General features: G+C 44.7%; 2 protein-coding genes across 2 annotated transcripts; one reads left to right on the top strand and one right to left on the bottom strand.

The window, feature by feature from the left end:
- Positions 1-10,171: 10,171 nt before the first annotated feature.
- On the bottom strand, positions 10,172-11,640 carry LOC110258281 (claudin-34-like; the record flags this gene model as incomplete). The annotated part of the gene is made up of 2 exons (XM_021081454.1): positions 11,606-11,640; positions 10,172-10,716 (listed from the first exon to the last, which is right to left on the bottom strand). Coding segments are annotated over exons 1-2 (580 nt in total), but the record flags the coding sequence as incomplete, so codon positions are not given.
- An 8,102-nt stretch (positions 11,641-19,742) lies between these two features.
- Positions 19,743-46,198, top strand: LOC110258280. The gene is made up of 5 exons (XM_021081453.1): positions 19,743-19,776; positions 20,378-20,583; positions 21,897-22,183; positions 44,815-44,915; positions 45,798-46,198. The coding sequence occupies exons 1-5, from the start codon at positions 19,743-19,745 to the stop codon at positions 45,881-45,883; spliced, it is 714 nt and encodes a 237-aa protein (XP_020937112.1). The 3' UTR covers positions 45,884-46,198.
- The last annotated feature ends 25,410 nt before the right edge of the window (positions 46,199-71,608 follow it).

Below are 71,608 nucleotides of genomic sequence, written 5' to 3' on the forward strand. Positions count from 1 at the left end.
TCAGGTTTGGTGGGCGGTGTGTCTTGAAAAGTTGTCCTTTCTTCTAGTTTGTAATTTGCTGATGAATTGTTTTGCAGTATTTCTTTAAGTTTTTTTGTATTTCTGCAGTATCCTTGATGTTTTCTCCTTTTTCATGTTTATTTATTGGTTTTTCTCTCTCTTTTCTGGTGAGTCCGCTAGAGGTTGTCATTTTTTTTCAAGAAACAGCTCTTGATTTTATTGATTTTTTCTCTTGTTTTTTCGAATCTCTGTTTATTGATTTCCTTCTGATCTTTTATGATTTTCTTCTTCTGCTGATTTAGGTGTTTTTTTCTTCTTTTCTATTCTTTTAGGTGGTCGATTACGTTTTTGATTTGAGATTTTTTGTGAACTTCCCTCTAGAAATGCCTTTTGCCTGTGACCCAAGGTTTTCAATGGCTGTGTTTTCATTGTCATTTGTTTGAGGGATTTTTTTTTCCATTTTGATTTCCTCATTCACCCCTTGGTTTCTTATTTATTTTATTTTATCATTCTTATTTTGTATTTTTAGGGGCGTACGTATTACAAATGGAAGTTCCATGGCTAGGGGGTCTAATCGGAGCTGTGGTTGCTGACCTACGCCCAGCCACACTACTCAGTCCAGCCAGTCGCAATGTGCACAGCTCACGCCATGCAGATCCTCACCCACTGAGTGAGGCCAGGGATCAAACCCGCATCCTCATGGATACTAGTCGGATTTGTTCTCACTGAACCATGAAGGAACTCCCCACTGGTTTTCTGGTAGCATGTGAAGTAGTCTCTATGTAGTCAGTTTTTTCTCATTTTTTTCTTTTTTTTTTTTTGTGATGGATTCTAGTGTATGCCATTGTGGTCAGGGAAGATGCTTGAAATAATTCTATACTCTTCAGTTTGTCGAGGTTCGTTTTGTGCCCCAGTATATGGTAAGTTTGAGAATGTACCACATGCACTTGAGAAGAGTACAGTCTGGTTTTTTGGATGTAATGCTGAATATATCAGTTAAGTAACTGTTCTATTGTGTCATTAAGATTTTGTTGCCTGCTGATTTCTTCTATAGATCATCCATTGATGTGAGTGGGTGTACAAATCTCCTACTATTATTGTATCCCCATCAATTTCTCTTTTATGTCTGTTAGTATTTGTCGTATGTATTTAGATGCTCTATTTAGGGCATATATATTGACGAGTATAATAACCTCTTCTTGAATGGATCCTTTCATCATTAAATAGTGTCCTTTTTGTCTTTCTTTATGGCCTTTGTTTTAAAGTCTGCTTTGTCTGATATGAGTATTGCAACTCTTGCTTTCCTGTCTTTTTCCTTTCACATGAATAGCTTTTTTCATCACCTCCCTTTCATTTATATGTGTCCCTTTCCTAAGGTGGGCCTCCTGTAGGCAGCACATTGTGGTCTGTTTTTTTTTTATCCAGTCTGTGACTCTGTGTCTTTTGATGGAAACATGGAGTCCATTGACATTTAAGGTAATTATTGATAAATATGTGTTTATTGCCATTTTAGTCCTTGTTTTCCGTTGATTCCATGTTTCTCCTTTGTTCTTTCTTCATTTGGTTTAATGATTTGCTTTTATTTTGTGCTTGTGTCCTCTTCTTTTCTTTTTAATTTCTTTTCTATGCATTTTTAAATTTTTTAATGATTTTCCCCATTATAGCTGGTTTTCAGTGTTCTGCCAGCTTTCTACTCTACAGCAAGGTGATCCAGTCACACATACATATATACGTTCTTTTCTCTCACATTATCGTGCTTCATCATGAATGACTAGATAATAGTTCCCAGTGCTCTACAGCAGGTCTCATTGCTTACCCATTCCAAAGGCAGTAGTTTGCATCTATTAAACCCAGATTCCCACTCCCTTCCCCTTCCCCTCAGCAACCACAAGCCTGTTCTCCAGGCCCATGAGTTACTTTTCAGTGGAAAGGTTCATTGTTCTGTATATTAGATTGCAGATATAAGTGATATCATGTGGTATTTCTCTATCTCCTTCTGACTTACTTCCCTTAGTATCACAGTCTCTAGTTCCATCCTAGTTGCTGCAGATAGCATTATTTGTTCTGTTTTGTGGCTGAGTAGTATTCCAGTGTATATATACCACATCTTCCTAATCCATTCATCTGTCGATGGACATTTATGTTGTTTCCATGTCTTGGCTATTGTGAATAGTGCTGCAGTGAACATACGGGTGTTTGTCTTTTCAAGGAAAGATTTGTCTGTATATATGCCCAAGAGTGTGATTGATGGGTCATATGATAGTTCTATATTTAGTTTCCTAAGGTACCTCCATACTGTTTCCATAATGGAATGTACCAATTTTCATTGCCACCAACAGTGCAGGAGGGTTCCCTTTTCTCCATACCCTCTACAGTGTTTGTTATCTGTGGACTTCTTAATGATGGCCATTCCGATGGGTGTGAGGTGGTACCTCCTCGTAGTTTTGATTTGCATTTCTCTAACCATCAGTGATGTTGAGCATTTTTTCATGTGCTTGTTGGCCATCTGTCTATCTTCTTTGGAGAAATGTCTGTTCAGGCATTTTGCCCATTTTTCCTTTGGGTTGTTGGCTTTTTTGCTGTTGAGTTGTATAAGTTGTTTGTATATTTTGGAGATTAAGCCCTTGTCCGTTACATCGTTTGAAACTATTTTCTCCCATTCTGTAAGTTGTCTTTTTTTTTTCTTTTTTTTTTTTTTTTTTTTTTTTTTTTTTTTTTACGGTTTCCGTTGGTGTGGAAAAGCTTGTCAGTTTGACTAGGTGCCATTGGTTTACTGTTGCTTCTATTTCTGTTGCCTTGGGAGACTGACCTGAGAAAACATTTGTAAGGTTGATGTCAGAGAATGTTTTGCTTATGTTCTCTTCTAGGAGTTTGGTGGTGTCTTGTCTTACCTTTAAGTCGTTAAGCCATTTTGAGATTATTTTTGTGTGTGGTGTGAGGGTGTGTTCCAGTTTCATTGATTTACACGCGGCTCTCCAGGTTTCCCAGCACCACTTGCTGTAAAGACTCTCTTTTCCCATTTTATATTCTTGCCCCTTTGTCCAAGATTGACTGTAGGTGTCTGAGTTTATTTCTGGGTTGTCTATTCTGTTCTATTGGTCTGTCTGTCTGTCTGTTTTGATACCAGTACCACATTGTGTTGATTACTGCGGCTTTTTCATAGTGCCTGAAGTCTGGGAGAGTCATGCCTCCTGCTTGGTTTTTCTTCCTCAGGATTGCTTTGGCAATTCTGGGTCTTCTGTGGTTCCCTATAAATTTTTGGTTTGTTCTAGTTCTGTGAAAAATGTCATGGGTAATTTGATTGGGATTGCATTCAATCTGTAGATTGCTTTGGGTAGTATGGCCATTTTTACAATAGTAATTTTTCCAGCCCAGGAGCATGGACTATCTTTCCATTCTTTACATCTTCTTTAATTTCCTTGATTAACGTATTATAGTTCTCAGCGTATAAGTCTTTCACTCCTTGGTCAGGTGTATTCCCAGGTATTTGATTTTGGGGGTGCAGTATGAAAAGGTATCGTACTTTTCTATTCCTTTTCTGATATTTCATTGTGAGCATACAGAAATGTGGCTGATTTCTGAATGTTAATCTTATATCCGGCTACTTGCTGAATTTGTTGATCAGTTTGAGGAGTTTTGGGGTTGAGTCCTTAGGGTTTTCTCTATATAGTATCATGCCATCTGCCTACAGTGACAGTTTTACCTCTTCACTTCCAATTTGGATACCTTTCATTTCTTTCCTTCGTCTGATTGCTGTGAGGAGGACATCCAGTGCTATGTTGAATAAAGTGGTGGAGTGGGCATTCTTGTCTTGTTCCAGATTTTAGCGGTTAGGCTTTCAGCTTTTCTCCATTGATGATTATATTTGCTGTGGGTTTGTCGTAAATGGCTTTTATTATATTACGGTATGTTCCCTCTACACCCACTTTGGTAAGAGTTTTTTTTTTTTATCATGAATGGATGTTGGACTTTATCAAATGCTTTTTCGCTGTTGAGGTGATCATGTGGTTTTTGACTTTTCTTTGCTAATGTGGTGTATGACATTGATTCATTTGTCCATGTTGAACCACCCTTGTGCACGTGGGATAAATCCCACTTGGTCATGGTGTATGATCTTTTTTATATGTTGTTGGATTCAGTTGGCTACAATTTTGTGAGGAATTTCTGTGTCGATATGCATCAAAGATACTGGCCTATAGTTTTCTTTTTTGGTAGTGTCTTTGTCTGCTTTTGGTATGAGGGTGATGATGACATCCTAGAATATCTTTGGGAGTGTTCCTCATTCTTCCATTCTCCTTAAACGTTTCCAAAAGTTCCTCTTTGTATGTTTGGTAGAATTCACCTGTGAAGCCGTCTGGTCCTGGACTTTTATTTGTAGGGAGTGTTTTTATGACATACTCAATTTCATTTCTAGTGATGGGTCTGTTCAGTTGATCTTTTTCTTCTTGATTCAGTTTTGGCAGGCTGTATGTCTCTACAAAGTTGTCCATTTCTTCTAGGTTGTCAAATTTGTTGGCATATAAACGTTCATGGTATTCTCTTACGGATTTCTGCATTTCTGCCGTGTCCGTGGTGATTTCTCCTTTTTCATTTCTTATTTTGTTTATTTGGGTTTTTTTCTCTCCCTTCTTGGTAGTTGTGGCCTTTTCTTTTCAGCCTAGATAAGCTCCTTTACCCTTTGTTGGAAAGCTGGTTTGGTGGTGCTGAATTCTTTTAGCTTTAGCTTCTCTGTAAAGCTTTTGATTTCTCCATCATATCTGAATAAGAGCCTTGATTAGTAGAGTATTGTTGGTTCTACGTTTTTCCCCTTCATCCCTTTAAATATATCTTGTTCCTCCCTTTTAGCTTGGAGAGTTTCTGCTGACACATCAGCTGTTATCCTTATGGGGATTCCATTGTATATTTTTTGTTGCTTTTCATATTTTTTCTTTGTATTGAATTTTTGTCCATTTGATTGTATGTGTTTCACTGTGTTTCTCCTTGGGTTTTCCCTGTATGGGATTCTCTGTGCTTCCTCAGTTTGAGTGAGTGATTCCTTTCCCATATTAGGGATGTTTTTGACTATAATCTCTTCAAATACTTTCTCTGGCCTTTCGTTCTCTCTTGTCCTTCTGGGTCTCCTGTGATGCAGATGTTGGTACACTGAATGTTGTCCCAGAGATCTCTTATATGCAACTCGGGGTTTTTCATTCTCTTGTCTTTATTCTTTTCTGTGGCAGTGATTTTCACCACTCTGTCTTCCACCTCACTTATTCATTCTTCTACCTCTGTTACCCTGTTATTGATGCCTACTAGTGTATTTTTCATTTTAGGTATCCGGCTCTTCATCCTAATTTGCTTGTTCCTTAAATCTTCTAGCTCTTTGTTACACACTTCTTTTCCTCTTCTCCCCCCCCCTTTTTTTTTGGCTCTTTAGGATGTCACCCACAGCATATGGAGGATCCTAGGCTGGGGGTCAAATCGGAATTACAGCTGCTAGTGTATACCACAGCCACAGCAACATGGGATCTGAGCAGCATCTGTGACCTACACCACAGCTAACAGTAACGCCAGATCCCCAACCCACTGAGTGAGGCCAGTGATCGAACCCGCATCTTCATGGATTCTAGTCACATTCATTCCTGCCCTGCCACCAAAGAAACTCCCAGTTACATATTCTTTGTATCGTCTTTAGATACACCACTATTCTTTTTCTGATATCTTAGGTCATCTTTACGATCATCATTCTGATTTCTTTTTCAGGTAAATTAACTATTTTCTTTTCTTTTTTTCTTTTTCTTTGTGCTGTTTTACTTGTTCCTTTACCTGAAACGTATTCCTTTGTTGTTTCATATTGTCTAACGTTCTCTGTTTGTGTTCCCCTTGATAGCGGGTGAGTAGATACAGCAGTTAGTGCCCAGTGCTGGAGTTCTTGGAGGTGGTGGCAGCTCCCATGTACCTAGAGTTTGTGATGGGAACGGCAGTATCCTGCTACCTCTCCTGCAACTGGGTGGCAGCTAAATATGGGATCCATGAGGGAGTTGGCAGTGAGTCACGGTTCATAGGACTGCTCTTGGAGCAGGGGGGGATGGCTGCGGGTCCAACATGCCCTCCTGTTACTAGGAAGCTCTCAGGACTGTGCCTTGCAGCTGACAATGATAGCAGCTACTGCTCTGGTCCGTCTCTTTGCCATGTGGCTCATGGGATTGCTCCCTGTAGCTGTAGGGGTGGGCACCATGCCCTGGGTCCCTCCCTTTGCTGGGCATATCACAGGAGCAGTCTCTGTAGCCCCAAGGGAGGAGGCCCTCCCATGGTGGATCGCTCTCTGCAGCTGTGATGGGGTGCTGGCTGCTCCTCTTGTTGCTAGGCAGTAGCTGCTCACACTATGGCTCCCTGAGCTGGAGCAGGCAGTGTCCTCCTGCCTGAGGGCATGTGCAGGGAACAAGGCTGTAGTGGTGGATCCCACCCCTTCCCTCCCAAATCCCTAAAGAATAAGCCCCAGCCTCCAGCCCCATCCAGGTTTCCTCACCTTTCATCCTCAAATGTGATCACCCTAAACTCTAGCCCCACAGGCTGTTTCCATGGGGCCAACCTTAGTTTTTCCCCCCACAGCCGGCCCCAGCTCTTTCTCTGAATCTGATCTCCAAAACCTGCATTTAGATCCCCAACCCTTGCCCACACCAGCAGACACTTGGGAAGTGCAGGGAGGAAGCACGGACCATTTGTCCAGGACTGTTTCCATTTTAATTGCTTCAAACCGATTAGTGTGTTCTCCTCTGACACGCAAATGTTCCTCCTCTGTGCTGGCTGATCTCCCTGCTGGTGGGAGGACTCCCCAGGGTGCAGGAGCTTTTCTTCTTTCCTAGCGCCCTCCTTAGGGTACAGGTCCTATCCCACGTCCTTTCTCATTTTCTCACTTTTTTCCTTTTTTCTTCTTTCTTTTGTCCTACTCTGTTGCATGAAATTTTTCTTGCTCTATCAGAAACATTCAGCAAATTTTCTGTGCAAGCCATTCCACATTGTTGAAGGATTTTCAGTGTAATTGCGGGAGTAGGTGAGCTTCACAGTCTACTACTCCACCTTCTCTCTGTATCTGTCTGGTTTTGTGCCAGTACCGTAGTGTTTGATGGCTGTGGTCCTATAGTAAAATCTGAAGTAAGGGAGTGGGGTACCTCCAGCTCTGTTCTGGCTCAAAATTATTTTGGCTATTTGGAGTCTTTTGTGTTTCCATGCAAATTTTAAGTGTACTCTAGTTCTTTGAAAAATGCTCTTGTTTTTTTTGGTGTAGATTACATAGATTCTCTAGATGAACAATATTAATTCTTCCAATCCATGAATGCAGTATATCTTTCCATCTCTGTGTGTCATCTTCAATTTCTTTCATCAGTGTCTTACAGTTTTCTGAGTATAGGTCTGTCACCTCATTGGTTAGATTTATTCCTAGCTATTTGTTATTTTTTATTTTTTTTTCAGTATACATGGCATGTAAAATTTCCCTGGGCCGGGGGATCAAACCTGTGCCACAAAACATGCAAACAAACAAAAAGGAGTTCCTGTTGTGGCTCAGCAGGTTACGAACCTGACATGGACAGTGTTGGTGAGGATGTGGGTCTGATCCCTGACCTCACTCAGTGGGTTAAGGATCCGGCATTGCTGCAAGTTGCCATGGCAGCTCAGAGCTGGTGTAGCTGTGGCAGTGCTATAGGCTGGCAGCTGCAGCTAGGATTCAACCCCTAGCCCAGGAATTTCCATATGCCACAGGTGTGGCCATAAAAACAGACAAATCTGCACCACGGCAATGATTTGAGCTGCTGCCGTGTCAACGCCAGTCTTAAGCCACTGAGCCACAAGGGAACTCCTATTTATACTGTTTAGTGTAATAAGTGGGACCATGATAAATGGGACTGTTTTTTTCTTTCCGATATTTCATTAGTAATATGTAGAAATGCAACTGAATTCTGTATATTAATTTTTGTATTTTACAACTTGAGTGAATTCATTGATGAGCTCTAGTAGTTTTATCGTTGCATCTTTAGGATTATCTATGAATAGTATCACGTCATCTACAAACAGTGGCAGTTTAACTTTCTTTCTAAATTGGAATCCTCTTATTTCTTTTTCTTGTCTGATTGCTGTGGCTAGGGCTTCCGATACCACTTCCGGCACCACAGCCCACAGCAACGCCAGATCCTCAGCCAACTGAGTGAGGCCAGGGCTAGAACCTGAGTCCTCATGTTTACCCGTTGGGTACGTTTCCGCTGAGCCAGGAAGGGAACTCCAAAATTCCACCTTTAGATGTTGGCTTCTTTGGGATGCAGCTTCAGAATATCCTGATGTATTTTGTGGAAACCAAACATAGACAGTGAAGCAAAATCTAGATTGTGGATCAACTTATTTGGATCTCTTTTTCAGTTTGAATCCGTGGGAAAAGAGGCAGGGATAATCAAAAGGTGACTAGGGCGTCTCCCTCTGCTGAGTAGCACAAGGGGATGAGGCACTGGGAAGCAGAGCATGCCTGTACCCGAGAGAAGGTACAAGGCAAGTGACTCCCATCTTCCACATGAGGGGTCAACCCTGGAGATCAATAGATGAAACGAGCTGGAGGTGTGCTGAAATGTAGGAAAGGGACCCAGCTATTCTCTCGTGCTCCATTCATCCATCTTAGCATCACGAAAAAGGACTCTTCATGTGTGCTGCCTGGTGGCATGCACTCAGGATGAAGTACAGGGCGCCACCTCTGACATACTCTCAAAGAGCTGACCTAGACTGTAAAGTACTCCCCTTGCTGCCCACTCTCGGCCCTTAAAGAAAGTGAAGCCTCGAGAAGGAACACATTTAAAGCAAGAACAGTTGAGCCACTTTTGAGTCAGAGTCCACTTCTTAAAGGGCAGAGAGGGTGTAGTAGGCAGAATGCTTTACATGAAGTCCTCAGAGGCAGGATGTCACGTTGTGGTGCAGCAGAAATGAATTTGACCAGGAACCATGAGGTTACGGTTTGATCCCTGGACTCGCTCAGTGGGTTAAAGATCCAGCATTGCTGTGGCTGTGCCATAGGCCGGCAGCTGTACCTCTGATTAGACCCCTAGCCTGGGAACTCCCATATGCCACAAGTGTGGCCCTAAAAGCCAAAGCAGAAGAGCTGAGAGGCAGACTGAGTGCCTTGTGTGGAAAAAAACAGATGCAGAGCTATTTCTGAGGCATTAAAAAATTCTAAGTATTTGATCACAAGGAATGATTTTTAATGTTTTTAAGGTAGAATATGGTTCTGTGAGGAAATGCCCATTTGTTAGTAATATTGAATCACTGTTGGGGGATATCAGGGGGCCTGATGCCTGGGGTTTGCTTTAAAATCCCATGGAAAAAGAAAAAGAGGTTCAAAGAGGGGAAGGAGTTCCCAGTGTGGCTCACCAGGTAAAGAATCTGTAATAGTGTCCATGATGATGTGGGTTCGACCCCTGCCCTTGCTCAATGGGTTAAGGATCCAGTGTTGCTGCAAGCTCTGGTGTAGACCTGCAGCTACAGCTCTGGTTTGACCCCTAGCCATATGCTGTAGGTGTGGCCCTAAAAAAAAAAAAAAAAAACAATGAAACAGGGGAAGTGAGAGATAAAGGTAGTGTTGGAGAATCTTGATACCTTTTGAGTCTGGTAGTAAATTGGGGGAGTGGTTCCATGTACCTGTGCACATCTTGGACAGTCTTACATGATACAGGTGATTACCAGGCTGTAGGAAAGAAGATTGGGTGTTTTTAGCAGAAGTTTAAGAGGGAAACGTGAGACTCTCCGAAACTTATATCCACACCAGTTTGCAAATATGGAAGATTTGACAGTCATTAAAATGCAGATCCAATAAGACCAACTGGCAAGTAGGTAAGATTTTTTAATGACATTTTCTTTGTTCAACTAGGCAACGAGGGAACCGAATGCAGCCACAAAGGGTAACAGCCATTATCTGCCCCAAACTACATTTGTGATGGTCTAGAGTCTTTACAACTAAGGGACACAGCATCCTGATGTAACACTTCAAATGAACTCTGGTAATTTGGGGTTTAGAAAGCCTAATGCAATGAGGAATTTTATGTATCTGAAGTTGTAGGATGCACTCGGCTGTCTAGTGGGTATTTGTAAGAGAAGTAAGCCAACCCCCCGAAAAAGAGCCCGCAGGAACCAAGAAAGGCCATGAGAGCAGCCCCACCGACTTCCTGGGAGTCCGGCTTGAAGGGTAGATTGAAAGATGGTGGGAAGGCAATTCCCTCTTCGGTCTGGATGGACAGTTGGTTCCAGACCACAGCAGCTAGGATACAGAAACTAGCAGCTATGCTCAGCATTCCTGCAACAGCAGATGCATCACAGGTCTTCTGCACTTTGCTCAGGTACATGTTCTTAAGCGCAAAGATGATGGCAGCTTTGCTGAAAAGCCCTAGAATGGTGGCGAGCGGCAGGAGTATTTGAGCAACACGGATATCCATTGGGATGTAAGGATCGAAGTAGCTGTAACCCTGACATCCGATGGCACGGTCGAGGCCATTGCCTTGATGGAAGATGCAGGCTCTCCACACTCCCACGCAGGCTAGGTGGGAGGATAAGAGCGAGGTGCTGTTGACGTACCACACTCGCCACTCAGCCAGAGCCATGGATGTGGTTCCGAGGACCCATCCCACAGTGGCCACCACGAATCCCATCAGCTGAAGTTTCAGGCGTCCATTAAATAAGGGCGAAGTGGATGCAGTCCAAGGGGAACTGAAAAGGAACACAGGACATCAGGAGAGGGGAACCTGGTACTTGGAACAAGTCCCCAGTGTGAGCAGCGCTCTCCTGTGGGGTAAGTGCTCTGCTGAGAGGGAGGTGCTTTGCTCAGAGGGAGGTGCGTTTCTCAGAGGCAGGTGCTTTGCTGGAGAAAAGGCCTGTTACCTGGGGAAAGAGACCTCTGTGGGGGCATGAGGGGATGTGGAGGGAGGGGAGCAGGCCACGCAAAGATGTGAGGGGCCAGCTGGCATTATGGACTGAAGCCTTAACGTGCAAAGACCTTCAAACAGGCAGTTCCAATTTGGGGCATTTGTGCAAACATCTCATCGAGACTGGCCATAAACATTTAGTCGCAGAGAGGGTCAGCACTATTGAGACTATGGAAAAATGGGGAATCACCTGCCAGTCCCCCCAGAGGGCTTGGTGACCATCATTTATGCTCATTCCACACAAGGGAGCTCTGTGCCAACATTCACAATGTAATGGCAGCGTCCACAGTGTGGTGTGTTGTGTCTGGCTCTTCTCAAGGTCCATCCGTTTTGGAGCATGTGAGTGCTTTGTTGCTGTGTCTGCAGAGGAGCATTCAGTTGTATGGCTGGACCACCGTTTGGTGATTCATTCCTCAGTGTTTGGACATTTGGATTGGTTCCAAGTTTTGGCTGTTGTGAACAATGCTGCTATAAACAGACTTTAATAAAACGTTGGCTGGGACCATGTTCTCATGTCTCGCATGTGGACACCCAAGGCAGGGATGAGTGGATCATATGGCAAGTGGAAGTTTAACTTTTGAGAAAGTTCTAAACTGTTTCCCTGCGTGGCTGTACCATTTTACATTCCCACCAGCAATGGGTGACCCTCCCAGGTTCTCCATATCTTCTCCAACGTTTGGATGTTTTTAGTCTTTTTGATGATGGCCATCCTAGTTGGTGATGAAATGCAAAATGTGACCGGAAGAAAGACGGTCACCATACATCAAGTACAAACAGCCCATTGCAAGAAACTTGTCTGTATAACATAATCAGGGACGTGAAATGAACTGGGGGTGGGGGTCTATATGCTGAGAGGGGTTGTGGGTTTGGAAAGCTATTTGTATCATGAAGAACCACATATTGATAGAAAACAGCCCCTAATCTAAGTAGAGAGCTCAGTGAGTCACCCCGGGGCCAATACCCACACAGCCAGTGCTCGGCTGAGGAGACACAGTATCACCTCTTCCTTATTTGTCCGGAGACTTTTCCAGCTCACAATATAGCCCAAACAGTTCACCTCTGTCTGCTTTCAAGAAAGGGATTGGGCAGTAGGTGTCTGAGTGTGACTGGCTTCTTTTGCTCAACACTGTGTTCACAACCTCGGATTGTTTCTTTTATGGATATTTGGCCTTTCAGTAGATATTGGTTGGGGATGATTTTTTGAGAGAAGAAGAAAGACTTCATTCAAGTGAAGCAATGGAGGGCGGATTCTGGTGTGTAAATACACTTGTGTATTGTGGGCATAAAAGTAATTCATTCACCAAGACCCTTAGCAGATGTGAGAGGAGCCCAGGCCTGGCCCAGGGAAGTAGCTCAATAGCCATAGAAGGAAAAGGCAAATGTGAGGAAAACAAAGGACTGTGTTTTACAGGTTGAGTTCTAGTTACATGAACGGTTGCATTGGTCTCTTTATCTTCGGTATCTGTGTCAGAGTCTTCTGTTATCTTTTCACTCGACCTGGTGAAAAAGATCTTAGACCCAACAAAATACAACCTAAACTCAAGAGGTTGGCTAATGTAAGACAAAAGAAATCAAAGCAGGAGATAGCAAGTGTTGGCCAATGGATGTGGAGCACTGGGACTCTTGAGCTTTGCTGGTGGGACTAGAAACTGGTACAGCCACCGTGAAGAACGATCATTCTTCAAAAAACCTAGACTTACCGAATGATCCAGCAATTTCTCTTCTGGCTATTTCTACACAACAGGAAAGGCAGGGACTTGAACAGCTTCTTGTGCACCCATGCTCATATCAGCCTGATTCCTGAGAGGGAGACATGGAAGCACCCAAATCTCCATCCATGGATGAAGGGATAGACAAAGTGTGGTCTCTCGGTTCAGTGGAGTACTTTTCAGTCTTAGAATGGAAGGAGATTCTGTCCCAGGCTGCAGTAGGGATGAGCCTTAAAGACTAGTTCTGCTGAGGGAAATAAGCCCATAGCATATGCTCCCACTTATATTCAGAACCTCGAGGGGTCAGATTCATAGCCCAGGGAGGGAGGAATGGACATTTAGCCCAAGGCCTAGAGGAGGGTGGCATGGGTAGTTAGTGTTCATCTGAGACAAAGGTTTCCCTTTAGGGAGATGGATGGTGTTGCTGGCTGGGCGACATCGTGAATGTCCCTAATGCCACTGAGCAGTGTGTTTAAAATAGGAAAATAATTAACGTTCTCTATGTAACCACCTCAAAAAAAAAACACATAGAGATCAAAGAAGGCAGAGCCTCTACTAACCCATCTGCAGAGGAAGGAGCGTCTGGGCGAGGGAAGGCCCGCTTGGCAAGGAACACTTGCCATGGATCTCAGGTCCCCCGTCTGACATCTTCTCCTCTCAGCGCTTGGCTCCTCAGTGTGGACAGAGCTGAGTTCTCAGCCACACTGTGAACCTGGCCTTTGAGTCCCAGGTCCTGTCCTCAGCCTTCCACTGATTCCACATTCTCCTGCCCATTGTCCGCATCTCCAGTGTTCCGAGTTGCTAGGTCACTAATGCCATGGCAGCGGCCCTTTTCCTCTTGATCAGGGCACGGCCTGGTGCTTCCGTTCTTCCTCTGGGCTCCTCTTTGTCGCTCAGCTTTATTTATTCTGAAATAAAAAGACATGGAGCCTGAGTCCACTTTTCAGATCTTTGTGAGTGTTTCAGACATGCTCCCTAATCCCTTTCTCTTGTCACCCAGAAATGGTTCCTAACCCATCTCACCTGTAGTTAATGCCATTTCTGAAGCAGTGGCAACGTGCACATGCAGGTGTTCGCAGAAGGGGCACCCACGTGGGGGGGATTTATTTGTGAAAGACCACGGACGAGGAACACATTAGCAGAGACACCCTCATTCACGGGGAATGACCTCCTTCCACTTGAGTCTTGGGTACACACGGTACCATGAGTCAGGTAGGATGGACCGGGTAAGATCACTCCTCATTTGTCAGAAACTGGCCTGCTCAGATGGGGCCAGCTTCCCATGGGGCTTCTGTCTGTCACCTAGCCATCCCAGAGGACTCGATTTTACATACAAGGAGAAACTCCAGGGATATCCTTTGCTCACTGTCTTTCAAGGAAGGGAGCAGTGGGATGTGCAGAGACGTCAGTGAAACACATGCCCACTGAACTTATCACTGGGTTACAAGTGGGAAAATCGTGGTGGGAGGGGGGACCCGCTTAGAGAATATGTACAGTTACCCACTTTATATCCTTCTAATGGGACATCACACAGCAATTCCAATTATCTTCATGAACAACTAAGGAAGTTCCCATTGTGGCTCAATGGATAAAGACCCCGACACTGCATCGCTGAGGAAACGGGTTGAATCTCTGTGCTTGCTCAATGGGTTTAGGATCTGGTGTTGCCATAAGCTGGGGTGTAGTCGGCAGATGTGGATCGGATTCTGCGTAGCTGAGGCTGGGATATAGGCTGGCAGGCAGCTCCAGCTCCGATTCGACCCCTAGCCTTGGAACTTACATATGCCAAGGGTGCAGCTCTACAAAGACAAAAATAAATAAATGATACATGCTGGATTTCCCATTGTGGCTCAGTGGTGAACAAGCCAGAGTAATATGCATGAGGACAGAGGTTCAATCCCTGGCCCCGCTCAGTGGGGTGAGGATCCGGCATTGCCTTGAGCTGTGATGTAGTTTTAAGAAGCGGCTGGGATGTGGAGCTGGTGTGGCTGTGGTGGAGGCCTGCATGTGTAGCTCTGATTTGACCCACTATACTGGAAATTTCCACATGTGCTGAGTGGGGCCCTGAAAAGGCAATGAAATGAACAAAAAGCACCCTCTCAGAGAAATGAAGGAAACAGGAAATGCTCAAGAGACATTGGATGTGAAAGATCAATTAAGACACAGTTGTCTGAGGGGCACACACATTGCTTAAAACCATGTAGCTTCCTCTTTTCAGCCCATGTGTAAATAGGAAGATAAATGCTGGATTGTCCCTGATTATATGAGACTTGTCTTTTCTCCTCTAGAGCAGTTTTTACAATGAATGCATATTCATTGATACGGCAAAGAAAGAAACTAATGGGTAATTTCTGCGAGCAGCATGTCCAAATCAACCTCTGAACAGCAGCCTTGGATTTCAGACCCAGGACCTTGCCATTGTTCCCAGTATTGACTGTGCCTCTGCTGCCCTCGTGTGGAGAAGTAGAAGAATGCGTCTGCATGGAGAGGAATTTATAGAATCCAGGCGGTTCTTTCCATGTTGATAGTACATAACTGTATTAAAAATTAACCCATGCTCATGATAGAAAACTGAAAGGACCCCGAAAAATACACAGAAAGAAGAAAGTTAGCCATCATCTCCCTGTGCCAGTGGCTCAGGAGCCTGTGTTCCTGGGCAGGGGAGATCAAGGATCAGGGTGCAGGCATTCTTTCAGTAGTAAGTCAAGATTTCTGCTCTTTGAGTGCGAACCTAGACGGTGGTTGTGCTGCTTGATTGCTGCTTTGTTGATCTCTCTTTGAGCCTCTTTATTTCTACAGGTACCTAGTAGTTGGATCCCTGTTGAGAGACTTTGCTTGCTCCAAGTTCTTCTCTTCTGTTTTAGTTTTGTTTGCTGTGCTAAAAAATGTACATATATATATTGCAATGAACATCGTAGACATCATCTTGGTGAAATTACATAAAGATTTCTACAGTGTGACTTCCAAACAGAATCTTGCTCGAGGACTCCATGCATTTATACATATACTAGATCTTGTGCAGTTGTACCTAGAAAAGTGGTGGATTTGTGTGTAGTTCGTATCCAGCTGCGTAATTGAAATTTCTGCTGGGCTGGACGTGGGCTTTTTTTAGGTGTAGAAGCTGTTTAGCAATTTAGCAACTGCATATCCCCTTTTAATTAGAGCCCACATAAAGGCAAAATTTTTGTCTTTGATTCGCTTAGTGTGATCTTCTATAGCTTCATCTATATTACTGCAAATGTCATTTTTTCGTTCATTTTACAACTGAGTAATATTCCCTTGTATATATGTACTTCTGGAACACTCTTATGTAACAGTGGTAATGATGAGTTTTTGAGTCTGGTTCCTTCTTTTCAGGGAATTCCTCTAATGCAGTGATTGACAAGTGGGGATGCCAAGGTCAGTGACGGGGTGCTTTGCTGGGGCTGATGGGGGAGCTCTTGTCATTTGTGAAAGCCCCACAGGCAATGTGGAAATGACCCCGACCACACTAAGGCCAGGACCAAGTCCATTAGTGTTTAGCCTTTATTGTTTTGTTTTCTTGGAGCCACAGCCGTGGCCTGTGAAATACAGGACCAAAGCTGCATCTGGGACCTACAACGGGGCTCACGGCAACCCTGGATCCTTATCCCACTGAGGGAGGCCAGGGATCGAACCCATATCCTCACAGATACTAGCTTGGTTTGTTACCACTGGGTCACAAATGGCAACTCCAGAAGGTACATGTTGTTAAACAAATTGTGTGCCTCTCATACCATTGTGTCTTAATCTAAGTTTCACATCAAATTCTCTTGAGCATTTCCCTGTGTCCCTAAGTTCTCTGACATGGCGGATTTAAAAGGCAGCTTGCTCATGTCCCAGCCTGTGAACTCACTGTACAGTGCTGACCCGCTTTAAATCGCTCAATTCAGTGGTTCAGTGGCCTTGAAAGTAGAAGAGCTTTCCCATGCATAGGATATACATGAAAAGGTACATCACACCACCCTGTGCATCACTACTTTGAGTAGCGATGAACCGCAGTATCATCTCTCCATTTGACAGCCTCCCTGGGGTCGGAGGTGTGTCTTAAAAGCCACGTTATTCAATAACATCTATCTTCAAGGAACACTGAACTCCTGAAGCGTAACCTCTAATGGTCTGCTTCCTGGCCTTCGTGTGGTGGGGCCATTTCCGAATCGCCTGTGGGCCTTTCACAGATGACTGGTGCTCCCCCCTCGGCCCCAGGAACCCACTGCCTCCCCAGACCTTGGCGTCCCCTCTAGGTGATCATGGCATTGAAGGCACTCTCTGAAAGAAAGGACCACACTCTAAAACTCTTCTGTGCCACTGGTAACATAAGATTGTTCCTGAAGTCCCTTAGACAATGAAATATTCTTCACCAGAAGAGAGAACCAGCTAAGCCCATGTGCAGCCACATGGATGAACCTGGAGATGATCATACTCAGTGAAGTAACTCAGAGAAAGACCAAAACCAGATGATATCACTTGCATGTGGAATCTGATGAAAGTGATACAAGTGGATCATCACACTATGGGAAGTACATCTAAGATAAAGAACCACGTGACATCACCAGTCATGGGGACTGTCATGAAAAATGATACAGAAGGTCTTCTTCCCAAGACAGAAACAGACTCGATGCTCTTGAAACCAAACTAGGGTCACTAAAGGGGAAACACTCAGGGGAGGGATACATTGGGAGGTTGGGATTGGCACATATGCACTTGAATATACACACAACCGATTGAGTCACAAAGACCCAGTGTACAGCCAATACAGGGGGATGGCCTATATGGGAAAAGCATCTGAAAACAAATGTGCACATGCCTATGGATATCTGACTCCCTTTGTGGCACACCTGAAACTCATACAACATTGCAATAAGTCCACTGGACTCCAAAAACATTGGTTTTTAGAAACTGATACAAAAGGACTTATTGACAAAACAGAAGATGACTCACTGGTCTCCAAATCAAGCTAATGGCTTCCAATGGGGAAACGCGTCAGGAGGGAGAAATGAGGGGTTTGGGATGAAAATGTATATACACACTACTATAATTCACCTCGACAGCTATGGTGGGGGGATACCCTGGGGCGCCTTGGAAACGTTCTCTCTAGCATCCATGAGGATGCAGGTTTGATGCCTGTCCTCGCTCAGTGTGTCAGGGATCCAGGATTGCGATGAGCTGTGGTGAACTTCACAGATGTGGCTTGGATCTGGTGTGGCTGGAGCTGTGGCTTAAGCTGGCAGCTGTGGCTCCTCTTCAGCCCTTAGCCTAGGAACTTCCATATAACACAGGTGCAGTCCTAACAAGGAAACACAAACACATACACACACACCTAGCAAGGACCTGCTGTGGAGCACGAGAGCCCCACTCAATGTTGTATAAAAAACTATATGGGAAAATAATGTAAAAAGAATTGGTAGAGATGTGTGTGTAAACAGATCCCTGTGCTTAAGCCTGAAATTAAGACAACATTGTTATAAATCAACTCTCTTCCAATACCTTTCAGCTGATACAAATGAAAAATAAATTTTAAAAAGATTGTTCTGGAAGTTGTAGACAGGGTGATGCTAGTCAGGAGTCAGAGCAACGAGGTCTACCTGTCCTAGAGAGGCCTGGACATCAGGGTTCATCTCATGTGTTTCTACAGCTAAGAAAGGCCCCCTCCAGCCCTTTATGCGGCTGGATACAAACTACACAAATATCCACCAAATGTGTGGGCAAAATGTGACACCCTCTGGTAAATTCATAAAGGCGTAGAGTCCTTGAGCAAGACTCTGTTTGGAGCTGACATTGTAGAAGTTTTTTGTAATTTCTCCAAGATGATCTATGATGTTCATGGCCACATTTATTTTCATCATAGCAAACAAGACACAAAAGAACAGAAAACAAGCAAAGTATCCGAAGAGGAGTCAAATTACGAGGTCCTTGGAAACATGAAGGTGCTTGAAAAGAGAGACAAAGCAGGAATGAAAAGGCAAAAGCAAGGTCTGTCTAGGTGAGCCCTCCCACAGCAGAAAAGCTGACTGGATGCTGAAGGAATGCCTGCACCTGGATCTTTTCTCTCCCCTGCCCAGGAACTCAGGCTCCTGAGCCAATGGGAAAGGGAGCTGCTGGGTAACTTTTCTCTTTCTCTGTAGTTTCCGGGGTCCTTTCAGCTTTCCATCGTGAGCAAGGATTAATGTTTAATGCTGTTGGAAAGAATACCTAAAGAACATGCAAAAAACATGCTGCCTTTTGTCAATTACTCTTCAATGGAAGCATTCTTCTATGTGTCCACAGGAGGGCAGCATAAGCCCAGGGAAGACCAAGAACAGCTTCCAGTCTTGGGTCCGCAATGGTAGCATTCTCCTATTTGTCCACAGGAGGGCAGCATAAGCCCAGGGAAGAGCCAGAACAGCTTCCAGCATTGGGTCTGACCTGGAAGGCTGCTGCTGTTGAGAGGCTGATGTTGTCTTGCCTCTTGTGCACATTATTCTTGAGCGTGTTTCTATTTCGGATAAATGCCTCTACATACATTGTAAAAACCGATACAGAGGAGAAAACCGAAGTCAGCTGTCACCAGGGACAATCTGGCATGGATCTTCCTATTTACACAGGGGCTGAAAAGAAGAAGCTACATGGCTTTCACCAAAGTCTGTGCCCCCAGTGCAAGTATAACCTCATCTACCTTTCATGTCAAATGTCCCTTGAGTGTGGCCCGTTTGCCCTACATTTTCTGACAGGGTGGTGTTTATTTGTTATTGTCTTTTTAGGGCCGCCCCTGTGACTCATGGGTGTTCCCAGGGAAGGGGTCAAATCAGAGTGCAGCTGCAGGCCTATACTGCAGCCCCAGCCACAGGGGATCCCAACTGTGTCTGTTACCTACCCTTCAGCTCAAGGCAATCCCAGATCATGAACCCACCAAGTGGGGCCAGGGACCAAACACACCTCCTCATGCCTGCTAGTCAGGTTCGTGACCGCTGACCCAGAAAAGAACTCGAAGCGTGTATTCCTTTGGAATGAGGTTGTGTAGGACCACCAAGTAAAGAACACGCCTGGATTCTCCACATTCCTCTCCAGGCAGAAGCATTCTTCTGTATGTCCACAGGAGGGCAGCATGAGCACCGTCAATAACAGGAACAATTTTCAAGGTACCAGGTCTGAAATTAAGGCTGCTGTTGAGTGGTCGATTTTGACAGACTCCTTGCACAAAGTATTGATGAGATGGTTTCTTTTTTTCAGGTAAATTACTATATATATTTCTAAAACCTTATATTGAGGAGAAAAGTCTCCTTTACTGAAGAATGACTTGACATTTACCTTCACATTTATCCATATGATGAGAAGTGGTAGCTGCATGTTTTTAAACAAAGTGTGTGCCCCTCACACAATTGCGTCCTAATTTGGTGTCTGCCTTTCAATCAAATGTCTCTTGAGCATTTCCCTGTCTCCCTAAGTTCTCTGACAGGGTGGTTTTCAATGGCAGCCACGTGTCCCAGCCTGTGAACTCAGTTTACCGTGCTGACCTAATCAAAAGAGGGATGAGGGCTTGGGAAAGGGAAGGAGGATTTCCTACCTTGAGTGTGAATTGTAACGGTCCTTTTGGCTCTGTTTCTTTAGAGGTTTAAACACTCCTCAAATTATCTTGGACGCGGGTCCTTCATCCCTGCTGGGGTCTGTTTTTACTGTTTCTTTGGTGTCTGGAGTCTGGGTGGAATCTTGATGGGATGGTTGTTGGTTTTCTCCCTCCAGTTTCTAGATACCGCCTCACACTCAGGAGGGAGGAGGGCGGACCCCAGCAGCCTGATGACAGCCACCTCCTAACTCAGGGCTCCTCTGCTCTGCTGTGTCCCCCACACGTGCAGGTTGACAGCACCCTGGTCACCTGGCCCTGCGGGAACCAGGCAGCTGCTGTCAAGTCCAGACACTTCCCTGGCTGCTGCTTTGGCTGGAATGTGGTCTGTGTCTCTGACAGACTCACAGACAGAAAAAAAAACCTATGGTCACCAAAGGGCAAGAAAAGAGAGGGGAATTAATATTATGGGATGAACAGACACTACGCCTTATCCAATAAACAACAAGGATGTGATGCCTGGCACAGAGAGCACTAGTCCATATCTTCCAATAATCTAGAATGGAAAAGAATTATAAAAGATTATAGATATATAAATATGGGTGTGTAACTGAATACATTGCTGTACACCTGAAACTTACAGAGTACTGTAAATCAGCTACACTTCAGGAAAAAAAAGATACATGTGCTAAACCTGATTGTGGGAGCTCCCGCTGTGGCACATTGGGATTCGGGGCATCTTGTGAGCTCCAGAACTTGGGTTCAGTCCTGGCCAGGCACAGTGGGTTAAGGACCTGGCATTTCCGTGAGCTGTGGTGAAGTCTTCAGATGCGGCTCTGATCTGGAGTGGCTGTGCCTGTGGTGCAGGCCGGCAGCTATAGCTACAATTCGAGCTCCGGCCTAGAACTTCCATATGCAGCGGGTGTGGCCCTAAAAAGACCCACACAAACACACACAAAAATGTAGCTACCCCTTTTCATCATATATATACAGGAGAAGATAAATGCCAGATTGTCCCTGATTGTAGGTGACCTGTCCATTCTCCTCTCTATCAGTTTTTACAATGAATAGATGGTCATTTATCTGAAAAATAAACAATCTCATGAGTAATTTGTGCAGGAAGTATGTCAGAATCATCCACTGAACAGCAGCATTCAGGTTCCGACCTGATGGCTGAACCTTGAAATTGCTTTTGCTCTTGATGGTGCTCATGCTGCCCTCCTGTGGACAAACCGAAGAATGCTTCTTCCTGGAGAGGAATGTCGAGAATCCAGGCGTGTTCATTTTTGCTGTTGCTGTTTTCACTGCTAAGTCACAGTCCATGGTATCAATGTAGTAGAGTTTAACTCTGCATAGGTCAGAGAATAGTTTGGGTGTATTCAGTTTTTAGTGGACGTAAGTTTTCCTTTCTCTGGGATCAATGTCCAGGAACCTGTGGGTAACTCTGCCTTAACTCCCCTTCCCCTGTAACCTGCCTTCAGCGATCCAGGTCGTTTTAATTGTGGCTCAGACAGCCTTGCATGTTCTCCAGGCAGCAGAGAGCCTAGACAATGAGAGTTTTGCCTGAGTCGTTGGCCAGGACTCGGAGTCAGCTGTGTCTAGCTAGAGCTGAGCTGCTTAAAAATTCAGGGGGGAGAGGGTCCTGGCCCCTGCAACTGGGCATGCGCGAGGGCCCTTTGGCCCTTGCAGGGCCTGTAGCTTAATTACGCCTGCGCAAGACGAGGGGTCCCACACCTTTTCCCAGCATCGCTCTGGTCTGCGCGATCCAACCAACGGTTCAGAACGCGCTGCTGCTTGATCCGTTACCCCCGTGCCTCTGGGGAGGTGGGTCTGACGCCGGTTTTCCTGTCTCCTGGCTTGGCTGCTTTGGGAGGGACTCCTGTGTTGGCTGCGAACCTCGGCGTCTCAGCCTTTTGCTTTCCTGCGCGTCGTCGGGCAAACCAGCCTGATTCAGGACCCCCCAGGCTGGGGCTGCTGGGCACACGGTGAGTGTATGGTCAGGTTTTTAAGACCCCGCCAGAGCATCTTCTGCAGGGGCTGTGCCCTTCGCGTTTCCTCCTCCTCATGGTTGGAAGGTCGGGTTTCTCCGCATCCTGCTGAGCACTTGGCGCTGTCAGGGTTTTGTTTTTCATCTCGGCCTTTGTAGCAGGTGTGTGTTGGCATGTCCTTGTGGTTTTCCTTTGTGTTTCACACATGGCCAGTGACGTTGCCGGTCATTCCAAGTGTTTGTCATCGGTCTGTCCTCTTGAGTGAAATGTCTCTTGGTGTCGCCTGCCTGCTTCCCGGTTGGACAGTGCGGTTTCCCCTGTTGAGTTGTGAGCGTTTGCTTTCGCTTGGTGTCCCCTGTAGTGAAGGCTTGGGCTTGCCTCCCCAGCCTCCCTCAGCCTCCTTGGTACCCGAGGGAACCCAGATGTCGGTCAGGTCCCCAGCCCTGCAGGGCTGGGCGTGTTTCGGGAAGGGAAAGCCAGCTCCTTCTCTTGCTCTGGGAAGCAACTCCCCATGACGGAAGGTCTGAGCTTCTGCCTGGTTAGGAATGTTCAAAGCAAGTCTGAACACACAGCAAGACCTCACTATCACACAGACTGAGCTTATGGAGGGAGAGACAAGGCTCGTGGTGAGAGAAGAACTGAACAGAGCACAAACCATGCACTGTGCCTGATGCCCTTCCTGGGCCTTGTCCGGTCCCACCATCCCCCATTCCCTCGGGACCAGGATGGCCAAGGTGGGCCCTCCCGACCCCCTGGTTCCAGGCAGGCCTCCCAGGGGAGAGTTGAAGGCAGGGGGTTTGCTGAGGGCCTGGCTCCCGCCTGCACCAGAGCTTAGCTCCTGGGAGGACAGCTGGCTTGAGCTGGGCTCTGCTCACTCCTGTCCTGTCCCAAACTGCGAAGGCTCAGTGTGTGCCTCCTCCTGCAGGCTAAGGGGTCCGCCTGCCCGGGTATGGTGGGCACGTCCAGTCTAAGGCCCCCGAGCCCTGGAGTCAGGTAAGCCCAGTACAGACTGCATTCCATCCGAAGAAGCAGCCAGGGCAAAGTCTGTACTTGAGAGCAGCTGCCTAGGTCCCCCAGGGCCATGTGACCAGGGCACTGTCCACCTGCATGTGTGGGGCACTCAGCAGAGCAGAGAAGCCCTGAATTAGGAGGCAGCTGTCATGAAGCTGCTGGGGGCTGCCCTCCTCCCTCCTGAGATGCAGTAAAACTCACTGGGCCCAGGGGAAGGTTCCCCGGGTCTGTCACCCTGCAAGGGGAGCACAGGGCACACAAGGTGGAGGGGCCTGGAGGGCTCTGGGAGCACGCCATTCTCTGTTATATATGTCTCCTCCCTCCAGCTCCCCGGGATGCCTGCTGGCCCGCCATCCAGGCAGATAGGCCCATGAACCCAGGGAGAATGGTCCCCCTCCCTGGCCTTGCTGCCTGAGGGCCGAGGTGCTGAACACTGCCCTCTGCTGCCCGGCTTGGGCGCCCCACCCACCCGCCCAGCTTGCCCCCAACCTCTCCTTCCTTGGTAACCAGTGCCCCCAGGAAGTTCCCCTTAATTGCAGGGTTCGGGCTCACCACGTGCTTCCTCTAGAGGCCCCTCATGAATCAGACCTGGAATAAAATATCTTCAGATCAGTAAGAAACAGATAAAGAACCCAAGCTGATAATAAGCAATGGCTTCCCATAGGAAATTCACAAAAGACAAACTGTGTTGCCACTGAGCTTGAAAAGATGCTTAACCTGGGAGATGCTGAGAGGCAAGCCTCCTACCACATGGAGGACATGAGGGAATGGACTCCTTCCCAACAAGCTGACTTCTAAATGCGTAATTTAGGAGTGTGAGTCAGCAGTAGCTTAAGGGGATCCGCCTTTCCAGTCGGCTGCTCCTTTCCTGGAATAAATGTGTTAATACATGGCACCTATTCAGTTGATAGCTGAAACTCCAAATCATCAGCACTCGAAGTAGTGATGAATAGGGTGAGACGATATAGTTTTCCATGTGTATTTTATACATGAGAAATCTTTGCTACTTTAAAGACAGCTAAACCACGGAAATGACCAATTTAAGTCAGGTAAGCCCAGTACAGTGAGTTCACAGGCTGGGACACGAGACTGCCTTTAAAATCCACCCTGTCAGAGAACTTAAGGAAACAGGGAAAGGCTCAAGAGACGTTTGATGTGAAAGGGAGATTAGGAAACAATGCATTGGGGGCGCACCCTTTGTTTAAAACCAGGTCGCTTCCTCTCTTTCACCCCATGTATAAATATGAGCATAAATGGCAGATTGCCCTGGTCATAGGTGACTTGTCTTTTCTCCTATATATCAGTTTTTGCAATGACTATATAGTCATTTTTCTGGGAAAGAAGCAATCTAATGAATGATTTGGGCCCGCAGCATGTCAGTATCAACCACGGAAGAGCAGCCTTCAATTTCAGACCCAACACCTTGAAAAGCTTGGTCCTGCTAATTGACTGTGCGAATGCTGCCCTCGTGTGGAGAAATAGAAGAATGCTCCTGCATGTAGACTAATTTGTAAAATCCAGGCGTGTTCTTTACATGTGGATGCTACACAACTTCATTTAAGAGAATACATGCTCATTATAGAAAACTAAAAGGATCCCAAAAATATAAAGAGAGAACAGAGTCACCCATAGTCTCACTTAACAATTGGCTCAGGAGCCTGAGTTTCTGGGCAGGGGAGATTCGTGATCAGGGTGCAGTAGTTCTTTCAGCAGTAAGTCAGCTTTTCTGCTCTTTGAGTGCTAACCTAGAACTTGGTTGTGCTACTTGTTTCCTGCTTTGTTTAATCTCTCTTCAAGCCTCTTCATTTTTACAAGTGCCTCGAAAGTGGATCGCTGTTCAGAGACGGAGCTTGCTTCAAGTTCTTTCTTTTGTTTGTTGTTTTTGTATTGTTTGCCATGCTAAAAACAAATAAATAAATAAATAAATAAAACGTTGCAGTGAACATCATACATATCATCTTTGTGAAATGACATAAATATTTCGACAGTGTAAACTCCATGTCTTTCTCAAGGACTCCTTGCACTTAAAAATACACGAGATATCGTCACATTGTCCTTCAGAAAGGGCATCTCTTGATGCTTTTACAACAGTGCACGGACACTCATTCTCCAATCCCTGATCCTCCCATTGGAGGATGAATTCGGAATCATTCACCTTGTGGGTTGGCCTTTTGGCCATTTCCCAGGTAAGAAATCCCCTTGATGATGGCTTTGGTTTGCCTTTCTTTGATTACCTGTGAGGTTCCACCTTTCCCTGTGTTTGTTGCTAATTTTTGTCTCTTTGTACCTTTGCTTACATCATCCTTCTTCTATTGGGTTTGTCACATTTTTTAACTTTAGATTTTGAGCCCTGCATGGATTAGGTAACTCGGCCCGCTGTCATATATGTTGCACATTTCTCAATTGCCATTTTCTAATCTTTGTTTCTTGATTTTCAGTGCTTTGCCATGCACAGATTTTACTTTATGACTTAGAAAAAGTTGGAAGTGTTCCCTTTTTAGCTTTTGGAGAAAGATCACTTGAAACAAGAAATGTAGATATGTTACAAAAACTACGAAGCTAGAGAACCTGGTTGAAATGAAGGGGGGAGGGTGTAGCACAGTGATGGGCAAAGGTGCAGATGGGGCTGCTAGCTGGGAGCAAAAGACATGAGTCAGCCTGAGGTTTGGTCATCCCTGGGAAGCCAAGGGGACACATCTCTAGAGGTGTGTTGAGAAGACTCCAGGGCCCCGACAGGTGCTCAAGGCCAAGACGAGGAGAGGGGCGCACAGGTGAGGAGATGCTGCTGCCCAGATGCTTCCTCCGCAGGCCAGAGGGCAGCTGATGCTACTTGTATTATGGAAAACATAGTATGTGGATCCTGGAAACAAGACCGTGGTCAGTGTGTATAGAATGAAAAACTCAAAACCCCATTTAATTGCACCCGAGTGAGAATTGTAGCCTATTTCTTCCCCATCTTTTTTCAGCTTGTATTTTTAAAGTTGGAATTATACTTCATATGCATTTTGGGTTTTGTTGCTCTTTGCTCTGTGATTTCCCCAACATTTTATTATAACAATCTCTGAACTTTCAACTGGGTTGAAACATTTTGCAAGTAACCCACAAAGAATCTACCATAACCATGTGATGCTCTTTCCTTTTCACCTATCTATCCCTCCATCCAACAGTCGGTCCATCCTAGCCCTGGATGCCTTTTGTGGTAAACTGCCTATCAGCAGGCATCTCCTTGAGTGTTTCAGCAAGCACTCCCTCAACCTGCCATCTGTATCATTTACAGAGGTTTTCTTTGTATGTGTACTTTACACACAGGGAAATGCACCCGCCTTGATATGTATGGGTCCCCACTGCCTTTTTTTTCATTTACCATTTTATCATAGGTAGTGTGCTTCGAGTCACATGAAGCCAGCACATGAACCCAGAAAGTTCAAAGACTCTGTGACTTGGAGCCTCCCACCGCGGAGGATGGACTGTGTCCATCTCTTGTTTTTGGCTCTTAGGAAAGTGGGGGGTTTCCTCAGAGAGGTCCCTGCCCTTTTCATATGGAGCTCACTGCCAGGGAGTGGAGAGCTGGCTGCTTTTATGCCAGGACGGTGTTTGGATTCTCATTGCTGAGTCCCTACTGTAGGTACCAGAGACGTGGTGGATTTGTGTGCAGTTAGTATCCAGCTGCCTGACTGAACTTTCTGCTGGGCTGGAAGTGCCCTCTTTTAGGAATAGAAACAGTTTAGCTGAACACTGATTTCCATGCCTCTCTAGGATAATTATATGTCTTTTCTGTAACTCCAAACTTATGTCACCCAGGCTAGAAGTTCTGGAACAATCTTTCTTTAATTTTTGTTTTTAAATTTTCGTCTTTTCAAAATTATTGGAATAGAGTTGATGTATTACCGTGTTGTCTTAGTTTCAGGGGTAGAGCACCGGGATTCACTTTCCATATACATTTATATCCATTCTTTTTAGATTCTTTTCCCCATGTGTTATTACAGAATATTGAGCAGCGTTCATTAAGCTCTACAGTAGGTCCTTGTTAGTTACCTGTCTTATGTATACTAGTGTGTTTATGTTAATCCCAGACTCCTGACTTATCCCTGACTCCCTGTTTTCCCTTTGGTCACTCTTAGTTTAATTTTGAGATCCATGAACTTGTTTCTGTTTTGTGAATACGTTCTTTTGTATAATTTTTTAAAAAGCAAAGTTACTGGTGTAGAGTTGACTTACCGTGTTGGGTTCGTTTCAGCTGTACAACAAAGTGAGTCAGTTAGCCACATCCATACATCCATTCCTTTGCAGATTCTTTCCCATATAGGCCATCTCAGAGGACTGAGTAGATTCCCTGTGCTGTTCAGTAGGTCTTTGTTACTTATCAATTCTGTATATGGTACTGTGTGTGTGCCAGTCCCAGGCTCCCTGTTTATTCCTCCCCTGTCGTTTCCCCTTTCGTAACCTTAAGTTTGGTTTAGAAGTTTTGAGTCCGTTTCCGTTTTGTGAATAAATTGTTTTGTCTCCTTTTGAAATTGGAGTCCACGTATTAGTGGTCTCATGTGGTGTTTGTCTTACTTCTCTTCATATGATCATTTTATTTGTCACATTTTTTATGAGGCTCCACATGAAAGTGATATGGTATGGTTTTTGTCTCTCTCTGACTTGCTTCCCTTAGTATGATCATCTCTAGGTTCATCCATCTTGCTGTAAATGGCTGTATTTCCGTCTTTTTTGTGGCTGAATCATATTCCATTGTGTATGTGTACTTCTGGAAAGACCTTACACAACTATGGTAATGATGAGTTTTTGAGTCTGGTTGCTTCTTCTTAGTGAATTCTTCTAATGCATTGATTAACAAGTAGGTGGTGGGGACTCCAGGGCCAGTGGAGGGGTGGTTTGCTGGGGCCAAGGGGGGAGCCCTTGTCATTTGTTCAAGCCCCACAAATGATTCGGAAATGTCCTCACCACACTAAGGCCAGGAACAACTGCATTAGTGTTTCATTTTTTTTTTATATATAATCTTTTTAAGGCCACATCCGTGGCATATGGAGGTTCCCAGACTGGGGATCAAATAAGAACTATAGCTGCTGAGCCATGCAGCAGCCACAGCAACGCCAGGTCCGAGCCACCTCTGCAACCTACACCACCGCTCAAGGGAATACCAGATCCTTAGGCCAGGGAGCGAGGTCAGGAATCCAACCCTCATCCTCATGGATACTGGTTGGGTTTATAACCACTGAACTACAACACAAACACCCTCTAGTGTTCTACTTCTAAAGAGTTAAGTGTTTGTTTCAGATGGATGTCATTTTTTAAAATTCTTATTGTTATTATTATTATTTTTTTTTTGGTCTTTTGTGTGTGCCTGTCTCCTAGGACCGCACCCGCAGCATATGGAGCTTTCCAGGCTAAGGGTCTAATTGGAACTGTAGCCGCCAGCCTACACCACAGCCACAGCAACGGAGGATCTGAGTCTCGCCTGCAACCTATACCATAGCTCACGGCAATGCTGGATCCTTACCTGACTGAGCAAGGCCAGGGATCAGACCCTCAATCTCATGGTTCATAGGTGGATTTGTTAACCACTGAGCCATGACGGAACTCCCCTAAAATTTTTATGATTATAGTTGTTTTACAATGTTCTCTGCATTTCTGTTGTACAGCAAAGTGACCCAGTCGTATGTATGTATATATACACTCTTCTGCTCGTATCATCTTTCCTCATGTTCTGTCACAAGTGATTGGATAGAGTTCCCTGGGCTATACAGCAGGGCCTCCTGGCTTATCCATTCTAAATGTCATAGTTTGCATCTATTAACCCCAATCTCCCAGTCCATCCCACTCCCTCACACCTCCCGCCCGGCAACCACTAGTCTGTTCTCTATGTCTGTGAGTCTCTTTCTGTGGTGTAGATAGGTTCCTCTGTGCCATCTTACGGATTCCACATGTAAGTGATATTATACAGTCTTTGTCTGACTGACTTCATTTAGTATGAGAATCTCTAGGTCCATCCATGCTGCTGCAAATGGCATTAGTTGGGGTTTTTTATGGCTGAGTAGTATTCCATGATGTATGTGTTCCACTTCTCCTTAATCCATTCATCTGTTGATGGACCTTTCGGTTGTTTCCATGTCTTGGCTCTTGAGAATAGGGGTGCAGTGGACATAGGTTTGCATGTATCTTTTTGAATGAAAGATTCGTCCAGATACATGCCCAGGAGTGGGATTACTGGATGGTATGGTTCGTCTATGTTTAGTTTTCTGAGGAACATCCATCCATACTGTTTTCCACAGTGGCTCTACCAATTTCCATTCCCACCAGCCATGAAGGAGGGTTCTCTTTTCTCCACACCCTCTGCAGCTTTTGTTATTTGAAGGCTTATTAATGATGGCCACTTGATTGGTGTGAGGTGGTACCTCATTGTAGTTTTGATGTGCATTTCTGTAATAATTACTGATGTTGAGCATTTTGTCATGTGCCTGTTGGCCATCCATCTGTCTTCTTTGGAGAAATGTCTCTCTAGATCTTCTGCCCATTTTTCACTTGGGCTTTTTGTTTTTTGCTCTTGAGTTGTATGAGTTGTTTGTGTATTTTGGAGATCAAGCCCTTGTTGGTTGCTTCCTTTGCAACTATTTTCTCCTATTCCATAGGTTTTCTTTTCACTTTTTTTTTTCTGTCTGTTTCCTATTTCTTGGGCTGTTCCCATGGCATATGGAGGTTCCCAGGCTAGGGGTCTAATCAGAGCTGTAGTCACCGGCCTACGCCAAAGCCACAGCAATGCGGGATCCGAGCCGCGGCTGCAACCTACACCGCAGCTCACGGCAACGCCGGATTCTTAACCCACTGAGCAAGGGCAGGGACCGAACCCGCAACCTCATGGTTCCTAGTCGGATTCGTTAACCACTGCGTCACAACGGGAACTCCAGTTTTTCTTTTTGTTTTTTTTAATTATTTCCTTTGCTGTGCAATAGCTTGTGAGTTTGATTGGGTCCCATTGGTTTATTTTTGTTTTTCTATTGCCTTGGCAGATGGACTTAACAAAAACATTTGTAACATTTGTACAGTCAGTGTCAGAGAATGTGTTGCCTAAGTTCTGGTCTAAAGTTTTAATGGTGTCTTGTCTTATGTTTAAGTCTTTGAGCCATTTGGAGTTTCCTTTGGGGGCATGGTGTGAGGGTGGGTTCTAGTTTCACTGATCTGCATGCAGCTGTCCATTTTTCCCAGCACCCATTGCTGAAGGGAGTGTCTTTTCCCCATGTTATATTCTTGCCTTCTTTGTCAAAAGATGAATTGACCTGGTGTCTGGGTTTATTTCTCGGTTCTCTCTTCTGTTCCATCGGTCCATGTATCTGTTTTAGAACCAGTACCACACTGTCTTGATAACTGTAGCTTTGTAATATTATGTAAAGTCTGGGAGAGTTATGCCTCCAGACTGTTTTTCCCCCCTCAGGATTGATGTGGCAGTTCTGGGTCCTTTATGATTCCATAGGAAATTTGGGGTTATTTCTTCAAGTTCTTTGAAAAATGTCATGGGTAATTTGATAGGGTTTGCAATGAATCTGTAAGATTGCTCTGGGTTGTATGGCCATTTAAACAATATCCTTCAAGGCCAGGAGTGTGAAATATCTTTCCATTTCTTCGAATCCTGTTTCATTGCCTTGATTAATTTCTTACATTACTCAGCATATAATTCTTTCACCTCTTTGGTCAGGTTTATTCCGAGGTATTTAATTTTGGTGGGTGCAATGTTAAAAGGTATTGTATTTTTATATTCCTTTGCTAATATTTCATTGTTAGTGTACAGAAATGCAGCCTGCTTCTGACAGTTTGTCTTGTATGCTGCTGCTCTGCTGATTTTGTTGATCATTTCTAGAGGTTCTTGTGTGGCGTCCTTAGGGTTTTCTGTCTATGGTATCATGTGATCTGCATAGAGTGAGGATTTGGCCTCTTCTCTTCCAATTTGGATCTATTTTACTTCTTTTGTGTGTCTGATTGCTGTGGCTAGGACATCGCATGCTACTTTGAATAAAAGTGGTAAGTGTGGGCATTGTTGTCTTGTTGCAGAATTGAGCAGGAAGGAAGGCTTTCCGTTTTCTGTGTTGAGTGTTGTATTGGCTGTGGGTTTGTCATGAATGGCTTTGATTATGTTAAGGTATGTTCCCTCTTACCCCCTTTGGTAAGAGTTTTTGTCATGAATGAATGTTGGATTTTGTCAAATGCTGTTTCTGCGTCTGTTGAGATGATCATGTGGTTTTTGACTGTTCTTTTGTTAATGTGGTGTATGATGTTGATGGATTTGCTTATGTTGAGCCATCTTTATGAAACTGGGATGACTCCCACGTCGTCGTGGTGTATGATCTTTGTTATGTATTGTTGGCTTCGGTTGGCTAAAATTTTGTTGAGAATTTTTGTGTCTATATTCATCAAAGCTATTGGCCTCTAATTTTCTTTTTTGGTAGTATCGTTGCTTTTGGTATTAGGGTGATGGCGACTTCATAGAACGTCTTTGGGAGTGTTCCTTCTTCTTCAGTCTATTGGAAAAATTTAAGTTGTATGGGTCTAAGTTCTTCTTTGTATGTGTGGTAGAAATCACCAGTGAAGCCATCCAGTCCTGGACTTTTGTTTGTAGGGAGTGTTTTTATTACATTTCCAATTACATTTCTAGCGATGGGTCTGTTCAAATGATCTATTTCTTCTTGATTCAGTTTTGGTGGGCTGTATGTCTCTAGAAAGTGGTCCATTTCTTCTAGGTAGTCAAATTCATTGATATCAACTTGTAGTATTCTCTTACGGTTTTTTGTATTTTCGCAGTTTCGATGGAGATTTCTCCTCTTTCATTTCTTCTGTTGTTATTTGGATTCTCTCTCTCTTCTTCTTGGCGAGGCTGTTGAGAGGTTTGCCGGGTTTGTTTACCCTTTCCAAGAACGAGCTCTTAATTTTATTAATTTCTTCTATTTTTTCATCTCTGTTGATTTCCTCTCTGATCTTTAAGATTTCCTTCCTTCTGCTTACTTTAGGTTTTGTTTGTTCTTCTTTTTTAATGCTTTTAGATGGTAGGTTAAATTTTGATTTGAGATTTTTTTTTTTTTTTTGAGGCAAGCCTGTATTGCCTTGAAGTTCCCACCAAGCACTGCTTTTGTGGCATTTCATAGATTTTGAATGGTTGTGTTTTCATTATCATTTATCTCGAAGTATTTTTAATTTCTGTTTTAATTTCGTCATTGACCCATTGGTTTTTAGCAGCGTGTGGTTCAGTCTCCATGTAGTCAGTTTTTCTCATTTCTTTTCCTGTGATTGATTTCTGATTTCATGCCATGGTGGTCAAAGAGGATGCTTGAAATATTTTCTATACCCTTGAATTGGTTGCGTTTAGTTTTGTGCCCCAGTATGTGGTGGATGCTTGAGAATGGTCCATGTGCACTTGAAAAGAATGTATGTTCCGATGTTTTTGGATGTAATGTCCTGAAAATGTCAATTAAGTCTACGTTTTCTACTGTGTTATTTTAGGACCTCTGTTGCCTTATTGACTTTCTGTCTAGAGGATCTGTTCATTGATGTGAGTGGTGTGTGCTCTCACTCTTTTGTATTCCCATCAATTTCTTCTTTTGTGTCTGTTAGCATTTGTTTTACGTGTCTGGGTGCTCCTACATTAGGGGTGTGTGGTTGTGTGTGTGTGTGTGTATGCGTATATATATGCACCACACCTATGGCATATGTAATTTCCCAGACTAGGGGGTCAAATTGGACCTACAGGTGCCAGCCTACACCACAGCCACAGCAATGTGCGACCCTGAGTCACATCTCCAACCTACACCACAGCTCATGGCATTGCCAGATCCTGAGTCCACTGAGTGGAGCCAGGGCTAGAACCCCCTCACGGATGCTAGTCAGGTTCATTTCCACTGAGCCACAACAGGAACCCTGAAGGGTGTATATATTGACAAATGAATGTATGTATGTATGTATATATGTATATATATGTGTATGTATGTATATATGTATACATGTATATATATGTGTATGTATATGTATATATGTGTGTGTGTGTATATATATGTGTGTGTATATATATATCTCTTGAGTGGATCCTTTCATCCTTAAATAGTATCCTTCTTTGTCTTTCTTTATGGCCTTTGTTTTCAAGTCTAGTTTGTCTGATAGGAGTGTTGAAACTCCTGCTTTCCTGTCTTTTCCATCCCTTCACATTCAATTTATAGGTGTCCTTTGCCCTAAGGTGGGTCTCCTAAGGTAGGCAGCATATTGTAGGCTCTGGGTTTTTGTTTGTTTGTTTGTTTGTTTTTTCCTAATCCAGTCTGCCATTCTTTTGATGGGAGCATTCAGTCCATTGACATTTAAGGTAATTGTTGATAAGTATGTATTTATTGCCATTTTAATCCTTGTTTTCCAGTTGGTTCAGTGTTCCTCCTTTGTTCCTTTCTTTTTGGGGTTGGACGATTTCTTTTCTCTTACGCTTGTGTTCTCTTCTTTTTAGTTTTTGTGAATGTATGTTTTGGTTTTGACTTGTGGTTGCCCTGTTTTTCAAGTATGTTAACCCTGGAGTTCCTGTCATGGCTCAGTGGTTAACAAACCCGACTAGTATCCAAGAGGACGTGGGTTTGATCCCTGGCCTCTCTCAGTGGGTGAAGGATCCAGCATTGCCGTGAGCTGTGGTGTAGGTGGCAGACACTGCTCGGATCCTGTGTTGCTGTGGCTGTGGTGTGGGCCGGCAGCTGTAGCTCCGATTGGACCCCTAGCCTGGGAACCTCCATATGCCATGGGTGTGGCCCTAAATAGACCAAAGACAAGAAAATAAATAAATGTATGTTAACCCCTCCTATATCTGCTTGCTTCCGCCTGATAGTCATATAGGCTCAAACACATTCTAGAAAAAGAGAAAAAGAGGTGAGATTTTCTTACTTTCCTTCCCCACATTTTATGATGTCAGTGTCTTTTTTACATCCTCATGTTTATCCTTTAGCTGTTCCTTGTGTTTGTCATCACTTTTACAATAGTTGTTTCTTCCCTTTTAGATGTGTATAGTGGCTTATTTAAGTGATTGCTTTCCAGTTGTGATTTCTCCATCCAATGCTTCTTTCCTATTTAGAGGAGAGCTTTCAGTATTTCTTTTAGAATGGCCTTAGTATTGCTGACATCTTTTATTTTATTTTGGTGTTGTTGGAGAAATTCCTTATTTCTTCTCTTTGAAATGGTATTTTTGCTGGGCAGAGTATTCTAGGCTGCAGATGTTTCCATTTTAGAATTTTAAGCCCATCTTGCCACTCTCTGCTGGCCTGTAGTGTTTCTGTAGAGAAGTCAGCTGACAGCCTCTGGGGGATCCCTTATAGTGCACTCTTTGTTATTCTCTTGCTACCTTGAGAATCCTCTCCTTGTCTTAACTTGCACCGTTTTCATTTATTTATTTATTTTTAATTTTTTTTAATGAGGTTTTTATTTTTTTTTTTTACTTTTTTTTTTTTTTTGAGAGTTAGCGATTTCGTGAGCTGCTCCCACGGCACATGGAGGCTCCCAGGCTAGGGGTCTAATCGGAGCTGTAGCCACTGGCCTAAGCCAGAGCCACAGCAGCACGGGATCCAAGCCACGTCTGAATCCTACACCACAGCTCATGGCAACACCAGAGCCTTAACCTACTGAGCACGGCCAGGGATCGAACCTGCAAACTCATGGTTGCTAGTCAGACTCATTAACCACTGCGCCACAACAGGAACTCCAAGGCTTGTTATTATTATTAGTAGTAGTATTATTGTTATTATTATTGATGTGAGGGCTGATTTTGGTTTGGATGCTTGCTTTCCATAGTGGCTGGTCCAGTGTAAGGCCTCTGCTTGCTTCCAGGAAGATGGAGGCAACAGGCAATGGCTACAGCCAGTGCCTGGTTGCTGGGCCCTTCACAGTGGCCAGGACCCACAGGGAAGTGGCACAGGCTGCTCCTGGTTGCAGTGCCCTGGGAAGTGGCGGTGACCCTCAGGGAGGTGGAGGCCGTGCCTAGAGTCTTTGGCAGTGGCCACCACAAGATCGGTGTGTACTCCCAGGGAAGTGAGGGCAATAGGTGGCCCTCAGTTGCCATGACCCCTGAGGTGACTGGGCCGCAGGTGGTGCCTGTCGATCGACCCCGAGTGGTGGCAGGCCATGCCCACCTGTGGAGTCTGAGATGGCTGTGGCAAGTTTCCCCCACCACCCATAGCCTGTGCAAGAGATGTCCCTCCACCTGAGAGCCCACACAGGCACAGAGAAAGAGATTGCTGTGCCAGCCACGCCCCTCCTCCTATCGCCCTCCCCACCAAAGTGCTTTGCTTCTCCTGTGGGCCCAGACCTCCTCCTGGGTTCCTCAGCTGTGGTGCTCTGCTCCCCAGCCTATGGAGCACCGTTCCCTAGCCCCTCAGGCTGTCCCCACACAGCCAACCCCAGTCCTCTCCCTGGAACTGACCTCTGGAGCCTGAGTCTCGGCTCCCAGCCCCTGCCCTGGTGTCTCAGGCTGTGGTGTCCTGGGAGGTGGTAGCCATGGTCTGTGTGACTCTCCTTCTACTTTGCCCTCCCGAGTCTGGCTGCTGAGCTCTTCTCTTGGCCTTAGAGCTTCTCCTCCAGCTTGGCTGCTTTCCCCATTAATTAGGTGGTCCCCCAGGCTGTGGGTTTCTTTCCTCCTTCACAGCTCCCTCTCAGGAGTGCTGGCCCCTGCCTGATTCGTCTTTTGTTCTCCTCTCTCTTTCTTTTTTCCTTTTGTTCGACCCAGTAATGTAGAGGGTTTCTTGCCCTCCTTGGAGATTTGAGTTCTGCTGCTTGCATTCAGTAGTTGATCTGTGCCAGTTGTTCTCCCTGTAGATGGGTTTTTTCTGATGTGTCTGTGGGAGAAGGTGAGCACCACGTCTTACTCCTCCACCATCTTGATCCTGCTGCTCAAGAAGATGTTACTGAATAAAGTGTCTTTTGTTTCTGAGTTTCCAGGGTGCTTACCAGGGATTGATGGTATAATGCTGTGAATCTCGGGAGATAAATAGAATATATATATATATATATATATATATATATATATATATATATTTTTTTTTTTTTTTTTCACGGCCGTATCCATGGCATATGGTGTTTCCCAGGCTAGGCGTCTAATTGGAGATAACATCTTTATTGAACTAAAATCTATGTACTGTAAAATTCACCCATTTAAATTGGAGAATTCAATAATTTTTAGGGTCCTCAGAGTTAACCATCACCACAGTCAGTTTTAGGATGTATTTTTCTTGAAGTAGAGTTGATTTACAGTACTGTGTTAGTTTCAGGTATACAGCAAAGTGATTCAGTTAGACACATATGTGTATATATATATATATATATCAATTTTTTTCAATGCTTTTCCATTCTAAGTTATTATAAGATACGTAGTATTGCTCTCTGTGCTGTCCAGTAAGTACTTGATTAGTTTATATATGTAGTATCTGTGAATCTGTTATTCCTGCTTTCCCTCCCTTGCCCTGCCCTTTGGTAACCATAGTTGGTTTTCTATGCCTGTGAGTCTCTTTCTCTGAGACCCAGACTCTTTTCCAGCCAAAGGCAGGAGCCAGGGCAGTGTCATGACCTGATAGCTGCTGGACTATTAAGGTGGGCATCTTTTCACGTGTCTGTTGGCCATCTGTCTTCTTGGTAGGAGTGTTTGTTTCTTTTGCCCATCGTTTGATTGAATTGGTTACTCTTCTGATTTAGAGTTGTATGAATGTTTTGTATATTCTGAAAATTAAGCCCTCATTGGTCGAATGGTTGGCAGCTATGTTCTTCAACTCTGAAGGTTGTCTTCCCATTTTCATTATGGTTTCATTTCCTTTCTGTTTTTTTTTTTTTTTCTTTTTCTATGTTTTATTCTGTTGAGGGTTGTACCTGTGGCATATAGAAGTTCCCAGGCTAGGGGTCAAATTGCAGCTACAACTGCCAGCCCACACCACAGCCACAGCAGCACAGGTTCCAAGCCCAAGCAGATAATAAGTGAACAGCAGCCTCCAGTTTCAGATCCAAGGTTTTGGAATTGTTCCTGCTATGGACTGTGCTTATGCTGCGCCCCTGTGGAGAAATAGAAGAATGCTTCTGCATGGAGAGGAATTTATAAAATCCAGGCATGTTCTTTGCATATTAAAAAGTTCTACTGCTTGGAGTTCTGTTCTGGCTCAGCAGTAATGAACCTGACTAGTATGCATGAGGAGGTGGGTTCGATCCCTGGCCCCACTCAGAGGGTGAAGATCTGGCATTCTCCTGAGCTGTGGTGTAGATTACAGACCCATGCCGGATCCCCATTGCTGTGACAGTGGTATAAGCCTGCAGCTGTAGCTTTGATTTGAGCCCTAGCCTGGGAACTTCCATATGTCACAGGTGTGGCCCTAAAAAGACAAAAATAAATCTAAAAAACTCCCTGTCAGAGAAACTAGGAAAAAAGGGAGACGCTCAAGAGACATTTGCTATGAAAGGTAAATGAGGAAACAGTTGCCTTGGGGTGCACACTTTGTTGAAAAACATGTGGCTCCCTTTTTTCAACCCATGTGTCAATATGAAGATAAAGGCCAGATCGTCCCAGGTTATAGGTGACTTTCCCTTGTCCTCTATAAAGTTTTTACAATGTATGTATTGTCATTTATCCAAAAAATGAACAGACTCCTCAATAATTTGTACAAGCCGCATGTAACAATAGACCTCTGAACAGCAGCCTTTAATTTCAGACCCCATCCCTTGAAGATGTTTTTGTTATCACTGTGCTTATGCTGCCCTCCTGTGGACAAATAGAAGAATGCTTCTGCTTGTAGAATGATGGATAAAATGCAGATGTGTTCTTTACCTGCTCTTTACATATTGTTTAAAACTACATTAAAAATTAACACATGCTCATTATGGAAAACTGAAAGGACCCCGGCAAGTACAAAGAAAGAATAAAGTTCCGCATAATCTCACGTTACCATTGGCTTAGGAGCTTGAGTTCCTGGGCAGGGGAGATAAAAGATCAGGGTGCAGGCATTCTTTCAGCATCCAGTCAGCTTTTCTGCTCTTTGAGTGCTCACCTAACCTCAGTATTGCTATTTGATCCTCTTTGTTTGTCTCTCTTCAAGCCTCTTTATTTTACAAGTACCTTGTAATTTGACCCCTGTTCAGAGACTTTGCTTGCTTTGGGATTCTTTTTTGGTTTGTTTTCTGTTTTTTTTTTTTTTTTTTTGCTGTGCAAAAAAAAAAAATATTGCATTGGACATCATATATATCATCTTTGAAATTACAGAAATGTTTCTACAATGTACCTTCCAAACAGAGTCCTGCTCAAGGACTCCTTGCACTTAAAAATACACGAGATATTGTCAAATTGTCCTTCAGAAAAAGGGCATCTCTTGATGCTTTTACAACAATGCACAGACACTCAATCTCCAATCCCTGATCCTCACATTGGAGGATGAATTTGGTATCATTGAAGTTGTGGATTGAGCGTTTGACAATACGTCAGGTAAGAAATCATATTGCACTGTTGTTTTGGCTTGCCTGTCTGTGATTACCAGTGAGGTTCCACATTTTCCCCTGTTTGTTGGTAATGTCTGTCTCTTTGTGCCTGTGCTTATTCCATCTATCTTCTGTTGGGTTTGTTGGCTTTATTTAAAGTGTAGATTTTGAGCTCTGCATAAATTAGGTAAATCGGCCCTTTGTCATGTATGTTGCAAATTCCTCAGGTGTCATTTTTAGTCCCTGTTTCTTGCTTTTAAAGGTTTTGCCATGCAGGGATTTTACGTTGTTAGATAGAAATAAATTGAAAATATACCCTTTTTAGCATCTGGAGAAAGATCACTTGAAGCATTAAATTTAGATAACTGACAAAAATAGGAAGCAGAGAGCCTGGTTGAATGAAGAGGGGAGGTGTTAGCACGTTGAAGGGCAAAGTTGCAGATGGGGCTGCAGACTGGAACAAAAGACATGAGTCAGCCTGAGGTTTGGTCATCCCTGAAAAGCCAAGGGGACACATCTCTAGAGGTGTGTGGTGAGGACTCAAGGGCCCCAGCAGGTGCTCAAGGCCAAGGTGAGGAGAGGGGAGCACAGGTGGGGAGATGCTGCTGCCCAGATGCTTCCTGCCCAGGCCAGAGGGCAGCTGATGCTACTTGTATTATGGAAAACGTAGTGAGTGGATCCTGGAAACAAAGACCGTGGTCAGTGCATGGAGAATGAAAAAGTAAATAAATACCCCATTTAATTACACCAGAGTTAATACTGTAGCCTATTTCTTCCCCATCTTTTTTCAGCTCGTATTTTTAAAGTTGGAATTATACTTCATATGCGTTTCAGGTTGTGTTGGTCTTTGCTCTGTGTTTTCCCCAACATTTTATTATGATAATCTCCAAATATTCAACAAGGTGGAAAAGATTTTACAGCCAACCCACCAAGACTCTGCCATAACCATGTGACGCTCTTTCCTTTTCACATGTCTATGCATTTGTCCATCCCTCTCTCCATCCATCAGTCCATCCTGGCCCTTGATGCCTTTTGTGGTAAACTGCCTACATCAGCAGGTGTCTCCTTGAGTGTTTCAGCAAGCTCACCCTCAACTTACCAGCCGTGTTTTTTATAGAGGTATTCTTTGTATATATACTTTACACACCAATCTTGATATGTATTGGGTTTTTAAACCCCCCCTTTTTTCCATTTACTGTTGTAAGCACTGTGCTTCAAATCAGGTGAAGTCAACACATGAACCCAGAAAGTTCCAAGACTTTGTGACTTGGAGCCTCCCCACCCTGGAGGATGGACTGTTTTTGGCTCTTAGGAAAGTCGGGGGTTTCCTCACACAGGTCTCTGCCCTTTTCATACATATGGAGCTCACTGCCAGGGAGTGGAGAGCTGGCTGTTTTTATGTGAGGACTGTGTTTGGATTCTGATTGCTAAGTCCCTACTGTAGGTACAAGAGAGGTGGTGGATTTTCGTGGCTGCATGGCTGAACTTTCTGTTGGACTGGAAGTGTGCTTTTTTAGGCCTTTTAAATAAAGAAAGGTGTTTTATCGGAGTGCCCATTGTGGTTTAGCGGGTTCAGACCCAACCTTGTCTCTCTTGCTCACTGGGTTAAGGATCTGGTGGTGCCCCAATCTGCAGAGCATGTCGCAGAAGTGGCTCAGATCCGGTGTTGCTGTGGCTGTGGCATAAGCGGACTCAGGTTGAGCTGCATCTCTGATTCAGCCCTTAGCCTGGAGCTTCCATATGCCACAGGTGTGGCCATAAAAAGAAAAAAAAAGTTTGATATTGTCTTCTTTTTTTTATGACCATGCCACAGCCTAGAGAAGTTCCTGGGCCAGGGCTTGAATCGGAACCGCCACAGCTGTGGATATACGGGATCCCTTAACCCACTGTGCTGGGCTGGGGACCAAACCCATACCTCTGCAGTGACCTGAGCTGCTGCAGTTGGATTCTTAACCCACAGTGCCACGACAGGAACTCCAATTGTTTTTCTGCTTGAAATTGTATGTTTCCTAGTTCTAACCACTAAAATAGTTGTCACAGTAGAACGAGCAGCACCAGTGCCCAAATCGTGGTTTCTAAATTCCATGCCCATGTCTAGGGTTCCCTGAAGGAATGGCCTGGCTGGTTGAAGGTCATTGGTCTGACATGTACAAGGTGCACCTGCTGCATCCTCTTGAGTGACAAGCAAGAAAGCCTCAGAGACGAATGGAGACTGCTCATGGGATTTCTTTTTGGCCTGATGAAATGTCCTAAGAGAGTTGTAATGGCTGTACACCCATGTGAATGTACTCAGCCACTGGGACATGTGAGAGGGTGCATTTTACGGTGTATGAATTATGAATTATATTTAAAAATTGTTATTAAAGTATGATTTTTTGTGAAAGTATCTGTGATAACAAAACAAAAAAGACTAAGGGAAACCCCCACCACTCCCGCTGCATAGGCCATGGAGATAAGACTGACTGTGGGTCATAGGAAGCGTGTTCTCTTTGCCACCCCCACTGCATGCATCAGTTCTTGGGCCAGGGATTGAAGTCGCACCCTGGCAGTGACAACACCAGGTCCTTAACCCACTGAGCCACCAGGGAACTCCAGGAAGCATTACGTAATGGATGGGCATGGTCAGAGAATCGGTTACCAAAGAGCCATTCTGGATTCCAGGAAGAGGAAGAGAACCAGTGCATGTTGAGCACACTGTCACCACGTGGATTTTCAGTGGGCAAAAATTTGCTGATATATAAATCTCAGAGAATTGGAAAGTTAGGAAAAAACTTATAAAGATAAACAGTGTGGAGTTTCAAACATAGTAAAGAAAATACTGAAGATAGGTTAGAAGTGAGATCCAAACACTACCATGTTCTTTTTCAGCCACTCGTGAGCTTCAGCAAAATGACGGCAAGCTCTCAGAAGTGGAAGAGGTTCAAGAAACATACATGCCAACCGATTGCCGGCCCTTGACAGGCTTCATGTCTTAGGATTCTGGACACTATAATGGCTACATGATCTTCCTGAGTGTAGAATTTGCTTTGCTCCCAAGATAGTTTTTCTGCAGTAAAATCATTCCCTTTGAAATCTTTCTTTCTTTCTTTCTTCTTTCTTTCTTTCTTTCTTTCTTTCTTTCCTTCCTTCCTTCCTTCCTTCCTTCCTTCTTTCCTTCTTTCCTTCTTCCTTTCTTTCTTTCTTTCTTTCTTTCTTTCTTTCTTTCTTTCTTTCTTTCTTTGTCTTTTCTTTTAGGGCCGCACCCGCTGCATATGGAGGTTCCCAGGCTAGGGGTACAATGGGTGCTGCAGCCACCTGCCTACACCACAGCCACAGCATCGTGGGATCAGAGTCACATCTGTGACCTACACCACCACTCACGGCAATGCCGCATCCGTAACCCACTGAGTGAGGCCAGGGATGGAACCTGTGTCGTCATGGGAATAGTCAGATTTGTTTTTGCTGATCCATGACAGGAACTCCCCTTTTGAAAGTCTTAAATTTTTTTTTAGCAATGGAAGTATAGAGTTGACTGACAATGTTGTGTTGGTTTCAGGTGTACAGCAAAGAGATTCGGAGATTGTCTTTCTGTCTATCTATCTATCTGTCTAGTACATACGTTTTTCAGATTCTTCTCCCTTGTCAGCTATTACAGACTACTGAGTATAGGTCCCTGTGCTGTCCAGTAGGGCCTTCTTGGTTATCTACCTTTCCAATATTAACATGCTGTCTAGTCATGTTTCTTGAAAGGAAAATGACTTTTAACCATGATTTCATTTTATTAAACATGCATTTTTTTCTTAAATTTAAAAGCAGAACCTATCCCTACCACCTCTTTAATGAAATGATCCTAAGCAGGTTATATCTGTACTTATTTAAAGTCTAGGTATGTATTTACCTAGTGCAGTTAACTTGTTTAAAAAATAAACTGAGAATTATGAGCATGTTCATGAAACGGCAAATCCATTTTTGGAAATTGTCATTTCTTTTGAAAATGAGATCCATGTGTAGATGAAGACAGTTCTGAACCTGTGCAAAAGTTTGTATATATGGGAACTAGACTGGGGAGCATTTCCAAGTGGTCAGCACCACTGGTATAAAAGGTAGTTAGATGTAGAGTAAATACGCTTTCATCTCAACATCTAGCATTTGACAGATGTAGGTGTTAATTGTATTGGTAGGTCATTTTCTCTATGACTTTCCTCTTCAGGAAAATGATGTTCATCGAATGAATTTTATTAAGTGAAGAGTTGAGGTAAACAGTAGGTTAAGATTTTCTGGGATAAGGGTGCATTAAAAAACAATCTGACTACCAAGAGTGTATCAGGGGACAGGAGTCCCTATGGCTCTGTTGCCTGGGAGGGCACAATCGATCATAAAAGGAACAGTGAGTTCAATGAAGTGAAACACTGTGAATATGTAGGAACCTCCAAGTTTGGTGAAAAACATTGATGAGACAATTAGGGAAATTTGAACACTGACTAGGTATTTGAATGCAATAGGAACTTGTGGAAATTTTTTGCTGCGATAATGTGGTTACCTTAAAATATTGACAGTTCTGAAAGCTGAGATAATCACTGACTTTGGAATGCATCTGAAAACTTCTAGAATAAAACATGGGGTCCAGCTATTCTCTCATGCTCCATTTATCCATCTTAGCATCATGAATAAAGGACTCATCATGTGTGCTGCCTGGTGGCATGCACTCAGGATGAAGTACAGGGCGCCACCTCTGACATACTCTCAAAGAGCTGACGTAGACTATAAAGCACTCCCCTTGCTGCTCGCTCTCGGCCCTTAAGGAAAGTGAAGCCTGGAGAAGGAACACCTTTAATGCAAGGACAGTTGAGCCACTTTCAAGTCAGAGTCCTTTTCTTAGCGGGCAGGGAGCGTGTAGTAGGCAGAGTGCTTTACATGAAGACCTGAGAGGCAGTGTGAGTGCCTTGTGTGGGGGAAAAAAAAAACCAGAAGCACAGAGTTATTTTTGAGGCATTAAACATTTCTAAGTATTTGATCACAGGAATGATTCTTAATGTTTTTCAGGTAGAATATGGCTCTGTGAGGAAATGCCCATTTGTTAGTAATATTGGATCACTATTGGGGGATATCAGGGAGCCTGATGCCTGGGGTTTGCTTTAAAATCGGGTGGGAAAAGAAAAAGAGGTTCCAAGAGGGAAAGGAGTTCCCAGTGTGGCTGAGCAGGTAAAGCACCCAGTATAGTGTCCGTTAGCATTCGGGTTCGATCCCTGGCCTCAACCCATAGGTTAAGGATCCGGGGTTGCTACAGGCTCTGGTGTAGGCTGGCAACTGCAGGTCTGATTGGACCCCTAGCATGGGAACTTCCATATGTTGTAGGTGTGGCCCTAAAATATAAATAAATAAATAAAAAACCAAACAGGGGAAGGGAGAGATAAAGCTAGTGTGGCAGAATCTTGCTACCTTTTGAGTCTGGTAGTAAAATGGGGGAGTGGTTGCATGTACTCTTCTCCCTGTGCACATCTTGGACAGTCTGACATGATACAGGTGATCACCAGGCTGTAGGAAAGAAGGTTGGGTGTTTTTAGCAGAATTTTAAGAGGGAGACGTGAGACTCTCTGAAACCTCTGTCCACACGAGGTTGAGAATATGGACGATTTATTTGACAGTCATTAAAATGCAGATCCAAAAAGACCCGCTGGCAAGTAGGTAAGATTTTTAATGGGATTTTGTATATTCGACTAGTCAACGAGTGACTCCAACGCAGCCACAGAGGGTAACAGCCATTATGGGGCCAAATTACCTTTGGCGTGGCCTAGAGTCCTTCCAAGTCAGTGACACAGCATCCTGATGTAATCCTTCCTATGAAGCCTGGTAATGTGGGGTTTGGAAAGCCAATGCAGTGAGGAATTTTCTGTGTCTGAAGCTGCGGGGTGCACTCAGCTCTCTAGTGGGAATTTATAAGAGAGGACAACTAGCCCACCAACCAAGAGTGCAAAGGAACCCAGACAGGCCACGAGAGCAGCCCCGCTGACTTCCTGGGAGTCCAGCTTGAAGGGTACATTGAAAGAAGGTGGCAAGGAAGGTGGCGCGTCCTTGACAGACTGGTGGTTCCAGACGACAGCAGCTAGGATCCAGGCACCAGCAGCTATGTTCAGCATTCCTGCAACAGCAAATGGATTACAGGTGTTCTTCTGCACTCTTCTCAGGTACACATTCCTAAGCGCAAAGACGATGGCAGCTTTGCCGAAAAGCCCTAGAATGCTGAGACTAGCAGGAAGTTTTGGGCAACACGGATATCAAGTGGGATGTAAGTATCGTGGTGGTTGTGATGGTGGCATCCGCTGGCTCTGTTGATGCTATTGAGGTGATGGAAGGGGCAGGCTCTCCACATTCCCACGCAGGCTAGGACAGAGGGTAAGAGCGAGGTGTTGTTGACATACCACACTCGCCACTCCACCAGGCCCATGGACCTGGTGCCGAGGATCCATCCGATGGTGGCCACCATGACCCTGCCAGCTGGCGTTTAGGGCTTCCATTGAACAAGGGCATGGTGGCCGCGCTCCCTGGGGAACTGCAAAGGAACACAGGGCATCCATCAGGAGACTGGGCCCCTGGTGCCTGGAACAGACCTCTGGGGTGAGCAGTGCTCTGCTGAGAGGGAGGTTCTCAGCTGCAGGGGAGGTGCTATGCTGGGAGGCAAGCCCCATGCTGGGGGTACGAGTAGGGGGGAAAGCACTATCCTGAGAGGGAGGCCCTTTGTTGAGAGTGAAGCGCTATGCTCAGAGAGAGAGGTGCTTTGCTCAGAGAGAGAAGCTATGCTGGAGGGAAGGGCTGTTACCTGGGGAAAGAGACCTCTGCGGGGGTGGGGGTGGGGGCCCAGACCACGCAAAGATGTGAGGGGCCAGCTGGCATTATGGACTGAAGCCTTAACGTGCAAAGACCTTCAAACAGGCAGTTCCACTTTGGGGCATTTGTGCACACATCTCATCGAGACTGGCCATAAACATTTAGTCACAGAGAGGGTCAGCACTGCGGGGACTATGGAAAAATGGGGAAACAACTGCCAGTCCCCCCAGAGGGCTTGGTGACCATCATTTATGCTCATTCCACACAAGGGAGCTCTGTGCCAACATTCACAATGTAATGGCAGCGTCCACAGTGTAGTGTGTTGTGTCTGGCTCTTCTCAAGGTCCATCCGTTTCGGAGCATGTGAGTGCTTTGTTGCTGTGTCTGCAGAGGAGCATTCAGTTGTATGGCTGGACCACCGGTGGGTGATTCATTCCTCAGTGTTTGGACATTTGGATTGGTTCCAAGTTTTGGCTGTTGTGAACAATGCTGCTATAAACAGACTTTAATAAAACGTTGGCTGGGCCCATGTTCTCATGTCTCGCATGTGGACACCCAGGGCAGGGATGAGTGGATCGTATGGCAAGTGGAAGTTGAACTTTTGAGAAAGCTCGAAACTGTTTCCCTGCGTGGCTGCACCATTTTACATTCCCACCAGCAATGGGTGACCCTCCCAGGTTCTCCATATCTTGTCCAACGTTTGGATATTTTTAGTCTTTTTGATGATGGCCATCCTAGTTGGTGATGAAATGCAAAATGTGACCAGAAGGAAGATGATCACAATCTATCTAGTACAGTCTGTTATAAGAACTTGTCTGTATAACGTAATCAGGGACATGAAAAGGACTGGGCGGTGGGGGTCTATATGCTGAGAGGAGTTGTGAGTTTGGAAACCTATTTGTATCATGAAGAACCACATACTGATAGAAAACAGCCCCTAATCTAAGTAGAGAGCTCAGTCAGTCACCCCAGGGTCAGTACCCACACAGCCAGGGCTCGGCTGAGGAGACATAGTATCACCTCTTCCTTATTAGTCTGGAGACTTTTCCAGCTCAGAATGCAGCCCAAACAGAGTTCACCTCTGCCTGCTGTTGAAGACAGGAATCACACAGTAGGCATCTGAGTGTGACTGGCTTCTTTTGCTCAACATTTTATTGACAACCTCGGATTGTTTCTTTTATGGATATTTGGCCTTTCAGTAGATATTGGTCATGGGCCTGATTTTTTGAAAGAAGAAAAAAGACTTCATTCAAGTGAAGCAATGGAGGGCAGATTCTGGTGTGTAAATATACTTGTGTGTTGTGGTCAGGAAAGTAATTCATTCACCATGACCCTTAGCAGATGTGAGAGGAGCCCAGGCCTGGCCCAGGGAAGTAGCTCAATAGCCATAGAATGAAAAGTCAAGTGTGAGGAAAACAAAGGACTGTGTTTTACAGGTTGAGTTCAAGTTACATGGACGGTTGCGTTGGTCTCCTTATCTTCAGTATCTGTGTCAGAGTCTTCTGTTTTCTTTTCACTCGACCTGGCGAAAAAGATCTTAGACCCAACAAAATACAACTGAAACTCAAGAGGCTGGCTAATATAAGACAAAAGAAATCAAAACAGGAAATAGCAAGTGTTGGCCAATGGATGTGGAGCAACCAGGACCCTGGAGCTTTGCTGGTGGGACTGGAAACTGGTACAGCCACCGTGAAGAACGACCATTCCTCAAAAAACCTAGAATTACTGAATGATCCAGCAATTTCACTTCTGCCTGTTTCTACACAACAGGAAAGGCAGGGAATAAAACAGGCACTTGTGCAACCATGCTCATATCAGCCTGATTCCTGAGAGGGAGATATGGAAGCACCCAAATCTCCATCCATGGATGAAGGGACAGACAAAGTGTGGTCTCTCCGTTGAGTGGAGTACTTTTCAGTCTTAGAATGGAAGGAGATTCTGTCCCAGGCTGCAGTAGGGATGAGCCTTAAAGACTAGCTCTGCTGAGGGAAATAAGCCCATTACAGAGAGAGACAAATAGCATATGCTCCCACTTATATTCAGAACCTCGAGGGGTCAGATTCATAGCCCAGGGAGGGAGGAATGGACACTTAGCCCAAGGCCTGGAGGAGGGAGGGAGGGGTAGTTAGTGTTCAGTGGGGAGGGAGGCATGGGTAGTTAGTGTTACCAGGGCCCGAGAGAGGGTGGCATGGGTAGTTAGGGTTCATCTGAGACAAAGGTTTCCCTTTAGGGAGATGGATGATGTTGCCCATTGGGCGACATCATGCATGTTTAATGCCACTGAGCAGTGTGTTTAAAAAGGTAAAATGATGAACGTTGTCTATTTAACCACCTCAACAAAACACATAGAGAACAAAGAAGGCAGAGCTTCTACTAACCTATCTCCAGAGGAAGGAGCGTCTGGGGTGAAGGAAGGCCCGCTTGGCAAGGAACACCTGCCATGGATCTCAGGTCCCCTGTCTGACATCTTCTCCTCTCAGTGCCTGGCTCCTCAGTGTGGACAGAGCTGAGTTCTCAGCCACACTGTGAACCTGGCCTTTGAGTCCCAGGTCCTGTCCTCAGCCTTCCGCTAATACCACGTTCTCCTGCCCATTCTCCGCACCTCCAGCGTTCCCAGTTGCTAGGTCACTAATGCCGTGGCAGTGGCCCTTCTCCTCTTGATCAGGGAACGACTTTGGGTTTCGTTTCTTCCTCTGGGCTCCGCTTCGACTCTCAGCTTTTTTAATTCTGAAATAAAAAGACATGGATCCCGAGTCCACTTTTCAGATCTTTGTGAGCGTTTCAGACATGCCCCCTAATCCCTTTCTCTTGTCGCCCAGATATGGTACCTAACCCATCTCACCTGGAGTTAATGCCATTTCTGAAACAGTGGCAATGTGCACATGCAGGTGTTCGCAGAAGGGGCACCCACAGGGGGGGATTGATTTGTGAAAGACCACGGACGAGGAACGCATTAGCAGAGACACCCTCACTCACGGGGAATGACCTCCTTCCACTTGAGTCTTGGGTACACACAGTACCATGAGTCAGGTAGGATGGACCGGGTAAGATCACTCCTCATTTGTCAGAAACTGGCCTGCTCAGATGGGGCCAGCTTCCCATGGGGCTTCTGTCTGTCACCTAGCCATCCCCGAGGACTCGATTTTACATACAAGGTGAAACTCCAGGGATATCCTTTGCTCAATATATTTCAAGGAAGGGAGCAGAGGGATGTGCAGAGATGTCAGTGAAAGACATGCCCACTGAACTTATCACTGGGTTACAAGTGGGACAAAGCATGGTGGTGGGGGGACCCACTTAGAGAATATGTACACTTACCCACTTTATATCCTTCTAATGGGACATCACAGAGAAATTCTAATTATATTCATGAACAACTAAGGAAGTTCCCACTGTGGCTCAGTGGATAAAGACCCCCACACAGCGTCTCTGAGGAAACGGGTTGAATCTCTGTGCTCGCTCAGTGGGTTTAGGATCTGGTGTTGCCACAACTAGGGCGTAGTTGGTAGATGAGGATCGGATTCAGCATTGCTGAGGCTATGGTGTAGGCTGGCAGCTCCAGCTCTGATTCCACCCCTAGCCTTGGAAGGTCAATATGCCGTGGGTATGGCCCTAAAAAGAAAAAAATAAATAATACACGCTAGATTTCCATTGTGGCTCAGTGGTGAACAATCCCGACTAGTATGCATGAGGACACAGGTTCAATCCCTGGACCCCTCAGTGGGGTGAGGATCCGGCATTGCCTTGAGCTGTGATGTAGGTTTTAGACACGGCTGGAATGTGGAGTTGGTGTGGCTGTGGTGGAGGCCTGCATGTGTAGCTCTGATTTGACCCACTATACTGGAAATTTCCACATGTGCTGAGTGGGGCCCTGAAGAGACAATGAAGTGAACAAAAAGCCCCCTCTCAGAGAAATGAAGGAAACAGGAAATGCTCAAGAGACATTGGATGTGAAAGATCAATTAAGACACAATTGTCTGAGGGGCACACACTTTGCTTAAAACCATGTAGCTTCCTCTTTTCAGCCCATGTGTAAATAGGAAGATAAATGCTGGATTGTCCCTGATTATATGAGACTTGTCTTTTCTCCTCTAGAGCAGATTTTATAATGAGTGCCTATTCATTAATCCAGCAAAGAAACAAACTAATGAGTAATTTCTGCGAGCAGCATGTCCAAATCAACCTCTGACCAGCAGCCTTGGATTTCAGACCCAGGACCTTGCCATTGTTCCCAGTATTGACTGAGCTTCTGCTGCCCTCGTGTGGAGAAGTAGAAGAATGCGTCTGCATGGAGAGGAATTTCTGGAATCCAGGCGGTTCTTTCCGTGTTGATAGTACACAACTGCATTAAAAATAAACCCATGCTACAGCAACATGCAAAGCAGTGAAACTAGAACACACCCTCACACCACGCACAAAAATAAACTCAAAATGGCTGAAAGACTTAAATATACGACAGGACACCATCAAACTCCTAGAAGAAAACAGGCAAAACACTCTCTGACATCAACCTCATGAATATTTTCTCAGGTCAGTCTCCCAAAGCAATAGAAACTAGAGCAAAAATAAACCCATGGGACCTCATCAAACTGAAAAGCTTTTGCACAGCAAAGGAAACCAAAAAGAAAACAAAAAGACAACTTACAGAATGGGAGAAAACAGTTTCAAATGATGCAACTGACAAGGGCTTAATCTCTAGAATATGCAAGCAACTTATACAACTCAACAGCAAAAAAGCCAATCAATCAATGGAAAAATGGGCAAAAGACCTGAATAGACATTTCTCCAAGGAAGATATACAGATGGCCAACAAACACATGAAAAAATGCTCAACATCGCTGATTATAAGAGAAATGCAAATCAAAACTACCATGAGATACCACCTCACACCAGTCAGAATGGCCATCATTAATAAATCCACAAATAACAAGTGCTGGAGGGGCTGTGGAGAAAAGGGAACCCTCCTGCACCGTTGGTGGGAATGTAAACTGGTACAGCCACTTTGGAGAACAGTTTGGAGATACCTCAGAAATCTATACATAGAACTTCCATATGACCCTGCAATCCCACTCTTGGGCATCTATCCGGACAAAACTCTACTTAAAAGAGACACGTGCACCCGCATGTTCATTGCAGCACTATTCACAATAGCCAAGACATGGAAACAGCCCAAATGTCCATCGACAGATGATTGGATTCGGAAGAGGTGGTATATATACACAATGGAATACTACTCAGCCATAAAAAAGAATGACATAATGCCATTTGCAGCAACATGGATGGAACTAGAGAATCTCATCCTGAGTGAAATGAGCCAGAAAGACAAAGACAAATACCATATGATATCACTTATAACTGGAATCTAATATCCAGCACAAATGAACATCTCCTCAGAAAAGAAAATCATGGACTTGGAGAAGAGACTTGTGGCTGCCTGATGGGACGGGGAGGGAGTGGGAGGGATCGGGAGCTTGGGCTTATCAGACACAACTTAGAATAGATTTACAAGGAGATCCTACTGAATAGCATTGAGAACTATGTCTAGATACTCATGTTGCAACAGAAAAAAGGGTGGGGGAAAAATGTAATTGTAATGTATACATGTAAGGATAACCTGACCCCCTTGCTGTACAGTGGGAAAATTAAAAAAAAATAAATTAATTTAAAAAAAATTAACCCATGCTCATGATAGAAAACTGAAAGGACCCCGAGAAATACACAGAAAGAAAAAAGTTAGCCATCATCTCCCTCTACCATTGGCTCAGGGACCTGAGTTCCTGGGCAGGGGAGATCAAGGATCAGGGTGCAGGCATTCTTTCAGTAGTAAGTCAAGATTTCTGCTCTTTGAGTGTGAACCTAGGCGGTGGTTGTGCTGCTTGATTGCTGCTTTGTTGATCTCTCTTTGAGCCTCTTTATTTCTACAGGTACCTAGTAGTTGGATCCCTGTTGAGAGACTTTGCTTGCCCCAAGTTCTTCTCTTCTGTTTTAGTTTTGTTTGCTGTGCTAAAAAATGTACATATAGGAGTTCCCGTCGTGGCGCAGTGGTTACCGAATCCGACTAGGAACCATGAGGTTGCGGGTTCGGTCCCTGCCCTTGCTCAGTGGGTCAACGATCCGGCGTTGCCGTGAGCTGTGGTGTAGGTTGCAGACGCGGCTCGGATCCCGCGTTGCTGTGGCTCTGGCGTACGTAGGCCGGTGGCTACGGCTCCGATTCAACCCCTAGCCTGGGAACCTCCATATGCCGCGGGAGCGGCCCAAGAAATAGCAACAACAACAACAAGACAAAAGACAAAAGACAAAAAAAAAAAAAAAGGTACATATATATATTGCAATGAACATCATAGACATCATCTTGGTGAAATTACATAAAGATTTCTACAGTGTAACTTCCAAACAGAATCTTGCTCGAGGACTCCATGCATTTATACATATACTAGATCTTGTGCAGTTGTACCTAGAAAAGAGGTGGATTTGTGTGTAGTTCGTATCCAGCTGCGTAATTGAAATTTCTGCTGGAGTGGAAGTGAGCTTTTTTTAGGTGTAGAAACTTTTTAGCAATTTAGCAACTTCATATCCTCTTGTAATTAGAGCCCACATAAAGGCAAAATTTTTGTCTTTGATTCGCTTAGTGTGATCTTCTATAGCTTCATCTAAATTGCTGCAAATGTCGTTTTTTCGTTCATTTTATGACTGAGAAATATTCTCTTTTATATGTGTCCTTCTGGAACACTCTTATGTAACAGTGGTAATGATGAGTTTTTGAGTCTGGTTCCTTCTTTTCAGGGAATTCCTCTAATGCAGTGATTGACACGTGGGGACACCAAGGTCAGTGATGGGGTGCTTTCCTGGGGTGGAAAGGGGAGCACTTGTCATTTGTGAAAGCCCCACAGGCGATTTGGAAATGACCCCAACCACACTAAGGCCAGGACCAAGTCCATTAGTGTTTAGCCTTTATTGTTTTGTTTTCTTGGAGCCACAGCCGTGGCCTGTGAAATACAGGACCAAAGCTGCATCTGGGACCTACACCAGAGCTCACAGCAACGCTGGATCCTTATCCCACTGAGGGAGGCCAGGGATCGAACCCATATCCTCACAGATACTAGCTTGGTTTGTTACCACTGGGGTCACAAATGGGAACTCCAGAAGGTACATGTTGTTAAGCAAATTGTGGGCCCCTCATACAATTGTGTCTTAATCTACCCTTCACATCAAAATTATCTTGAGCATTTCCCCGTGTCCCTAAGTTCTCTGACAGGGCGGATTTTTTTTTTCTTTTTTTTATTATTTTCCCACTGTACAACAAGGGGGTCAGGTCATCCTTAGATGTATACATTGCAGTTACAGTTTTTTCCCCCACCCTTTCTTCTGTTGCAACATGAGTATCTAGACATAGTTCTCAATGCTATTCAGTAGGATCTCCTTATAAATCTATTCTAAGTTGTGTCTGATAAGCCCAAGCTCCCGATCCCTCCCACTCCCTCCCCGTCCCATCAGGCAGCCACAAGTCTCTTCTCCAAGTCCATGATTTTCTTTTCTGAGGAGATGTTCATTTGTGCTGGATATTAGATTCCAGTTATAAGTGATATCATATGGTATTTGTCTTTGTCTTTCTGGCTCATTTCACTCAGGATGAGATTCTCTAGTTCCATCCATGTTGCTGCAAATGGCATTATGTCATTCTTTTTTATGGCTGAGTAGTATTCCATTGTGTATATATACCACCTCTTCCGAATCCAATCATCTGTCGATGGACATTTGGGCTGTTTCCATGTCTTGGCTATTGTGAATAGTGCTGCAATGAACATGCGGGTGCACGTGTCTCTTTTAAGTAGAGTTTTGTCCGGATAGATGCCCAAGAGTGGGATTGCGGGGTCATATGGAAGTTCTATGTATAGATTTCTGAGGTATCTCCAAACTGTACTCCATAGTGGCTGTACCAGTTTACAGTCCCACCAGCAGTGCAGGAGGGTTCCCTTTTCTCCACAGCCCCTCCAGCACTTGTTATTTGTGGATTTATTAATGATGGCCATTCTGACTGGTGTGAGGTGGTATCTCATGGTAGTTTTGATTTGCATTTCTCTTATAATCAGCGATGTTGAGCATTTTTTCATGTGTTTGTTGGCCATCTGTATATCTTCCTTGGAGAAATGTCTATTCAGGTCTTTTGCCCATTTTTCCATTGATTGATTGGCTTTTTTGCTGTTGAGTTGTATAAGTTGCTTGTATATTCTAGAGATTAAGCCCTTGTCAGTTGCATCATTTGAAACTGTTTTCTCCCATTCTGTAAGTTGTCTTTTTGTTTTCTTTTTGGTTTCCTTTGCTGTGCAAAAGCTTTTCAGTTTGATGAGGTCCCATGGGTTTATTTTTGCTCTAGTTTCTATTGCTTTGGGAGACTGACCTGAGAAAATATTCATGAGGTTGATGTCAGAGAGTGTTTTGCCTATGTTTTCTTCTAGGAGTTTGATGGTGTCCTGTCGTATATTTAACTCTTTCAGCCATTTTGAGTTTATTTTTGTGCATGGTGTGAGGGTGTGTTCTAGTTTCATTGCTTTGCATACAGCTGTCCAGGTTTCCCAGCAATGCTTGCTGAATAGACTTTCCTTTTCCCATTTGATGTTCCTGCCTCCCTTGTGAAAGATTAATTGACCATAGGTGTCAGGGTTTATTTCCGGATTCTCTATTCTGTTCCATTGGTCTGTCTGTCTGTTTTGATACCAGTACCACACTGTTTTGATGACTGTGGCTTTGTAGTATTTCTTGAAGTCTGGGAGAGTGATGCCTCCTGCTTGGTTTTTGTTTCTCAGGATTGCTTTGGCGATTCTGGGTCTTTTGTGGTTCCATATAAATGTTTGGATTGTTTGTTCTAGTTCTGTGAACAATGTCATGGGTAATTTGATAGGGATTGCATTGAATCTGTAGATTGCTTTGGGTAGGATGGCCATTTTCACAATATTGATTTTTCCAATCCAGGAACATGGAATATCTTTCCATTTCTTTACATCGTCTTTGATTTCTTTGATTAAAGTTTTATAGTTCTCGGCATATAGGTCCTTTACCTCTTTGGTCAGGTGTATTCCGAGGTATTTGATTTTGTGAGGTACAATTTTAAAAGGTATCATTTTTTTGTATTCCTTTTCTAATGTTTCATTGCTGGTATACAGAAATGCAACTGACTTCTGAATGTTAATCTTATATCCTGCCACTTTGCTGAATTTATTAATCAGTTCAAGTAGTTTTGGGGTTGAGTCCTTAGGGTTTTCTAGGTATAGTATCATATCATCTGCATACAGTGACAGTTTGATCTCTTCTCTTCCTATATGGATGCCTTTTATTTCTTTTGTTTGTCTAATTGCTGTGGCTAAGACTTCCAAAACTATGTTGAAGAGCAGTGGTGAGAGTGGGCATCCCTGTCTTGTTCCAGATTTGAGTGAGAAGGCTTTCAGTTTTTCCCCATTGAGGATTATATTTGCTGTGGGTTTATCATAAATGGTTTTGATCATATTCAGGAATGTTCCCTCTATACCCACTTTGGCGAGGGTCTTGATCATGAATGGATGTTGGACTTTGTCAAATGCTTTTTCTGCATCTATTGAGATGATCATATGATTTTTGACCTTTTTTTTGTTAATGTGGTGTATGATGCTGATTGATTTGTGTATGTTGAACCATCCTTGTGAACCTGGGATGAACCCAACCTGGTCATGGTGTATAATTTTTTTGATATGTTGTTGGATTCGGTTGGCTAAGATTTTGTTGAGAATTTTTGCATCTATATTCATCAATGATATTGGCCGATAGTTTTCTTTTTTGGTGGTATCTCTGTCTGGTTTTGGAATGAGGGTGATGGTGGCCTCATAGAATGTCTTTGGGAGTATTCCTTCTTCTTCAACCTTTTGGAAGAGTTTAAGGAGGATGGGCACCAATTCCTCTTTATATGTTTGGTAAAATTCACCTGTGAAGCCATCTGGTCCTGGACTTTTATTTGTAGGGAGTGATTTTATGACCTCTTCAATTTCATTTCTAGTGATCGGTCTGTTCAGTTGGTCTGTTTCTACTTGATTCAGTTTTCACAAGCTGTAAGATTCTAGAAAATTGTCCATTTCTTCCAGATTGTCAAAGTTGTTGCCATACAGTTGTTCATAGTATTCTCTTATGGTTTTTTGTATTTCTGCTGTATCCGTTGTGATTTCTCCTTTTTCATTTATAATTTTGGTTATTTGGGTTCTTTCTCTCCTCTTTTTAGGGAGTCTGGCCAGGGGTTTGTCAATTTTGTTCACCTTTTCAAAGAACCAGCTCTTGGTTTTATTAATTTTCTCTATTGTTTTTTGAGTCTCTATTTTATTGATTTCTTCTTTGATCTTTATAATTTCCTTCCTTCTGCTGACTTTAGGACTTTTTTGTTCTTTTTCTAATTTGTTTAGGTGGAGGGTTAAGTTGTCAATTTGGGATCTTTCTTCTTTTTTGAGAAAGGCCTGGATTGCTATAAATTTCCCTCTGAGCACTGCTTTCGCAGCATCCCATAGATTTTGAGAGGTTGTGTCTTCATTATCATTTGTTTCAAGATAGTTTTTAATTTCCTTCTTGATTTCCTCATTGACCCATTGGTTTTTTAGTAGCATGTTGTTTAGTCTCCATGGAGTAGGTTTTTTCTCTTTGCTTTTCCCATGGTTGATTTCTAATTTCATGGCATTGTGGTCAGAGAAGATACTTGAGATAATTTCTACGCTCCTAAATTTATTGAGATTCGCTTTGTGTCCCAATATGTGGTCGATTCTTGTGAATGTTCCATGAGCATTTGAGAAGAATGTGTATTCTGCTTTTTTTGGATGTAGTGTCCTGAAGATATCAATTAAGTCTAACTTTTCTATTGTTTCCTTTAGGATCTCTGTTGCTTTATTGGTTTTCTGTCTAGAGGATCTGTCCATTGATGTGAGGGGGGTTTTTAGGTCTCCTACTATGATTGTATTCTCATCAATATCTCCCTTTATGTCTGTTAATATTTGTTGTGTGTATCTGGGTGCTCCTGTATTTGGGGCATATATGTTGACAATAGTAACATCCTCTCCTTGGATGGATCCCTTAATCATTAAGTAGTGTCCTTCTTTGTCTTTCTTTATGCCTTTTGTTTTAAAGTCTATTTTGTCTGATATGAGCGTTGCGACTCCTGCTTTTCTGTCATGTCTATTGGCGTGAAATATTTTTCCCCACTGACAGGGCGGATTTAAAAGGCAGCTTGCTCGTGTTCCAGCCTGTGAACTCACTGTACAGTGCTGACCTGGTTTAAATCGCTCATTTCAGTGGTTCAGTGGCCTTGAAAGTAGAAGAGCTTTCCCATGCATAGGATATACATGAAAAGCTACATCACACCGCCCTGTGCATCACTACTTTGAATAGCGATGAACCGCAGTATCATCTCTCCTTGTGACAGCCTCACTGTGGTCGGAGGTGTGGCTTTAAAAGCCATGTTATTCAATAACATCTATCTTCAAGGAACACTGAACTCCTGAAGCGTAACCTCTAATGGACTGCTTCCTGGCCTTCGTGTGGTGGGGCCATTTCTGAATCGCCTGTGGGCCTTTCACAAATGACTGGTGCTCCCCCCTCAGCCCCAGGAAACCACCGCCTCCAGGGACATTGGCGTCCCCCCTAGGGGATCACCACACTGGAGGCACTCCCTGAAAGAAAGGACCACACTCTAAACTTCTTCATTACTATTTGTACCATACGATAGTTCCTGAGGTAACTTAGATAATGAAATATTCCTCAACCAGAAACAGGAACCAGCTAAGCCCATGTGCAGCCACATGGATGAACCTGGAGATGATCTTACTCAGTGACGTAACTCAGAGAAAGACCAAAACCAGATGATATCACTTGCATGTGGAATCTGATGAAAGTGATACAAGTGGATCATCACACTATGGGAAGAACGTCTAAGACAACCACGTGACATCACCAGTCATGGGGACTGTCATGAAAAATGATACAGAAGGTCTTCTTCCCAAGACAGAAACAGACTCAATGCTCTCGAAACCAAACTAGGATCACTAAAGGGGAAACACTCGGGGGAGGGATACATTGGGAGGTTGGGATTGGCACATATGCACTTGAATATACACACAACCGATTGAGTCACAAAGACCCAGTGTACAGCCAATACAGGGGGATGGCCTATATGGGAAAAGCATCTGAAAACAAATGTGCACATGCCTATGGATAACTGACTCCCTTTGTGGCACACCTGAAACTCACACTACATTGTAATAAGTCCACTGGACTCCAAGAACATTGGTTTTTAGAAACTGATACAAAAGGACTTATTGACAAAACAGAAGACGACTCACAGATCTCCAGATCAAGCTAATGGCTTCCAACGGGGAAACGCGTCAGGAGGGAGAAATGAGGGGTTTGGGATGAAGATATACACACTACTCTATTTCACCTAGACAGCTATGGTGGGGGGATCCCCTGGGGTGCTGTGGAAATGAATCCTTCTAGCATCCATGAGGATGCGGGTTCGATGCGTGGCCTCGCTCAGTGTGTCGGGGATCCAGGATTGCCATGAGTTGTGGTGAACTTCACAGATATGGCTTGGATCTGGTGTGGCTGGGCCGTGGCCTAGGCTGGCAGCTGTGGCTCCTCTTCAGCCCTCAGCCTAGGAACTTCCATATAACACAGGTGCAGTCCTAACAAGGAAACACAAACACATACACACACAGAACTAGCAAGGACATGCTATATAGCACAAGGAACTCTACTCAATGCTGTATAATAAACAATATGGGGAAATAATCTAAAAGAATTGATAGAGATGTGTATGTAAACAGAATCCCTGTGCTTAAACCTGAAATTAAGACAACATTGTTATAAATCAACTCTCTTCCAATACCTTTCAGCTGATACAAATGTCAAATTTTAAAAAGATTGTTCTGGAAATTGTAGCCAGGGTGACGCTAGTCAGGAGTCAGAGCAGTGAGGTCTACCTGTCCTAGAGAGGCATGGACATCAGGGTTCAGCTAAAGTGTTTCTACAGCTAAGAAAGGCCCTCTCCAGCCCAGCAGCCAATTCAGTTATGCGGCTGGATGCAAACGACACAAATATCCACCAAATGTCTGGGCACAATGTGACACCCTCTCGTAGATTCATAAAGGCGTAGAGTCCTTGAGCAAGACTCTGTTTGGAGCTGACATTGTAGAAGTTTTTTGTAATTTCTCCAGGATGATCTATGATGTTCATGGCCACATTTATTTTCATCACAGCACACGAGACATGAAGGAACAGAAAACAAGCAAAGTGTCTGAAGAGGAGTCAAATTATGAGGTCCTTGTAAACATGAAGACGCTTGAAAAGAGACAGACAAAGCAGGAATGAAAAGGCAAAAGCAAGGTCTGTCTAGGTGAGCCCTCTCACAGCAGAAAAGCTGACTGGATGCTGAAAGAATGCCTGCACCCGGATATTTTCTCTCCCCTGCCCAGGAACTCAGGCTCCTGAGCCAATGGGAAAGGGAGCTGCTGGGTAACTTTTCTCGTTCTCTGTAGTTTCTGGGGTCCTTTCAGCTTTCTATCGTGAGCAAGGATTAATTTTTAATGCTGTTGGAAAGAATACCTAAAGAACATGCAAAGAACACGCTGTGTTTTATCAATTACTCTGCAAGCAGAAGCATTCTCCTATTTGTCCACAGGAGGGCATCATAAGCCCAGTGAACAAAGAAAGCAGCTTCCAGTATTGGATCTGCATTGGAAGCATTCTCCTATTTGTCCACAGGAGGGCAGCATAAGCCCAGTGAAGAGTGAGAACAGCTTCCATCATTGGATCTGCACTGGAAGGCTGTTGTTCAGAGGCTAATGTTGTCTTGCTCCTTGTGCACACTATTCTTGAGCATGTTCCTATTTCAGATAAATGCTTCTATATACATTTTAAAAACCGATACAGAGGAGAAAACAGAAGTCAGCTGTCACCAGGGACAATCTGGCATGGATCTTCCTATTTACACAGGGGTTGAAAAGAGGAAGCTACATGGCTTTCAACAAAGTCTGTGCCCCCAGCCCAAGTATAACCTCATCTACTTTTCACGTCAAATGTCCCTTGAGTCTTGCCCGTTTGCCCTACATTTTCTGACAGGGTGGTGTTTATTTGTTGTCTTTTTAGGGCCGCCCCTGTGACTCATGGACATTCACAGGGTAGGGGTCAAATCAGAGCTGCAGCTGCAGCATACCTGTAGCACCGCCACAGCACCGGGGGATCCGAACTGTCTGTAACCTATACTGGAGCTCAAGGCAATCCCAGATCCTGAACCCTCTGAGCGGAGGCAGGGATCAAACCCACCTCCTCATGCATGCTAGTTAGGTTCATTACCACTGAAGGAGAATGGAACTCCAAGCATGCATTCCTTTTTATGAATGCCCTGGTGTAGTGCCAGCACCCCTGGATTTTCGCAGTGACTCTCCATGCAGATGCATTCTCCAACATCTCCACAGGAGGGCAGCATAAGCCCAGGGACTAGCAACACATTTTGTAGGTATTGAAGCTGCAGTTGAAGGCTGCGGTTCCGTGGTTGATTTGCACATGCAGCTTGTACAAATTGTGCATGCGATTGTTCATTATTCAGATAAATGACTGCACATACACTGTACAATCTGATACAGAGGAGAACATGCAAGTCCCCTGTCACCAGGGACGATCTGGAATTTCCCTTCCTATTTAAACATGGGTTGAAAGGAGGATGCTCCATGTTTCTAAACAAACAGTGCGCCCCCAGTGCAGTTGTTTCCTCATCTACCTTTCACATCGAATGTCTCTTGGGTGGTTCCCTTTTGCCCTATCTTCGCTGATAGGGTGAGTTTTACTTTTCTTTTTTCGTCTTTCTGGTTTTAGGGCCACACCTGTGACATATGGAAGTTCCTAGGATGGGGGTCATATCAGAGCTGCAGCTCCAGCCCTGTACTTCATCCCTATACCGCAGCCCCAGCCACGGGGAATCCGAACTGTGTCTGTTACCTACCCCACAGCTCAAGGCAATTTTGGACCATGAACCCACTGAGTGGGGCCAGGGACTGAACCCACCCCCTCATGCCTGCTAGTCAGGTTCATGACTGCTGAGCCAGAAAAGAACTCCAAGCATGTATTCCTTTGGAATGAGGTTGTGTAGGACCACCATGTAAAGAACACGCCTGGATTCTCTACATTCCTCTCCAGGCAGAAGCGTTCTGCGGTTTGTCCACAGGAGGGCAGCATGAGCACCGTCAATAGCAGGGACAATTACAAGGTACCAGGTTTGAAATTAAGGCTGCTGTTGAGTGGTTGATTTTGACAGACTCCTTGCACAAAGTATTGATGAGATGGTTTTTTTTTTTTTTCGGGTAGATGACTATATGTTCTTTGTAAAACCTTATACTGAGGAGAAAAGTCATCTATACTGAAGAACGACCTGACATTTACCTTTGCATTTATCCATGTGATGAAAAATGGCAGCTGCATGTTTTTAAACAAAGTGTGCGCTGCTCATACACTTGCATCCTAATCTGCCTTTCACATCAAATGTCTCTTGAGCATTTCCCTGTCTCCCTCAGTTCTCTGACAGGGTGGTTTTCAATGGCAGCCACATGTCCCAGCCTGTGATGTCATTTGACCATTCTCACCTGATCAAAAGAGGGATGAGGACTTGGGAAAGGGAAGCAGCATTTAGGTCCTTGAGTGTAAATTGTAAGAGTCCTTTGGGTCTGTTTCTTTTGAGGTTTAACTGCACCTCAAATTATCTTGGGCCTGGGGCCCTCATCCCTGCTAGAGTCTGGTTTTCCCATTTCTTTGGTGTCTGGAGCCCGGGTGGAATCTTGATGGGATGTTTGTGTTACGTCGTCAATTTGGTTTTCTCCCTCCAGTTTCTAGATACTGCCTCACCCTCAGGAGGGAGGAGGGCGGCCCCCAGCAGCCTGATGACAGCCTCCTCCTAACTCAGGGCTGCTCTGCTCTGCTGCGTCTCCCACACGTGCAGGTGGACAGTGCCCTGGTCACTTGGTCCTGCGGGAACCAGGCAGCTGCTCTCAAGTCCAGACCCTGCCCCGGCTGCTGCTTTGACTGGAATGCAGTCTGTGCCGCTGACAGACTCTCAGACACAGGAAACAGACCTATGGTCACCAAAGGGCAAGACAAGGGAGGGAATTAGGATTATGGGATGAACAGACACCACGCCTTATATAATAAACAACAAGGATGTGATGCCTGGCACAGAGAGCACTAGTCCATATCTTACAGTAATCTGAAATGGAAAAGAATTATAAAAGAATATCAATATATACATATGTGTGTGTGACCGACTACATTGCTGTACACCTGACACTAACAGAGTCCTGTAAATCAGCTACACTTCAGGAAAAAAAAGATACATGTGCTAAACCTGATTGTGGGAGCTCCCGCTGTGGCACATTGGGATTCGGGGCATCTTGTGAGCTCCAGAACTTGGGTTCAGTCCTGGCCAGGCACAGTGGGTAAAGGACCTGGCATTTCCGTGAGCTGTGGTGAAGTCTTCAGATGCGGCTCAGATCTGGAGTGGCTGTGCCTGTGGTGCAGGCCGGCAGCTATATCTGCGATTTGAGTTCCACCTTGTAACTTCCATATGCAGCAGGTGTGGCCCTAAAAAGACCCACACAAACACACACAAAAATGTAGCTACCTCTTTGCATCATATGTATACAGGGGAAGATAAATGCCAGATTGTCCCTGATTGTAGGTGACCTGTCCATTCTCCTCTCTATCAGTTTGTGCAATGAATAGATGGTCATTTATCTGAAAAATAAACAATCTCATGAGTAATTTGTGCAGGAAGTATGTCAGAATCATCCACTGAAAAGCGGCCTTCAGGTTCCGACCTGATGGCTGAACCTTGAAATTGTTCCTGCTCTTGACGGTGCTCATGCTGCCCTCGTGTGGACAAACCGAAGAATGCTTCTGCCTGGAGAGGAATGTCGAGAATCCAGGCGTGTTCATTTTTGCTGTTGCTGTTTTCCCTGCTAAGTCACAGTCCATGGTATCAATGTAGTAGAGTTTAACTCTGCATAGGTCAGAGAATAGTTTGGGTGTGTTCAGTTTTTGGTGGACGTAAGTTTTCCTTTCTCTGGGATCAATGTCCATGAACCTGTGGGTAACTGTGCCTTAACTCCCCTTCCCCTGTAACCTGCCTTCAGCGATCCAGGTCGTTTTAATTGTGGCTCAGACAGCCTTGCATGTTCTCCAGGCAGCAGGGAGCCTAGACAATGAGAGTTTTGCCTGAGTCGTTGGCCAGGACTCGGAGTCAGCTGTGTCTAGCTAGAGCTGAGCTGCTTAAAAATTCAGGTGGGAGAGGGTCCTGGCCCCTGCAACTGGGCATGCGCGAGGGCCCTTTGGCCCTTGCAGGGCCTGTAGCTTAGTTACGCCTGTGCACGACGAGGGGTCCCACACCTTTTCCCATCATCGCTCTCGACGTCCCGCTCCCAGGCCTCCCTGCTCTCCAACCAACGGTTCAGAACGGGCTGCTGCTTGATCCGTTACCCCCGTGCCTCTGGGGAGGTGGGTCTGATGCCGGTTTTCCTGTCTCCTGGCTTGGATGCTTTGGGAGGGCCCCCTGTGTTGGCTGCGAACCTCGGCGTCTCAGCGTTTTGCTTTCCTGCGCGTCGTCGGGCAAACCAGCCTGGTTTGGGACCCCCCAGGCTGGGGCTGCTGGGCACACGGTGAGTGTATGGTCAGGTTTTTAAGACCCCGCCAGAGCATCTTCTGCAGGGGCTGTGCCCTTCTCGTTGCCTCCTCCTCACGGTTGGAAGGTCGGGTTTCTCCGCATCCTGCTGAGCACTTGGCGCTGTCAGGGTTTTGTTTTTCATCTCGGCCTTTGTAGCAGGTGTTTGATGCCATGTCCTTGTGGTTTTCCTTTGTGTTTCCCACACGGCCAGTGACGTTGCCGGTCATTCCATGTGTTTGTCATCGGTCTGTCCTCTTGAGTGAAATGTCTCTTGGTGTCGCCTGCCTGCTTCCCGGTTGGATGGTGCGGTTTCCCCCGTTGAGTTGTGAGCGTTTGCTTTCGTTTGGTCTCCCCTGTAGTGAAGGCTTGGGCTTGCCTCCCCAGCCTCCCTCAGCCTCCTTGGTACCCGAGGGAACCCAGATGTCGGTCAGGTCCCCAGCCCTGCAGGGCTGGGCGTGTTTCGGGAAGGGAAATCCAGCTCCTTCTCTTGCTCTGGGAAGCAACTCCCCATGACGGAAGGTCTGAGCTTCTGCCTCGTTAGGAATGTTCAAAGCAAGTCTGAACACACAGCAAGACATCACTATCACACAGACCGAGCTTATGGAGGGAGAGACAAGGCTCGTGGTGAGAGAAGACCTGAACAGAGCACAAACCATGCACAGTGCCCGATGGCCTTCCTGGGCCCTGTCGGGTCCCACCATCCCCCATTCCCTCGGGAGCAGGATGGCCGAGGTGGGCCCTCCCAACCCCCTGGTTCCAGGCGGGCCTCCCAGGGGAGTGGAGAAGGCAGGGGGTGTTCTGAGGGCCTTGGCTCCCGCCTGCACCAGAGCTGAGCTCCTGGGAGGACAGCTGGCTTGAGCTGGGCTCTGCTCACTCCTGTCCCATCCCAAACTGCGAAGGCTCTGTGTGTGCCTCCTCCTGCAGGCTAAGGGGTCCGCCAGCCCAGGTGTCGTGGGCACGTCCTGGCTGAGGCCCCCGAGCCCTGGAGACACAGACTGCATTCCAGCCAAAGCAGCAGCCAGGGCAGAGTCTGGACTTGAGGGCAGCTGCCTAGGTCCCCCATGGCCATGTGACCCGGGCGTTGTCCACCTGCACGTGTGGGGGACACAGCAGAGCAGAGGAGCCCTGAGTTAGGAGGCGGCTGTCGTGAGGCTGCTGGGGGCTGCCCTCCTGAGATGCAGCAAAACTCCCCAGGCCCAGGAGATGGCTCCCTGGGCCTGTCACCCTTTAAGGGGAGCACAGGAAGCAGAAGGCAGAGGGGCCTGGAGGTCTCTGGGAGCCCCCAGTTCTCTGTTTCTTATGCCCCCTCCGTCCAGCTCCTCGGGGTGCCCGCTGGCCCACCATCCACGCAGAAAGGCCCAGGAACCCAGGGAGATTGATCGCCCTCCCTGGCCTTGCTGCCTGAGGACCGAGGTGCTGACCACCGCCCTCTGCTGCCCGGCTTGGGCGCCGCACCCGCCTGCCCAGCTTGCCCCCCACCTCTCCTTGCTTGGTAACTAGTCCCCCCAGGATGCTCCCCTTAATTGCAGGGTTTATGCTCCCCACGTGCTTCCTCTGGAGAGCCCGCATTAATCAGACCTGGAATAAAATATATAGAGATCAGTAAGATATAAAGAACCCAAGCTGATATTAAGCAATGGTTTCCCACAGGAAGTTCTCAAAAGACAAACTGTGTTGCCACTGAGCTTGAAAAGATGCTTAACCTGGGACATGCTGAGAGGCAAGCCTCCTACCACGTGGAGGACATGAGGGAATGGACTCCGTCCCCACAGGCTGAATTTTAAATGCGTAATTCAGGAGTGTGAGTCAGCACTAGGCAGCGGAGCTGAAGGGGATCCACCTTTCCAGTTGGCCACTCCTTTCCTGGAATAAATGTGTTAATAATCAATAGTATATGTGTAGAAATTCTGTGTCTAATTTATACTAATCCTAGAGCAGTTACAATGAACTGGGTCTCAATGAACAGGGGTACCTCTCAATCATGAGGCTAAATGGCACCAGTTCAGTTGAGAGATGATACTGCAGTTCATCAGCACTCGAAGTAGTGATGAATAGGGTGAGACGATATAGTTTTCCATGTGTATTTTATACATGAGAAATCTTTGCTACTTTAAAGACAGCTAAACCACGGAAATGACCAATTTAAGTCAGGTAAGCCCAGTACAATGAGTTCACAGGCTGGGACACCAGACTGCCTTTAAAATCCACCCTGTCAGAGAACTTAGGGAAACAGAGAAAGGCTCAAGAGACGTTTGATGTGAAAGGGAGATTAGGAAACAATGCATTGGGGGCGCACCCTTTGTTTAAAACCAGGTCGCTTCCTCTCTTTCACCCCATGTATAAATATGAGCATAAATGGCAGATTGCCCTGGTAATAGGTGACTTGTCTTTTCTCCTATATATCAGTTTTTGCAAATGACTATATAGTCATTTTTCTGGGAAAGAAGCAATCTAATGAATGATTTGGGCCAGCAGCATGTCAGTATCAACCACGGAAGAGCAGCCTTCAATTTCAGACCCAACACCTTGAAAAGCTTGGTCCTGCTAATTGACTGTGCGTATGCTGCCCTCGTGTGGAGAAATAGAAGAATGCTCCTGCCTGTGGAGTAATGTATAAAATCCAGGCGTGTTCTTTACATGTGAATGCTGCACAACTTCATTTAAAAGAAGACATGCTCATTATAGAAAACTAAAAGGATCCCAGAAATATAAAGAGAGAACAGAGTCACCCATAGTCTCACTTTACCATTGGCTCAGGAGCCTGAGTTTCTGGGCAGGGGAGATTTGTGATCAGGGTGCAGTGGTTCTTTCAGGAGTTAAGTCAACTTTTCTGCTCTTTGAGTGCTAACCTAGAACTTGGTTGTGCCACTTGATTCCTGCTTTGTTTATCTCTCTTCAAGCCTCTTCATTTTTACAAGTGCCTTGTAATTGGATCCCTGTCCAGAGACGTAGCTTGCTTCAGGTTCTTTCTTTTGTTGGTTGTTTTTGTATTGTTTGCCATGCTGAAAACAACAACAACAATAAAACGTTGCAGTGAACATCATATATATCATCTTTGTGAAATGACATAAATATTTCTACAGTGTAAATTCCAGAGTCTTTCTCAAGGACTCCTTGCACTTAAAAATACACGAGATATCGTCAAATTGTCCTTCAGAAAGGGCATCTCTTGGTGCTTTTACAACAGTGCACGGACACTCATTCTCCAATCCCTGATCCTCCCATTGGAGGATGAATTCGGAATCATTCACCTTGTGGGTTGGCCTTTTGGCCATTTCCCAGGTAAGAAATCCCCTTGATGATGGCTTTGGTTTGCCTTCTTTGATTACCAGTGAGGTTCCACATTTCCCCTGTTTGTTGCTAATTTTTGTCTCTTGTAACGTTGCTTACATCATCCTTCTTCTATTGGGTTGTCAACTTTTTTTAACTTCAGATTTTGAGCCCTGCATGGATTAGGTAATTCGGCCCCCTGTCATGTATGTTGCACATTTCTCAATTGCCATTTTTTTTTTTTTTTTTTTTTTTTTTTTTTTTTTTGTCTTTTTTTTTTTGTTGTTGTTGTTGCTATTTCTTGGGCCGCTCCCGCGGCATATGGAGGTTCCCAGGCTAGGGGTCTAATCGGAGCTGTAGCCACCGGCCTACGCCAGAGCCACAGCAACGCGGGATCCGAGCCGCGTCTGCGACCTACACCACAGCTCACGGCAACGCCGGATCGTTAACCCACTGAGCAATGGCAGGGACCGAACCCGCAACCTCATGGTTCCTAGTCGGATTCGTTAACCACTGCACCACGATGGGAACTCCTCAATTGCCATTTTCTAATCTTTGTTTTTGATTTTCAATGTTTTGCCATGCAGGGATTTTACTTTATGACATAGAAAAAGTTGAAACTTTTCCCTTTTTAGATTTCGGAGAAAGATCACGTGAAATAAGAAACATGGATATGCTACAAAAACTAGGAAACTACATAACCTGGTTGAAATGAAGGGGGAAGGGGTTAGCACAGTGAAGGACAATGTTGCAGATGGGGCTGGAGCCGGGAGCAAAACACATGAGTCAGCCTGAGGTTTGGTCATCCCTGGGAGTCCAAGGGGACGCATCTCTAGAGGTGTGTTAAGAAGACTCCAGGGCCCCAGCGGGTGCTCAAGGCCAAGACGAGGAGAGGGGCACACAGGTGAGGAGATGCTGCTGCCCAGATGCTTCCTCCCCAGGCCAGAGGGCAGCTGATGCTACTTCTATTATGGAAAACATAGTATGTGGATCCTGGAAACAAGACCGTGGTCAGTGTGTGGAGAAAGAAAAACTCAAAACCCCATTTAATTTCACCCGAGTGAATATTGTAGCCTATTTCTTCCCCATCTTTTTTCAGCTCGTATTTTTAAAGTTGGAATTATACTTCATATGCATTTTGGGTTTGTTGGTCTTTGCTCTGTGTTTTCCCCAACATTTTATTATAACAATCTCTGAATTTTCAGCTTGGTTGAAACATTTTGCAACTAACCCACCAAGAAACTACCATAACCATGTGATGCTCTTTCCTTTTCACCTATCTGTCCCTCCATCCAACAGTCGGTCCATCCTAGCCCTGGATGCCTTTTGTGGTAAACTGCCTACATCAGCAGGCATCTGCTTGAGTGTTTCAGCAAGCACTCCCTCAACCTGCCAGCTGTATCATTTAAAGAGGTTTTCTTTGTATGTGTACTTTACACACAGGGAAATGCACCCGTCTTGATATGTATGGGTCCCGCCCCCTTTTTTTTCATTTACCATTTTATCATAGGTAGTGTGCTTCGAGTCACATGAAGCCAGCACATGAACCCAGAAAGTTCAAAGACTCTGTGACTTGGAGCCTCCCCACCCTGGAGGATGGACTGTGTCCCTCTTGTTATTGGCTCTTAGGAAAGTGGGGGTTTCCTCAGACAGGTCCCTGCCCTTTTCATATGGAGCTCACTGCCAGGGAGTGGAGAGCTGGCTGCTTTTATGCCAGGACTGTGTTTGGATTCTCATTGCTGAGTCCCTACTGTAGGTACCAGAGAGGTGGTGGATTTGTGTGTAGTTAGTATCCAGCTGCCTGACTGAACTTTCTGCTGGGCTGGAAGTGCCCTCTTTTAGGAATAGAAGCAGTTTAGCTAAACACTGATTTCCATGCCTCTCTAGGATAATTATATGTCTTTTTTGTAACTCCAAGCTTCTGTCACCCAGGCTAGAAGTTCTGGAACAATCTTTCTTTAATTTTTTTTTAAATTTTCGTCTTTTCAAAATTACTGGAATAGAGTTGATGTATTACCGTGTTGTCTTAGTTTCAGGGTAGAGCACCGGGATTCTTTTCCCCATGTGTTATTACAGAATATTGAATAGCGTTCATTATGCTCTACAGTAGGTCCTTGTTAGTTACCTGTCTTATGTATATTAGTGTGTTTATCTTAATCCCAGACTCCTGACTTATCCCTGACTCCCTATTTTCCCTTTGGTCACCCTTAGTTTAATTTTGAGACCGGTGAGCCTGTTTCTGTTTTGTGAATACGTTCTTTTGTATCATTTTTTCAAAAGCAAAGTTACTGGTGTAGAGTTGACTTACCGTGTTGGGTTCGTTTCAGCTGTACAGCAAAGTGAGTCAGTTAGCCACATCCATACATCCATTCTTTGCAGATTCTTTCCCATATAGGCCATCACAGAGGACTGAGTAGATTCCCTGTGCTGTTCAGTAGGTCTTTGTTACTTATCGATTCTGTATATGGTACTGTGTGTGTGCCAGTCCCAGACTCCCTGTTTATTCCTCCCCTGTCGTTTCCCCTTTTGTAACCTTAAGTTTGGTTTAGAAGTTTTGAGTCCGTTTCCATTTTGTGAATAAGTTGTTTTGTCTCCTTTTGAAATTGGAGTCCACGTATTAGTGGTCTCATGTGGTGTTTGTCTTACTTCTCTTCATATGATCATTTTATTTGTCACATTTTTATGAGGCTCCACATGAAAGTGATATGGTATGGTTTTTGTCTTTACCTGACTTGCTTCCCTTAGTATGATCATCTCTAGGCTCATCCATCTTGCTGAAAATGGCTGTATTTCCATCTTTTTTGTGGCTGAAACATATTCCATTGTGTATGTGTACTTCCGGAAAAATCTTACATAACTATGGTAACGAAGAGTTTTTGAGTCTGGTTCCTTCTTCTTAGTGAATTCTTCTAATGCATTGATTAACAAGTAGGTGGTGGGGACTCCAGGGCCAGTGGAGGGTGGTTTGCTGGGGCCAAGGGGGAGCCCTTGTTCTTTGTTCAAGCCCCACAAATGATTCAGAAATGGCCTCTCCACACTAAGGCTAGGAAAAACTGCATTAGTGTTTCATTTTTTTTCAATATATAATCTTTTTAAGGCCACATCCGTGGCACGTGGAGGTTCCCAGACTGGGGATCAAATAAGAACTATAGGTGCCGAGCCATGCAACAGCCACAGCAATGCCAGGTCCGAGCCACCTCTGCAACCTACACCACTGCTCATGGGAATACCAGATCCTTAGGCCAGGGAGCGAGGTCAGGAATCGAACCCTCATCCTCATGGATACTGGTTGGGTTTATAACCACTGAGCTACAACACAAACACCCTCTAGTGTTCTACTTCTAAAGAGTTAAGTGTTTGTTTCAGATGGATGTCATTTTTAAAATTCTTATTGTTATTATTATTATTATTATTTTGGTCTTTTGTGTGTGCGTGTCTCCTAGGACCGCACCCGCAGCATATGGAGCTTTCCAGGCTAGGGTCTAATTGGAACTGTAGCCGCCAGCCTACACCACAGCCACAGCAACGGAGGATCTGAGTCTCACCTGCGACCTTTACCATAGCTCATGGCAATGCTGGATCCTTACCTGACTGAGCAAGGCCAGGGATCAGACCCTCAATCTCATGGTTCATAGGTGGATTTGTTAACCACTGAGCCATGACGGAACTCCCCTGAAATTTTTATCATATAGTTGATTCACAATGTTCTCTGCATTTCTGTTGTACAGCAAAGTGACCCAGTCGTATGTATGTATATATACACTCTTCTGCTCATATCATCTTTCCTCATGTTCTGTCACAAGTGATTGGATAGAGTTCCCTGGGCTATACAGCAGGGCCTCCTGGCTTATCCATTCTAAATGTCATAGTTTGCATCTATTAACCCCAATCTCCCAGTCCATCCCACTCCCTCACACCTCCCGCCGGCAACCACTAGTCTGTTCTCTATGTCTGTGATTCACTTTCTGTGGTACAGATAGGTTCCTCTGTGCCATATTTTGGATTCCGCATGTAAGTGATATTATGCGGTATTTGTGTTGCTATTTCACTTAGTATGAGAATCTCTAGGTCCATCCATGCTGCTGCAAATGGCATTAGTTGGGGTTTTTTATGGCTGAGTAGTATTCCATGATGTATGTGTTCCACTTCTCCTTAATCCATTCATCTGTTGATGGACCTTTCGGTTGTTTCCATGTCTTGGCTCTTGAGAATAGGGGTGCAGTGGACATACGTTGCATGTATCTTTTTGAATGAAAGATTGTCCAGATACGTGCCCAGGAGTGGGATTACTGGATGGTATGGTTCGTCTATGTTTAGTTTTCTGAGGAACATCCATCCATACTGTTTTCCACAGTGGCTCTACCAATTTCCATTCCCACCAGCCATGAAGGAGGGTTCTCTTTTCTCCACACCCTCTGCAGCTTTTGTTATTTGAAGACTTATTAATGATGGCCACTTGATTGGTGTGAGGTGGTACTCATTGTAGTTTTGATGTGCATTTCTGTAATAATCACTGATGTTGAACATTTTGTCATGTGCCTGTTGGCCATCCATCCGTCTTCTTTGGAGAAATGTCTCTCTAGATCTTCTGCCCATTTTTCACTTGGGCTTTTTGATTTTTTTCTCTTGAGTTGTATGAGTTGTTTGCGTATTTTGGAGATCAAGCCCTTGTGGTTGCTTCCTTTGCACTATTTTCTCCTATTCCATAGGTTGCCTTTTCATTTTTTTTTTGTTTGTTTGTTTGTTTTTTTAATGATTTCCTTTGCTGTGCAAAAGCTGTGAGTTTGATTGGTCCCATCGGTTTACTTTTGTTTTCTATCTATTGCTTGGGAGATGGACTTAACAAAAACATTTGTAACATTTGTACAGTCAATGTCAGAGAATGTGTTGCCTACGTTCTGGTCTAAGTTTTAATGGTATCTTGTCTTATGTTTAAGTCTTTGAGCCATTTGTTTCCTTTGGGGCATGGTGTGAGGTGGTTCTAGTTTCACTGATTTGCATGCAGCTTCATTTTTCTCAGCCCCATTGCTGAGGGACTATCTTTTCCTTGTTTATTCTTGCTTCTTTGTCAAAAGATATTGACCCGTGTCTGGGTTTATTTGGGTTTCTCTCTGTTCATCGTCCATTATCTGTTTTAGGTACCTACTTGTATAACTGTACTTGATATTACTGTAGTT

Source organism: Sus scrofa, unplaced genomic scaffold, assembly GCF_000003025.6.
Source record: "Sus scrofa isolate TJ Tabasco breed Duroc unplaced genomic scaffold, Sscrofa11.1 Contig1784, whole genome shotgun sequence".
Classification (NCBI taxonomy): Eukaryota; Metazoa; Chordata; class Mammalia; order Artiodactyla; family Suidae; genus Sus; species Sus scrofa.

Bases quoted from the DNA above. Each gene is read 5' to 3' on its own strand.
- LOC110258280 (XM_021081453.1), top strand. From the start codon at position 19,743: ATGAGCACCGTCAATAACAGGAACAATTTTCAAG. The intron at 20,584-21,896 runs GTCTGTGTCTCT...CAGGGCCTGTAG, and splicing joins GCTGCTTTGGCTGGAATGTG to CTTAATTACGCCTGCGCAAG. The intron at 44,916-45,797 runs GTAAGTATCGTG...GCTCTTCTCAAG, and splicing joins ACACGGATATCAAGTGGGAT to GTCCATCCGTTTCGGAGCAT.